This window comes from Papaver somniferum, chromosome 11, assembly GCF_003573695.1.
Source record: "Papaver somniferum cultivar HN1 chromosome 11, ASM357369v1, whole genome shotgun sequence".
Classification (NCBI taxonomy): domain Eukaryota; kingdom Viridiplantae; phylum Streptophyta; class Magnoliopsida; order Ranunculales; family Papaveraceae; genus Papaver; species Papaver somniferum.
The window spans coordinates 29030197-29102285 of record NC_039368.1 but is presented as its reverse complement, the minus strand read 5'-3'; the positions used below and the strand labels follow the sequence as shown (position 1 = coordinate 29102285).

Sequence of the window (72089 nt, the reverse complement as noted above, 5' to 3'; positions counted from 1 at the left end):
CAAATCAATACAATGGTTGTACATCAACTGGAAATGGAGATAGGAGATCTTATATAGACTATTCAAAAGTTTTTTGTCAGATATGTAATAAGAATGGTCATGCTGCTACCAGGTGTTTCTTTAGATATCATCCTCCTTCTAATGGTACTTCAAATAGTAATACTAAAGTTAATTTTGCTACTGCAAATGTTCAAACACAATATCCTCCTGCAACTGCACTTTATTCTGGTTCATCTCAATAAACTTTGATAGCAATGAATGATGATCCTTCTTCTAGTACTATATGGATATCTGATAGTGGAGCTTCAGCACACATGACTGGTGATACTTCTATTATTAAAAATACTTCAGGCTACAAAGGAAATGAGAATGTTATCATTGGTAATGGTAATTCTTTATCTATTACTCAAACTGCTACTTCTACTATTCATACACCAACATGCAGTTTTACTTTAGATGAAGTATTACATGTGCCTACTATGAAACATAACTTGCTTTCAGTGGCTAGGTTTACTAAAGAAAATAATTGTTACATTACTTTTTATCCTTTTGGATATGAGATTATAAGTCTACATAATCATGTTTTGATGGCTAGAAGAAGAATGGTTCAAAATTTGTATCTTATTTCTACACCTAAGATGTAATTTGCTTTCTCATCTCTTCTTGCTTCTCCTGATGTTTGGCATAGCAGATTAGGTCATCCATCCTCTAAAGTAGTTGAGCATCTTCATCATACTAAAAGTATTCTTTTAAAATCTTCTGTTTCTTCAAATTTGTGTCATCCATGTCAGCTAGTTAAGATCAAGAGACTTCCTTTTCATCTTTCTACTTCACATGCTTCCTCTCCACTTGCACTGATTCATTGTGATGAGTGGGGTCCTGCTCCTGCAACTTCATTAGCAGGTTATAGGTATTATATTCTATTTGTTGATGATTTTAGCAGATTTCATTGGATTTATCCAATGCAAGTCAAGTCTGAAGCCTTACAATGTTTTAAACACTTCAAAACTCTTACTGAAAATTCATTCAAAACTAAAATTTTAGCTTTTCAAACTGATGGTGTTAGTGAATTAGTTAAAGGTCTTTTTAAATCTTTCGTTGATTCTTGTGCTATTCAGTTGAGGATTTCTTGTCCTCAGACCCCAGAACAAAATGGTCTTGCTGAAAGAAAGCATAGACATATTGTTGAGATGGGTAATACTCTTCTTTTTAATTCTTCTTGTCCAAAAGAGTATTGGTATGATGCTTTTTTAACTGCTACCTATCTCATAAACAGAACACCAACTCAAGTTCTTCAAAATAAATCTCCATTTGAAGTTTTATACAATGCACAGCCAGATTATTCATTTTTAAGAGTCTTTGGTTGCATTTGTTATCCTTTTTTAGGTCACTCAAGGACTGACAAGTTGTCTCCAAAATCAGTTAAATGTATCTTCATTGGCTATAGTTCTTTACACAAGGGATATAAATGTTTTAATCCTATTTCTAAAAGAACACATATTTCAAGACATGTCATTTTTTTCAGAATCTGAGTTTTATTTCTCTTCTTTCTCTTGTTCTGTTTTTCCTCCTGTAAATGAAGTTCCTACTGAAACATCTTTTGTTCCTTCAACTACTATTGTGACAAGATCTCAGTCAGGTATTTCTAAACCAAAAGTTTATCCTGATCATGTTTCTCATCACTCTGTTAAGCATCCACTTTCAATTTCTTTTACTTCTTTATTGTCTATTCCCACTGAGCCAAAATCATTCAAAACTGCTATTAAGATTCCTCAGTGGCAAGTTTCCATGGGAGATGAGAATTGTGCATTAATAAGAAATGGAACTTGGGACTTAGTTGATCCTGAACCACATATGAACATCTTAGGTTGTAAATGGGTATACAAGGTTAAATTAAAGTCAGATGGCACAGTTGATAGGCTTAAGTCAAGGCTTGTGGCTCTTGGTTATGATCAACAGGATGGTGTTGATTATGGTGAAACTTTTACTCCTGTTGTGAAGGAAAATCAGTAAGAATAGTTTTGGCTATAGCTGTTATTAGAGTTCAGTTGAATTGAACTTCATGTTAATTTTGCTCAAGTCAGTAGTACGTTGTCGAAACTCTTACTTTGGTCAGCACCTTTCGTGTGATATTTGATTTTGATGAATCAATAAATTTGTTTCTAAGTATACATATGTATGACCGCAATTTCCAGCTATTATTGGATTGGACACGAGGGAAAAATATTTAAGTGGTGCATCGTCTGTTAATAACTTAGAGGACCTTATGATGTGGCAAATTTGTCCTCATTGCATGGTCTTTCCATGGAATGTGCAAAAATTGCGAGTTCCGGGAAGTTTAGGTTTGCTTACTTAAAAGCATTTGCAAGACATGGATCAAGGGAGTTGTAAGTAAGATGACATGCATACCGTATAACTTTTGCGAGCTTTTCTTTTTCCTTTGAAAAGACAATCTAAATTTTCTAGGTACTACATAGGTCCGTTTTGAGTTTTGTGAAACAAGCAGTTCGATGAGAGCACTTGACAACATATGATTGGTTTAAAATTTTCCTAACTTAAGGTGTTTAGAATTTTATGAAAGTTCAAATTCGATTTGGAAGTCGAATACCTACCATATTAGGATTCTTTTTTCTTTTTTCCAAATTAATACATACAAGGACAAAAAACCCACATATATTTTATGCGAAAATAAATCAAAAAATAAAAAGGAAAAGTTTAATGAACTCCGTACATGTTCTCTATTTTTTCTCCACATATTTAATGTATTCGCCCCGCCACACCAAATCAAAAATACATCGCCGCGGATGGAGCGAAGCCCCGCGCATACCAAATCGAACATGCATCGTCATGGGGCGGGGCGAAGCCCGGCAACTCACCAAGTTAAAAGAAAAAAATGCCCGGTACGTAGCACGGGCATAAATCTAGTTGGTTTTATTTGTGTATCCTCTTTTGCTATTTATTTGTGTATCCTCTTTTGCTATCGGTGAAAAAAAAATGTTTGATCAAGCAAAACAAAAAAAAGACTCTGGTTTATAAGGGGATCCCTGCTAGCTCAAACATAATTTTTTTGAGTGGAAGTGCTTTAAAAGAACTTGGAATAATTTTTGCCCACAATCCCAGGGTACCTCTTCCTACCTGGATAAAACTGCGCAAAAAGGCTAATACAATCAAGCAAAATACATCATAAAAAAAGTTAATTGTTCTCAATTTTTAATGAACAACGTAATGTACCAGACTAAATTGTTGAAGAACATGTTCAAAATCTAAACATGTGGAGCCTTTCTGTCCTGCTTGTAGTTTGATTACAAATACAGAAAAGTCAGAGATGATCATATGATAAAGAAGTCAGGAAAAAACTTGGGGAAGGTGATCAGGGAAAGGAAAATCAGAATCTCAGAGATGGAAACGAAGAAAATACCAAAACATTAAAAAGCATCACTGAAATTGCTTTGACTTTCTCAACCAAAATTTGAAACCGTACCAACATTTAGATGACACTTGAATACACGCTTGCGTTTTTTGTATGGTTGTTTCGGAAACTAACGACCAAAAGAACAAATTAGGGCTGGTCTGGGGAGGAGAGAGTGTCCTCACTAGAGTTCAACACATTGCCAGCATGCCACTTGGTGAAAGCTTCCTCAAGTACTTCCCGCATCCAAGGATGGCGACAATTTTTGGCTGCCTCAGGAACTGTTAGCCATGTCCGCACTCGGGTGCTCTGCTCTGGCCACGAATTGAGCTGCTCTTTAACTAACAAAGCAAACATAGCAGCTTTACACAACCCTTCGGGACTGCATTCATCTTGATGAGTTTTGCTCTTGAATTTGTAATGCCCAAGATTTTTCTGTAAAGTTGATGAACAGAAGGAAAAACTTATAGATATGATATAGAAACAAGAAGCAAAAAGCTTATTAACCTCGTGATATAATCATATAATTGCTGAAAAAATAAGGGATAACAACAAGAATTTTAAGCGTTACTGCAGTTTGCAACATATATATTTCCTCACTTCAACTGAACCACCCTAGCTAGGGCCAAGGAAAAGCAAATCAATCACATTACTTGAAGAAAACCAATAAGTAAAGGATGCTTATCTAAGATTTAGGGCTTCAGCAAGTGGTGATTTAATCATGAGAACCCACAAAAATAACAAAGGTAGCAAGAGAAAAACAAGCAGGTAGGCTAGACGCATAGGTGCATCAAGGAGACAAGTATTTCTATGTGTTTGATTTAAAACCATGTGATGTTTATCTCTTGGTCAACATAATTTAGGGATCATTTTCTGTAAAATCCAGCCATCAGATCATTCACAAGTGATCATAAATAACAGTCTGAAAAAGCATAAGAAACTAATAAAGAGTATTACAAAGTACAAACACACTGGAAATGCTTGAAATTTCATAGAAGTGCAATAGAAAGAGCTGAAATCGCTTATCCCTGATAGAAAGCCTCATTAAAGAGGTAGAGATGACAGATAAGACATAACTAACGAGTCATCAGTTGCATGCGGCAGAAGCTGGTGTGGTGAAGAATTTGGATGTTGGAATGGGTATGTGATACCACGGACCATTACAAGTATACGTATGACATGCTAGAGGGAACACAGGGCAGCAGTTGGGTAGAAAGGTTCCCACCACAAAATGTTCATGAATCCCTTTTTCGGGACACTTAAAGAGGTAACTTAAGGCCAAAAGACTGAACAACTTACCATTATAACCCCACGAACACCAGCTTCTTCTAAAGCTTCCCGTGCTGCTGCCTCCTCAACAGTTTCATCGTTCTCCCATCCTCCCTAGAAAAATCCCAGTAGAACTCATGAATCGAAGTTTAAGTTCTCCTTACTTAATTCGAAGTTTTAGTATTAAAAAGCAGAACAGCAACAGAATTTTGTAATTATAATCAGTATGGAGTTAAGTATCAAATCCAGATTTTAGAAGTCGGAAAACAGTTAGATACAGAATACAAAGTGTTCTGCATCTTTTATGATGGTGCAAGATAATACCAAGTGATATATATCCAGTAAGTTAGTATTGGCTGAAACTATGTTAATCCCCCCAAGTTTCACACCAAGCAAATGTATTAGGGATATGCACAGTAAAGATATGTGAAAATCAATCTACTTGACTCTAATTCGCTGTGAAACAGCTACTAAAACAAAAATCCAGAGCCATTCACCCATCTTAATCGGTAAGCTATATTTGCTTTAGGATTTCTCACCGTTACATCTAAAGAGTGACATAAAAGACCTGAAAAGAGTTGTAATTACACCATTAGTTTTTAGCAGCATATATAGTGGTACTGAAACTGATATTTATTCTACCTTGCTAACCAAGAAGACACTTTTAACACAACCTCAATTTAAGTATTCTCGACTCACTAATCATATCCTTGGGAAATGAGTATGAAGTATTCATATGGTGCACAACATACATATACATACCAAAGCAAGGAACTCACCGAGGCTTCCGTTGGGTTCACAAAATGGAAGCATAATCATACACACAGAATTTAGATTATGCTCTAAAGGGTATGGATGGAAGACTTAGAAATTCTACAAGAGCTAAAATCAGATTTCTGCTAGTATTCTGGCTAGAAGCGCAGCTTTAAATCACCTTACTTAGGACTATATATGATGAGATCACAAAACTAGTTTGTTATCAGCCTAACAACTCAATTAAAGTTATCAAGTAAAGGAGCAGTATTAACTAGGGAATAAGTAAGTACTAAAGCTTCGCTTATTACCATTTAAAATATGATATTTGCCTAAAAAGAACAAGAAAGAAACTTAAGTCTTAATATATGGTGTCAACATTTCTAAGATTCTACCTGTCACAGTCATATACAAGCCAATAAATCCAAATACAGATAACACTGGTTATTAGAGTTCCAAGCAATGTGTTGCTACAGAGAGATTGTTACTTCATGTCTAAAATAACACAATAGTACATAAGAATGTAACCATAACGATGATAAAATTACATTTTCGCAACATTATACCTTTGGAAACAAAAGTCCTGGCCCACTTGATGAGTTGATCATAAGAACCTCAACAATTTTTTTACAATTGGATTCTCCACTGTCATCTTCTCTGTACTTAAAAGGAATACACCTGTCAATATCGCATTGCATTAGTTCCTTTTTCTAATCGTCATATAGGGTATAGACGAAGTATGGCATTACAAGCAGCTATTACATATCAAATTTCCAAGAATCAATAATACATTGGAATCTTCAAGATAATTCACATTCTTATACTGCCCTGCCTACATTTCCCTCCCAACATCCACCTATAGTTAAATTGGTGGTGATATATACATACTGAAGATCCTAATACAAAATCTCCCATTTTACCACTTCACTGATGATATTCAAAAGCACACCTACATGACTACAGATTCTTTTCACGGAGTTAGGGTTCAAGTAACCAACAATGCAGAAGCCAAATAAAGGAGAATGGCGTCGGTAACTAAAGAATTAAGGCCATTATCAACACCTAATCATCATTATCCAAGTAAACTGAATCTAAGATGAATGATAAATCAGATTAGTCCGAAAGAGAAAAACAGGCAAGAAACTGGTAGACGATTTCAACAAAGAGTAATGAACATATGAGATTAAGATTGATTGTTATACCCGGCGACAAGGCGACAACCATCTAGGTAACGCTGCTGATGTCGACCAGTACGGGCAACCAAATCAGACATCCTTGTTCTTCAGAAAACTATTACTAATCATCTCCTCTTTGAAATCATCGCCACCATTTTAACATCACGATTTTCTCACATTTGATTTGATTCTGAATGTTTTTCTTTATGCATGATTTGATTTCCAAACGGACCACCCCTATCAAACAAGGGGCGCCTACTAATAATATTATTATTATGAGTTTAGAGGATAAAACAAAATCAGAACAGCAGCTTGTGAAGGATGGATAGATGGAAAACCAGAAATGTTAGTTATAGAGAATAGGGTAAAACAACGACGAATCAATCCTGTAACAGTGGCGGAAAAAGAGAGGCAAAAGTTTGTGTTTCTTTTTAGAGAGGTTGCTGATGATGTGAGGGATGAGGAGGGCAACTGAGAGAACCAACCCTAAACGGTGATATCCCTTCTGTTTTGAGGCTGGTAAACTCGTTCTTGAATCACGTGGCTTTGCTGATGGCATTCCGTTATGTTTGAGGGAATAACGGGTTACGGTGCGGCCTGGCTAACACACTTTAGTTGAGCCGTATGAGCATCTTACGATTCGCTTCAACATTTTCTAAAATGATTCATGAGTCTCGGATTAGTAGAATAAACAAACATTCATGGCATTTTGTTGATAAACCGTAATAGTGCTGGGAGAATATGGATTTGTTGGGATCCTGAAGTTATGAAGGTGTTTGTTACTCATTTTTCTTCCCAGACTATTTTTTTTTAGATGTTTTATATGGTCACAGTTTTGTACGGTGAAAATGATTTGATTCCTAAAAGATTGTTGTGGGAAGAAATAATGTTTTTGCTTCTTTTAATAAGAATTCCTGGATTTTCTCGGATGATTTTAATTCAATTTTAGAAGTAAAGATAATCTGAGTAGCAAAGTGGTTACTAGATCTCAATTTAATGATTTAAGGGATTGTTCTCAATCTGCTCATATTTTATATTTAAGGTTCTCTCGTTGTTTCCATACCTGGAACCAATAGAGTGAAGTTAGAGTGTTTGTTAAACTTGACCGAGTGATAGTTAACTTTGAGCGAATTTCACAATTTAAAAATCTTGTTGTAGATCTCCTTATTCCAGTGCTATCCGATTAAATCCCCAGTGTGGTCACTGGTTCTGAAGGGAAAGTGCATGGTCCCCACCTTTTCGATTTTGTAAGAAAAAATTACAGGTAAACCTGAGTTCTTAGAGTTGGTGAGAGAGGTTTGAAAACAACCTGTTGTGGGTAATCCAATGACGAAGCTTGTAGCCAGACTTAAGAAGGTGAAGAGAATGATCATTGAACGGAGAATTGCTAAATTTAGAAGAATTTATGAACAAGTGACTACTGAGAAAGATATGTTAAATATGCAAGTTCAATTGGAGGCTTCTCCTCTTTGTGTCAATAATGTTAGATTGGAGATAAATATAGTTAGAATATATGCTAAGTTAGTTAGACATGATGAGCTCTTGCTAACTAAAATTATAAAGCTCATTAGATGGGTGTGGGAGTTTATCTCTCGCATTGGTTTGCAAGTTAATGTTTTGAAATTTTCTTTTTTCTGTCGCAGAGTTCAAGAGGAGGAGAAATGTTTAATTCTTCGTTGTTGGGTTCTGTGAGGGGAAACTGCATGTCATATATTTGTGAGTCCTTTGTGATCTCTAATACATCCTCATATGTGGATTGTTTACCTCTTATTCTTAAGGTAACTAAGAAAATTAGGTCATGAAAGTCTATATTTTTAATCTATCCCGGGAAACTCTTACTTATTCACGTTGTTTCAAGTGATATGTTTTTAGTCTTTTTTGTGTTATATTGCCTATAAGAGTTATCAAGGAGTTTAATACTACCTTTAAGATATTTTTGTGGGATGGAGATGAGATAGTGAGAAAATATTTCGTTGTTAGCTGGTCCCAAATTTGTGCTAGTGTATAATGGGGATTTCTGGATGTCAAGGACTTGGAAAGATAAAAAAAAATTGCTAATCTTAGACACATATGAGAGCTGATATCTGGTACGATTTGGACTCATTGGGTGCGGATGAATTTGGTTAATAACAAATATTTTTTTTATTATGACACCACATGATTGTTCTTTGAGTTGGAGAAGGATTTTGGATTATAAGAGACTTTAAAGGCTTCTTTTTCACTATTATGAGGAATGGTAACTTGACCAATTTCTCTAAAGGATTTTGACATCCTAGAGGAAGATTATGTGATTGGTTTTCTACTAGTATCTCTCTCAACTTGATCCATAGGAAAGTTTAATGGTTGGTCATCACATTGAGGGAGATAAATGGTTTATTCTTATGATGGGGATGAGGTGTACTTTAGCCTTGAACCTTTGGAGTCCATAAAACTGGTTAACAAGGAGGATAAACTGCTTATCTGGACAGTTAGAAAACTCTGATGAATTCTCTATGAGAGGTACTTACTCTGCTTTTAAGTCTCATTACACCTGCAGTTTAGTGGTCTAGGACTATTTGATTCAAGGAAAGATCATTAAGCATTCCTTTATAGCTTGGTTTGCTTTCCATAAAAGATTGAAGACTAGAACAATTTTATTGCAAAGGGGGTTGTTGAAACTACAAATTGTTTATTGCGTCAGTCTGGGGTGGAGGATGAAGAACACTTGTTCAGTAAGTGTTCTTTATCTTTTGACATTTAAAAGGTCATGTGATCAAGTTAGGTTATACTAGAGAACCAAGTACAGTATGGGATCTTGAACTAAATTGGTATGTTGAAACCTTTACTGGGTCTGGTCACTATTAAGAAGTTGGTGTTGTGTAGTTCCATTTATCATATTTATAAGGAAAAAAATAAATGATTGTTTACTTCCGATAGTTGCTCTATTGATGGTGTTATCTATCAGATTACGACTGATGTCAGATTAAAAGAAAGAATTGCACTCTGGCGAAAAAAAAAATAATTACATGTAGATGACAATTCTCCGCTCCTGAAGAAGTAATGATAAATATGGATGGTTCTAAGACTAATAATTAGGGGTGGTGAATTCATGTTGTTGCGGTTATTGTGGGATCATGTCCTGAGACTGCTTCCACTCATGAAATACAAGGTGTAGAGTTAAACTTTAATGTTGGTTGTATAGCTGCAATTTCCTAAAGTTCATATTGAAACAAATTTTATGGTCGTGTGCCAAAAGCTATCCGGAGTATTTGTCACTTATAGAGGAAAATCATTAAGCTGAGAAGACGATTTACAAGAGCAATGTTTTTCCATGTGTACAAAGAGATGAATGTGACAACACATTTTCTTGCGACGATTCAGAAAAACTATCCTTTACCGCTTATTACGCTTCTGACAACGAGGTTGCTCAAATTTTATTTCTGGTTAATTCTCACCACATGCTAAAAGATTTTTTTTCCCACATTCACGTCTACTTAAATACTCTAGAACGAAATCCTTTTGTCGAGTCTTGCTCCAATCCTGTGATTCTCGTTTTCTCAGTGTCTTTATGAATACATTAACCGATTCATGTTCTCTTGACTTGGTATAACCTCGTTATATGAGTCCAAAATGTAATTATTTGATATGGGTATCAAATCATATTATGCTCTTAACAGGTTTCTCTTTGCCTATCTGACTCCTAAGCAAGAGACGCGAACATGATTCACTGGAAATCATTTGCAAGATGATATGCAAAGTATGCTCTTAAATCTTCATCTAATCATAATTTTGATACTTTAACTCATATATGGAGGAAGTTCATGCATTGGTAATGATAATCTAAAGAAGTTTATCTTATGATGGGCCTAGGACGTAGAGGCCTTTTGCATATTTCCTTGAACGGTCCACGGGAACGTGAACCATAGTAGATGCCTTTTTAAAGAAGTAATTGGTTTCCTATTCTTCATATAAATCTTGATCATGAAAAGTATATAGTTGATAGCGTCCCTTGAACTATTTTTGTACCTGTAAAAATAGGCAGCTCAAAGGGACCTCATGAAACAATTGTTCTCACTGAAGAGGATGGCAAGGAAGAAATCTAGATGAATGGATCTTTAATAAAAAGGGTGGCTATGAGTATGAAAAAACAAAATCTTGGTATGCTTAACCGTAAAGGATCTAGTTAAAGCCTGTAATGATTCTAAGGGTGAAATTAAAAATCTTCAATTGCAACTAGATAACCTGGTTGACGGTCAAGACAAAATTCTTGAAAAACAGAAAATCATGATCCGAAATCAAAAGGAGTTCATCTCATTATGCAGGACAGCTAGGGAATTTGTTCGCAAGGTTACCGTCTTAACACACGAGCATGGCCTTTCCACCATCAAAAGAGTCAAGGACATCAGAGGCCCGTTCTATCACAAGATGCTGGAAAGCTATGAGGAGATCAATGAAGTTTGATTTTCTTTTCAATGTTTTTTATGTACTAGTTAACTCCTTGTAGGAATTTTATTCCTGTTGTTTTAAGGAGGAACACTAGTTTTTGGAGTAGCAATTTTATGCGGTTACACTAGTTATTCCAAATACTATCATCTTGCAATGATTAAAGTTTATTTAGTTAAATTTTATATTGGAGATTACTCGCAATACCTAATATTTATTGATTATATATATATACACATATATGCATTACTTATTTTATGAGATTTGTTATTTGCTATTATATTTCTATATTAAAACGAATATCTCATATGTTCTCGTAGTTTAAGCTTTGAACTTTTTGTGTTCCTCACTGGATAAAAGAGGAGTAAACTATTTTGAGAATTGCAATACTGATCTTCCCGTGATTATACTTTTGTGAATATATTACACGGGTATCCGTAAAATGTTCTCTAGTAATCGGTTTTCCTCCCCGAAACCGTAACTAGCAGGGAATAAGATCGAGAACTTTAATCTCTACGTCCCTACATGGATAGAGAAGACATAATTCTTATATTGAGTCATATCGCGTAAATTGTCCTCTTTGTTCGTAACTGGTCTAGAGAATAGTTCTTGTTGATGATTTTTTTTCTCAGGAAAGTAATATATCCTAGTGCCTCTAACATTAAGATCATTTTTTTTAATTTCTTTGTTCGTAATTGGCGAGAAGAAAGAAAAATATTGGATATAAATCTACTTTGTTCTTAACTGGCGAGTAAATTTGTTATTATCCACAGAAAATCTTTCTATTATGATTAGAGAAAGGTCGCCCATGTTGTTATTTTTGGAATGACATTAAATGGAGTAGAGTTTAATTTGAACTTGTGCTTAATTATCACATCTTTGTAGGGGGTGCGGCTGTGAAATTGTAGGAGATGCTTGTACCTATATATCTCCTTGATGAAAACGCTAAGTTTACTTGGTGAAATCATCTAAATAAAAGATGGCATGTGTTCTCTAGTCTTGATAATTCTTTTGTTTAATTCATTAAGATCCATATTTTTCGCTTTTGCCAATTTTGTTAACAAAAAGGGAGATAGTTATCTAGTAATATTCTACTACAACATATATGGATTTTCAGAGCATTATGAGAGGTGGAGTGGTTTATAATCTATAGTTTTTATCTATTATGAAAAAGAAGTAAGCATTGCTAAGGGGGAGAACGTATTAATGTAGTATTGCTTCAAAGTTGTGGTGCAACTGAACTTCGAGGAAGGTAACAATACTATGTTGTTGGAATAACAACCACTGAGTTGAGTGATGAAAATACGAGGGTACCAAAATATACCTCAATCTAAAACTTTTCAACCTATAAGTCATTTATCTGAAAGTGATTGTCTGTGGACTGAGTCGAGACAATACAACTAATCGGTTCACACTTTGTGTGATCGTCTATGGATACGAGATCGAGACAATACGACAACAAGATAACTTGTGTGACTGACTATGGATACAAGATCGAGACAATACAACAATGAAGTATGTTTACTTGATAAATGGTTCGGACTTAACGGAACACAGTAGGATTACTATTAAGTAAATAGGAATTAACGTTTGTGTATTTTACTTCTACTTATAATAAAATAATTATAATGCGGAAATTAAAAGTAAATGGCACAACAAGATTTTGTTAAAGAGGAAACCGCAAATGCAGAAAAACCCCGGGACCTTGTCCAGAATTGAATACTCTCAGGATTAAGCCGCTATACAAAATCAAACCAACTTCGTATAGTTGAGACCAAGAAACTAAACCTATAGTTCACCTAGTTCCGTCTGTATTCCCACGCCTCCAACTCAGTCACGCACTTGGAATAATTCCTTTGGTTCGTATTCCAAACAGTAAAGGAACAACAAATCTGTTTGGTAACAACTCTTTTCAACCAAGTGATATGAGTTTAACAAAAGGCTATTCCGTTTATCCCAATAATTAAACTCCTTTGTCAGGTCCTTATATCTATCTAATAACAACTACCAAAGTAATTGTCAAGATTTTGCAATCAATACTTTGAATCACAAAGAATTGTATTCATGTCTATCTACTCAACTAATCAATCCAATCTACCACAAGGATAAACCGATTATAGTTGGATCCTCTTTAACCGAAATAAGTTGTGCACACCAAAGATTATGAACCCAAATCAGAAATCTTCTTCGTCTTCAAATCTTCTTAGATCTTCAATAAACACCTGCACACAATCAACTTGAATCTCTTGTGATCAATCACACACAGAATGGAGTCTGTTAATAATGGATTATCACAAGACGTCTTTTAATCTACAAACAATCTAAAGATCCCCGTCGAAATTTCGATCTAGTTTAAGTGAATCTTATATCATAAGAGAAGATTCTCAAGCATAAACAAACTAGTTGCAATCAAATTTCAACAACCGTCAGTCAATCAAATCAATCGAAAACAAAAGATAAACTGCAATTATCCAGTTTCCCACCAACGGTACTAATAGATCTTCTCAATCCCAAAGAAGTCTTTAAACCGAGCGGCGTCCGTAAGAGATTTCGCCTAATTAGGTTATCTTCCTCTCCGAATAGGCGGCTCCACCAGTAACAACACAACTATGTAGTTTTGCTGGCTCTGAGGATTAGTTTGCTCGAAATGAAAACTTCAATATTTATAGACCAAGGAAGTTTGGACACCAAGGAATTTCCAAAACCGAAAATATTCTCAAAATATGCAATATATTACCAAATTCGGTTTCCATAATTCCTGGAAATTCACTGTCCAAATATACATAGCAATAATATAAAGCATTCAAGCACAGGATATGTAATCGAAAAACTATCACAAGAAACAGTATAAACTAATAATTTTATTCATAATAATAATTTTATTCATAATAGACTTTATTGAAATAATTTTATTCATAATAATAGTTTTATTCATAATAGACTTTATTAAAGATCATCTTCAATGTCCTCGAATTTTTCAAGATCTTCATCTCCAATGATATCTCGGATTCTGCACACAATACCTTGATTATGTTCACATGCTAAAGCATTAACCTTTCGATTAATATTTCGAGCATACTCCCTATTACCGATTGCAAGTTTAATCAACTTTATTTTATTACGGATAACAGTTCTTAGTAGTGATGCATGTCTATGATGAGTTTCAATAGTACTGAGGAGGACTTGTTGTAGATTGATAATATCAATCTTAGCATCCATACTGTTTTGGACAAGGAGATGAGTCACATCTTCCTTTTCATTTTCTATATCTTCACAACTTTCTTCGAAAAGAAATTATCTTCTTAATCAGTATCAAGAGATACTTATAGATATGAAACTTATCATGTTTCACACAAGTTTTTTGCAAGATAACTTTTATACACATGGAGACAGAATTAAACATCTTCAGGTAGATTGTGTAAACTCTCTATGTTGAATAAGAGATTATTGACAGGATACAGATTTCCCCAGATATATGTGCTTCCTTACATCAGAAGATTGGGCATTGTAAGGATGCACATTCCAACGCAATTAAGCGTTGAGGTGAGGATTTCCCTCACTGAATTCCTTTTGAGGAATTTCTTCCTCCTTTCTTTTAGGGACATTATCATGATCCCTTGTATGGGTTTTGAACCCATCCTCTTCATTAGGAATATTGCGAGATGTTATATCCTTGATTACATCTTGTGCTAAGGATGGTATGTTCCTTGAACTTAAACCATGTGATCTAGATATGCCATCTGACAGAGTGTTGATGTCTTTTGTTCAAGACATTCTATATGTCCTCTTAAGGTATCCGTTCCTTGTCGGAAATGTTTTTCTAAACACTTGTCTAGATATACCTTTCGACGTGTCTCTATAAGAAGATCTTCAATAAGGATCTTATTCCTTATTTGTGAATGTTCCAGCAACTGTGTAAGAATTTCACACTCTGTAGTCTGCTGATGAACTTCGTTTCATAGAGCCAATTTTTCTTCCAAATAATCTGCCAGATTATTTTGAAGACTGAGTGATTCTCGCTTTCCTTCACAAATTCTTACATTCAGTTGAACAATAAGCTCTAGGACATCGTCTAGACTGTCAATGGTTTTTTCCTTTTCTGAATAGCTTTCAACATGTTTGAAGAATCTTTCTAACATTTTACGAAAACCAAAACTTGGGCAAGCTAGTGAATCTAATCTCTTTTCAGACGATTTTTCACTAGAGATTGGAGTCGGATCCAAAACATGTTTGAGTTTCGGATTCATTCTTTTCTGATTAGGAACCTGATTCACAATCAAGTTATTAGTCATAGACTTTTTCTTTGATTTTCGAAAAGACTTACGAGACCAATTTCCATTGAACTTCTCTGAGATATTATTCTCATTATATTGACATACGTTAACTGAGTTCTTCATAAGTTTAGCTTTGCTTTTCTTATTTTGACTCATATCTTATAGGTTGGATCGCACCAAACACATATTGTTATATCTTTTCGTGTTTTCCTGCTCTGATACCAATTGTAAATACGAGGGTACCCAAATATACCTCAATCTAAAACTTTTCCACATATAAGTCCTTTCTCCAAAAGTGATTGTCTATGGACAGAGTAGAGACAATACAACTAATCGGTTCACACTTCGTGTGGTCGTCTGTGGATACGAGATCGAGACAATACAAAAATAAGATAACTTGTGTGATTGACTATGGATACAAGATCGAGACAATAAAACAACGAAGTATGTTTACTTGATAAAAGTTTCAGACTTAACCAAACACAATAGGATTGCTATCAAGTAAATAGGAATTAACGTTTGTGTATTTTACTTCTAATTATAATAAAACAATTATAGTGCGGAAATTAAAAGTAAAAGACACAACAAGATTTTGTTAACGAGGAAACCGCAAATGCGGAAAAACCCCGGGACCTTGTCTAGAATTGAATACTCTTAGGATTAAGCCGCTATACAAAATCAAACCAACTTCGTATAGTTGAGACCAAGCAACCAAACTTATAGTTCACCTAGTTCCGTCTGTATCCATGCGCCTTCAACTTGCAGTAAGCCACGCACTTGGAACAATTCCTTTGGTTCGTATTCCAAACAGTAAAGGAACAACAAATCTATTTGGTAACAACTCTTTTCAACCAAGTGATATGAGTTCGACAAAAGGCTCTTCCGTTTATCTCAATAATTTAACTCCTTTGTCAGGTCCTTATATCTATCTAATAACAACTACCAAAGTAATTATCAAGATTTTGCAATCAATACTTTGAATCACAAAGAATTGTATTCATGTCGATCTACTCAACTAATCAATCCAATCTACCAAAAGGATAAACTGATTGTAGTTGGATCCTCTTTAACCGAAATAAATATTGTGCACACCAAAGATTATGAACCCAAATCAGAAATCTTCTTCGTCTTCAAATATTCTTAGATCTTCAATAAACACCTGCACACAATTAACTTGAATCTCTTGTGATCAATCACACACAGAACGGAGTCTGTTAACAATGGATTATCACAAGACGTCTTTAGATCTACAAACAATCTAAAGATCTCCGTCGAAACTTCGATATAGTTTAAGTGAATCTTATATTAGAAGAGAAGATTCTCAAGCATAAACAAACTAGGTGCAATCAAAGTTCAACAATCGTTAGTCAATCAAATCAATCGAAAACAAAAGATAAACTGCAACTATCCAGTTTCCCACCAACGGTACTAATAGAGCTTCTCAATCCCAAAGAAGTCTTTAAACCGAGCGGCGACCGTAATATATTTCGCCTAATTAGGTTATTTTCCTCTCCGAATAGGCGGCTCCACCAGTAACAACACTACTATGTAGTTTTGCTGGCTCTGAGGATTTGTTTGCTCGAAATGCAAACTTCAGTATTTATAGACCAAGGAAGTTTGGACACCAAGGAATTTCCAAAACCGAAAATATTCTCAAGATATGCAATATATTACCAAATTTGGTTTCCATAATTCCTGTAAATGCACTGTCCAAATTGTTAGAGCATTGCTCGGTCAACCTCGCATGCATTACTATCTCAAGCATGTTTGTCAATGTTAGTGATCAAAACTATAAGTCTTGATTTATAATCTATTATAGATAAGTCTCGGACTAGGATAGAAAGTGTAGTTGAGCTCAAGGACTTCATGGAGATTCATCATACAAGAAGAAGAACTACTCAAGGAACCGGTGGAAATTATCGACAAAAAGGTATGTGAAGACTTGAACTTATCTGTCACTCAAAAGTCTATCTACTCTATCTCCTACTCTTTGAGACAAGAAGTCGTATGCTATATACTTAGACTTGGATTATACACATTTGGTATTTCGAGACGAGTATACCTCGCCTATCTATATCTCAAAATATGTGTTGGTAAGCTTTTCGCTTCGATCAAGTTTATCTTTACCTAGTGACGAAAGTCATGATATGTTTCAATCACTTTGAAAATTGCTTTGACGAGAAATGGTGTAACAACTATATAACGTCCTCTAAGAATGTTTCAATGATTGAAATGAGAGTTTAGATTACATAACCAATGGTGGACATAAACATTGTTGTGGAAACACATTTATGTATAAGTCCTATTCCTTGAACCAAAGTTTGCAAACTTTGTTGATCAAGAGAAACCGGAAGAATGGCTTGTTGCCAAGTCCGCGAACTGCCGAACTTCTCATCCCGAGAAATTCTGCCGGAGTTGACAAACTAGACTAGTCTGCGAACCCAGTCCGCGAACCGGCGGAAGGTCTTTGCCGAGATTTTCTGCTGGAGTTTGTAAACTCTACCGGTTGCTTAAATCTGCGAACCTAGTCTGCGAACTTGAGAAAGGTTATATATCTGAAGATGATTTCTGAAATTAAACTTAAAAAGACTAAGGAATGCAGTATGCAAACGGTGGCTATAAAAGTTCATGAACCGATTCAAGTGAATCAAACCATCTTTGCTTCAATTGTGTCTTGTGTAGTACATGAGATTTCCTTGCAATTGAACAACTCTCTAACTAGTTCATTTGAAGTCATTTGAACTAGTTATGGTGAAGAAGAACATGGTTGATATGAAATGCTCATATGGATAACCTTTTGGTTGACTATTATTGAACCAACAAGTGCATACGTTTGGGTACTGTTAACAAACCTAGAAACGTGCATTGTCAAGTGTGTGTAACAAGCTAAGTTTTCGATCTAATGGTTGAGAAATATGAGCTTGAATCTAAATCAGGTTTTCATCTAACAGGGGATATTGTTTTCTTTGTGACCAAGGCAAAACCCAGATTTGAAAGACTATATAAAGGAGACATCTAGTATTGTGCAAAACTAATCCCCACACCTTACGTGTGATACTAGTTTGCATACTAGAGTCGATTCTCCTATAACCTCTGGTTTTCTTTTCTCAAATCGGGTTAAACGACTTAAAGACTTCATTGGGATTGTGAAGCCAGGCCGATACTACTTTTATCGTAGTGGTGTGATCTGATCTTGCATCTTCTATCGTACGAGTACAATCAGATTGATTGGCTTGAGATTGATATCTCTGATAGGTAAGATATAAAAAGTAATCACAAACGTCTTCGTCTCATCGTTTGTGATTCCGCGATATCTTGTTTCGCTACCATACGATTAAGATTGTTGTGAGGTGATTGATTAATCTAGTTTTTTCTTCGGGAATATAAGACCGAATTATCAATTGGTTCCTGTTCACCTTGATTATTATCAAAAGACGGAACAAAACCTTTAGGGTTTATCTGTGGGAGACAGATTGATCCTTTGATAGACTTGTCTGTGTGAGACATATTTGTTTATTTTCAAAGCCTGCGATTTTTGGTCGTATCAACTCTTAGTTGTGGGTGAGATCAGCTAAGGGAATCAAGTGCGCAGTATCCTGCTGGGCTCATAGGCGTAGGAGCATAACTGTACCTTGGATCAGTGGGAGATTGATTGGGGTTCAACTACAGTCCAGTCCGAAGTTAGCTTGGAGTAGGATAGTGTATTTAGCGGCTTAATACAGTGTGTGTTCAATCTGGACTAGGTCCCGGGGTTTTTCTGCATTTTTGCGGTTTCCTCGTTAACAAAATTTCTGGTGTCTGTGTTATTTCTATTTTCGCAGTATATTTGTTTATATAATTGAAATATCACAGGTTGTGCATTAGGTTCAATCAATTCGAATATCCGACCTTTTTGGTTGTTGATTTAAATTGATTGACACTTGGATATTGGTCTTTGGTACCATCCAAGTTATCTCTCTTTGATAAAGACTCGCAGATTTCTATTTTCTTGAGTAAAGATCAAAACGAGAGATTGAGATATAAACTCTTTGATATACTTTTCTCTAGACTGGGTCTGACTTTCTAGTTGATTCTCTAGAAAGTATATTGGAGTTTTTCCATACAGATTTCCAAGCGAAATATTGGGTGGTGTTGTTAGACCCCCGCTTTTTCAATTGGTATCAGAGCAGGCAAACACGTTTAAAGACCTTATAAGTCTGTGTTTGTAGCGATCTGATTATGGACGAGTCTATCTCTAATAACGTACAAGCTCAGAAATTACCATATGATTCTAAAAGCTTGGATTCACCTGAGAGAACTGTCACATCTAAGTCAATATCTAAACATTCTCTTGATGTAAAAACTGTTGATTGGGAAACTCTCCTAGAAGAACAGTTGGATGAACTTTCTGATGAAGGTGATTCAGATATTGATAGAGATGTTGATGAGGAAGTCTCAGAGTATGTCAAGTTTTTGGATTCGTGGAATATGAAGAAGATTACAACTTCTCATGTCTCACCTCTTCTGACTCCTCTCTGTCGAGAAAACAAGAAATTGAGAAGATGTTACGCATGTGTTTATTTTTCGAATCGTTCTAACGAATCAATCCTCAAGGATTCTGAGGAAAACCTACGTATAAAGTCACTTGAATGTGATAATCTTTATCAAAAGTACTTTTTGTTGGAAGAGAAACTTGCAGGATCTGAAGAAAGGTTTAACTCTCAACAAATTAGTTTTGATGACAGAGAAAGTGCTTGTCTCGCTCGAGAAAAATGCCTTGACGCTGATTTAGCAGCTGCTCTTGATAAAATCAACATGTTGGAAGATGACTTGAAAAAGTTCAATACTAGTTCAAGCAAATTAACCACTATGCTAGGAGCAAGTAAAAATCATCGTGATACACGAGGACTGGGCTATAAGGGAATAGATGCTCCAAGTATTAGCAAAGAGGTAAAATTTGTCAAGGATAGTGATTCTTCTCAACAAAAGGTTTCCACTGATGGAAAAAGTGAAATACCTTCACCTGCAGTTAAGGTTCAAAAGAGCAAAGTTTATCAACCTCCAAAGTAAGCAGACACGGATCGAGGTAAGATGCCACTATTGCGGAAATAAAAGTCACCTGGAAAGGAGATGTTGTTTCCGTATAAGGAACGAAAAACTTCATGATGTTCTTGTTTGGGCATCACAAGAAGTTGTGAAACCAAGATCATATGTTAAGACTAATCCCCTTAACGCTACATGTTGTAATTGTCCAACCTTTACGCAAAGGAATGATCAGTGCTGTGGTAATCCTAGATTTTCCTATAAACGTCATACGAAGTCTTTTCACAATTGTAATGATTATCAAAAGAATAACTTTGTAAAGACGAAGACAAGATACGATGCTCCCAATTGGAGAAAGACTAACTTGCAAAAGAATAGTCAATCCAATTATCTTTCTACAAATCTAGAAGAGAGTAACGGTAAGAAGGTTTTGATTGTTCCTAAAATGCACTCAAAAGTGGATAGCAAAGAAAGTCAATGATGTTTTGAGTGTGAAAAGGAATGATCTCCCTGAAAGTTCCATGACTATGGAGAAAGCGGTATCCATGATGTTGGAACTTAAAAAGTTCTTTGGAAAGATGGGTTTGGATGTGAAAGGTTCTAAAAGTGATCTCTTTCATGATAATCCAAAAGTCACTTGTGGTGAGCAGGACATTGTCCACCTCAACACAACTTGAGTGTGTTGAAAGTGCATCCTCACCAAGGAATGCCCTGCTATGTATACGGTGAGGAATGCACAAGAACTGTTGCGCACAGATTATGTTCGTAGAATTCTACTGGATTCTTCTAAAAAGGTATGTCTATAAACTTGAGCAAGATTTATTATTTGCATAGAGTACTTAGAATGATCCTTATCCCTTGCTTATCGTTTATTTCTACCTAACTTGATCTGTGTTTAAGGTTCTTAAATGTTTAGGTTTGAAAATAGTAGTTTGGGATATTTGGACTTCACGGTACGCCTACCAGGTATGCATAACATCTTTTAAAATCAAAATCCAGGAGTTTAAGTTCGCGGACTTGAAAATCTCGTTTGCAAACCCGTATGAATACCTGAAGTCGATATTCGGTAAACTTGTTTTGGTCGTAACTTCTTCGTCCGAACTCGGAATGACCTCATTATTTTTGCATTGTCTTCTTATTTGAATTCTCTTCAAACTGGAGATGAGAATTACTGAATTTGGATGAGTTAAGATTGGTATATGTCCTGCCTCTTGTTTTTGAGTGTTTTGCTCCGTCTCATCGCACTTGTTCCACTTCTCTTGGACTTGGGCACTTGGATTCTTGGAGTACTACTGTTCTAAGCTCATTTGTAACTTTTACAAGAACGTTGTTGGTGAATCACAAAGGAGGAAGTTCAAGAATGGGCAGTAACACGCATTATTATGGGATTCTTGAATGTTCACAATCATTTTATGTGAACTGTGGTGCATGGTCGTTAATGACTTTGTATGATCTTCTTTTTTAAGAAAATCTTTTTATACGCCTTTGGTAGCTATTCTTGGTGTAAATCCGGGCGAAAAAGATTGATTCTACCCTCTAAGAACACATCATCTTATATGTGCATTACGAGTTTGTCTTGGTGCCTAGGAAACTTTTTATGAGAATTTATTCTTGTTTTTGAGAAGGATTACTAGCATTTGGAATAGCCATTATTGTGATTACACATAGCTATGTCCAACGTTTTTATCTTCAATGTTTTTAGGTTTATTTGTTTAAATTCTAAAAATTTGTTTCGAAGATGATTTTTGCAGTATTAATCTTTGTGGTTTTATATTGCAATTTGTTATCGGATATGTGTGTTTGCGTCCGTGAACTATGATTGTACCATATATTATCAAAAGTAAAGTCGTTTGTAATCGGTATTCACATACTGGTAAAGGAATGAATAGACTTTTGACAAATACAAAAGTTAAGCCTATATTGTCAAACATTTGATGGAAGATAGGTTAAAATATTTTGTTTTCAAGGATTATGTCTATTAATGTCGTTATGCAAATAATGATTGAAGATAGAATGAATCCTTGTGTATTCCACAGTACTGATCTTCACTGATCCATATTTTATGTAATACAGTGAGGCTCCGTAATGTGTCTTATGTTGAGCACGATACAACTAAGTTGATTATTGTATGATTAGCTTTGTTGGTTGTTCCGTAAGGTACTTTATGTTGAGCACCTTGAAGTAAATTATTCATCTTGTTTGGTTATTTAGTTATTTCTCCGTAAGTCTTCTTATGTCGAGCAAAACAATTGACAATTAAATCGATTACTTTTGTGATTAGTTTGGTTGTGTATTCCAATTAGATTAATTATGGGATTTCTTGTGATTAATCTAGTTGAGTATTTTTGTGTCTCCATAAGTTTACATATGTTGAGCACAATCAATTAAGTTGACCACCTCGTGTGTTTAATATGATTGCGGATTCCGCTTAAATTAATCATGGGTTTACTTGAGATTAATTTGATTGAGTTTTTGGATATAGAAAATCATTCTCATGATTTTTGGTGTCCAATAAAATCCTTCTTTTCTTTTGAAATTAAGGTCGCTCTTATTGTTCTTTTGGGAATGACATCAAATGGGGTGGAGTTCTTTTGAACTTGTGCTTAATGGTAATATCTTGAGGGGAGTGTGGTTGTGGAATATTAGAGGCATTATCTAGTATCTTTAAACTCCTTGATGAATGCTATTAACTTCGGCTATATGATTGCATCTAAATTAGATGGTATGTATTTTTCTTTTAGTCATGAAATGTCTCTTATGGAAATTTCATTATGATCCCGTTCTTGTACCTTTGCCAATTTTATTGACAAAAAGGGGGAGAATTAATATGTAGTTCACACTACAAATACATATGGTTTTCGGATCATTGTGTAAGGGGGAGTGGTTTCTATGTGTGATGGAGTATTGATTAAGGGGGGGTGATACATATCACCATAGTATTATTGTTGAAGTTGTGATACAATTGAAATTTGGCACTGTATAATAATACTATGACACTGTATAACAATGATCGAGACCGATGCTTTCTCATTGTTATAGCTATGGATCTTCAACAACGGTGATATTAAACTTACAACCTTTGGGATCATTGGAGTACATGGAAGTGACGAAGATTTTGAGGAATGTTGAAATTAGACATGTGGAATAGGAGCTACTAAAGTTTCTTTATCTTTTTTGTATTCCATATGCATTGATAGTTTTGTCACTAAAATTGACAAAGGGGGAGATTGTTAGAGCATTGCTCGGTCAACCTCGCATGTGTTGTTATCTCAAGCATGTTTGTCAATGTTAGTGATCAAAACTATAAGTCTTGATTTCTAGTCTATTATGGCTAAGTCTCGGACTAGGATAGAAAGTGTAGTTGAGCTCAAGGACTTCATGGCGATTCATCATACAAGAAGAAGAACTACTCAAGGAACCGGTGGAAATTATCGACAAAAAGGTATGTGAAGACTTGAACTTATCTGTCAGTCAAAAGTCTATCTACTCTATCTCCTACTCTTTGAGACAAGAAGTAAAGATAACTCTATTTTTCTCATCAGGTTCTAATTATCCAAAATACAATCGCTTGTTCAATAAGACCAAAATAAAGATAACTCTATTTTTCTCATCAGGTTCTAATTATCCATATAACTTAGACCTTTAAATTTTAAACAATACAAGTACTAGGTTAGTTAACTAGCATTTCTTATTAAGGCATTCGATTAGACTTGAATAACCGAAACCTCCACTTTGATAAGTTTAACTAAGATCATAATTAACTTATTTTCTCTTATACGGAATCAAATTGGACTAAAAAATTCATCACGTAAACATTTTCTTTCATTATGCCATAAACAATTCATACAAACCAAATAAATCCACTTGCATAATTGTTCACCTCAACCGGAAGCAATTGAAACAACATAGACATTAAAGCACCGCAGTTGCACCGAAATTTTGTAAGCCTAAACAATTTATACCACACAATAAATCAAGATAACAATAGTTTTTCTTAACTGGAACTAATTGAATCACACACACATCCATACACAAACAATGGAATAAAACATCAATTGTATCGAAATTTTGTTAAGCAAAAGCAATAAATATATGAAATAAAATCAGGATTTTCTTAAACAGGAAAACAGTTAACTAACAAGATTGTTGCCTCAAATTTCGCATCCTCTTCTCCAATATGTTTGCATCTTCTTCCAGGGAGAACTGATATCGAAATATCATTATGTTGTCATCCTTATGCAAAACAAAAGAATAACAACAACCAACCTTTACCAGAGAAAGGTTGAAAACTGGTTTTTAACTATTGCAAGCAAAAGTTGAAAACCCCGAAACACATATGCTTTTATGCTAAACCAAAACCGATTCAACATATTGTGACTTTTTCACATATTGTTTCTATCAGAACCCCTCATGATCCTTTGATAAAGTCTACCAACATGGGCTAGAACGTAATCCTGCTAAATCAAAAAGTCACCCAAACCATACGGGTTCACAACATTATGAGATCGAATATCAAAGTTAGAAAACCGAAATCAAACATCCCATAAACATACATAGCAATAGCATAAAGCATTCAAGCACAGGCTATGTAAATCAAAAACTATCACAAGAAAAATTATAAATCAAATAATTTTATTTATAATAAGATAGTTTTATTCATAATAGACTTAATACAATCATTGAAAGAAATCAAAAATTGATGTCTATTTTTCTTGATTAAGTATTACTGCATTTTTTTTTGTTAGGCTAAAGCCGGACCCAGGCCCCTACCCAAATCCAGCCAGCTGGACTAGCCCCACTGCTAGACCCAACCCCGCCAAACCCCTCTATACAACTAATTAAATACAAACCTCTACGGTGGGGATCGAACCCCTGACTTCCTCATTACCGGAGTTGATGAGATACCACTGAGCTATGCTCTAGGACCCAAGTATTATAACTTAATCTCTAGAAGAGCTCCCATTATTTACCGAATATTCCTCGGTGTTTTGATTCTTGAGTCTTCTCTTCTCTTTCAGATGATTGAGTCTTTGTTTCAGAAGATTCAATTCCACAATCGACTTCAAGAGATTTGACTCGAGGAGTTTTTCATTCACTACTGCAGTTTCCAAAAGATCACGAGCGACTTCAAAATCAAGCGACTCTTAAATGAGTTTTGGCTCACTAAAATATGACAACCAAACTTGACATACCAACGTTTGGTGGGTTCAACCGAGCTATTCTCTAACACTTGATACTCATGTATCCTAGTTTTTTGCTAGAGTCCTTCTCTATCAACCTAGGTTTCCTCCAAGAAAGATAATTAGGTTTACGACTTAAAAGACTTCACTTAGGGATTCATGAATCAAATTTCCACTATCTTTACCTTGATAGTTCGTGTTTCCAGATCTTCTTCTTTCTGTTATCGAGGTTTTAGTAATATTTTTCAAGAACCAGATAGATAGAAATCACGAAATTCTCTCTGTCTCAGAATTTTTGATTCCTAAATATGGATATCTGAAACTCTTCTTTGTCGATCAGTTTAAGATTGTTATTGAGAGGTAGTTAAAAATCCAGGCTTCTCTGCTAACTGAGTTGACTTCCAATCCTTGATCTATTGATCTAAAATGGAAATCAAATATGATTTTTTATTAGATGAGGATTGGCTTCGAAAGTCTTCACTTAGGCTAAAGCAACTCTTAGGTTGTAAAGGACGTCAACTAAGGGAATCAATTTCGTAGAGCCTTGCAAGGTTCAAGAAAAATAAGGAGCACGACTTGAATTGAATTGCTTTGAGGGTGAATTCAGTCTCAACTACTTCCAGTATGATAGTACGCTAGTGTCTATAGCAGCTTAATACAGTTTCATGTCAAAATCTATACGAGGTCTCGGGGTTTTTCTGCAGGTCTCGGGGTTTTTCTGCAGGTGCAGTTTTCCTCATTAACAAAACTTCAGGTGTCATGTGTTTTCCCCATTCTTCATTATACTGTTTTATCTTTATAATAAGGACAACACAAGTAGTATGTAGTCAATTCCAGTAGATAAGTCCATCTTATTTGTGATCAATTATGAGACTCGTTCTTGTAGAATTCATATCTTGAAAGATAGATTACAAGTTTTATACTTGATATAATTCGGATTCAATTATCTGGATACGACTAGATTGATCTTGGATATTATTAGTCCAAGTACTCTTATAGCACGTACATATTGACAAGGAATTGATTACGTACTACTTGTTAAGAGAAAGAGATATAGATTGACGAAGAGAAAACTTAAGACGGGTTGCCAAATAGCAAGTACTCTTGGATATCTCTTTCAAGTTCACGAACTTTATTATCTTGACTTTCTGTTTGTGAAGAGAAAAAGATATATACTCCATATACATATTCACAAGGACCTTAAGTTGGTCTGCTTGCAATTATATTATGTTATGTCCAAACAGGGTGCCGAATGAAAATGTTGGTGGTGTACTTGGTACCATCTCCTTTCCAGTTTTGATGTTAAGGGGAGATTTAGATTCATAATTCTAAAAATATAGTGAAAAACCCAAAAAGACTTGCAACGGAAATTTTAATTTCTAGGTTTTTAAACTAGTAAAGTGGGTTGGGTAACAAACCAAAGCTCATGATAGGGTTGACTTTACAAGTTTTTATTTGTTTCATATTTTTTCTTTTGTATATTTTAGTTTTTTATCATTCGATAAAAATCCAATAAAATATGTCATTAGATGCTTTCAAAATCATAGTTATTTTCTTTATTTGTGAAGAAGAGAAAAAACACACTCTAATGATTAGATGCTTTCAACATTATGGTTATTTTCTTTCTTTGTAAAGAAGAGAAAAAACACTCAAACAACTAAGTTTTTGAGCTAATAAAATCTCATTTCACATACATACACTTTGAATCTCATTTTAAATAAGGCAATGACTAAATACAACCCACGTTAAAGTTAATTACAACCCAAACAAAAAATCTAAATATCTTTTAAACCTGATCTACGTGGGTAACCGCCATTTATCATCGTCCCTGATCTTCTTTGTTAATTTAAATGTGATTGTTTTCGAAAACAGTGGTGGTTCATGGCTAGAGACTACTCGTTCTTGTCTTTGTTTGATGGATTTAGTTTTCCATTCAAAACTACCTATGAGTTCAAGATGTACCATTAATTTTGATTAAAACCAGCAATCCCCGGTCAAGGTCTTTGAGAGAGGATTAAGGATTCCACATAGTTTTTTCCTCTCATTAGTCTTTATTTCTTTTTTCAATATGAGCGTGAAGTTCTTTAATAATTGATGTGATTTGATAGTTTTCACTATTGGTAACGGAGACTCAATTGAAAAGCTATTTTATGTTTTTAAGGTATCAATCGTTTATCTAAAGGTCAATTCAGAGTCTATTAATAAGATGGTAATGCTAGTATACTTTGTGCTTAAGACCAAGTTCCACATACCAATTGAAAAATAAAAAAGATACCCAATAAATTACATGTTTAGTGGATCAATTCTCTATAGAAAGATAGTGAAACCCTAACTGTTTTAAGGAGGCATAAGAATAGATTATGAAGAGTAATGTGGGTCTCAATTACCCAAGTAAACTAAGTATACAAATATTTAGACTTTTTTCTTTGGGTTGCATTTAGTTAGACTGTGAGTTGTATTTAGTCATTGCCTTAAATAAAATGAGAAGGAAAATCTTAGTATATTATTAAAAGCAGAATCGTCTAAATTTTAATTAACATTAATTATTTTTAAAAGCAAAATATCGCATGACATAAAACTTATTAATTGTGGTCAATATCATGATTTATGTTTCTCATATAAACATATCAAACTAGAGTTACATTATTAAAATTTCATTATTTTAGAATCAAATCTTGTTAAATTTTGCAAGGGCATAAACAGTGGCAGAAGTAACATCCGGTATGAACATATCATTAGGAATTGCATTTGGAATAATTGTGTTCTTAATAAACAACATTGTTATAGGAACACCATACATGTAAAGAATGATGTCTTTTGCTCCAAAGCCTTTAAATCCTGTATCAAATACTAGATCCTTAACCATCTTGCTGAATTCCTCTGGTGTAAGCTTACTTGATCCTTTGTGGTGTTTCTGTCCAATACAATAAAATTCATGAAAACTAGCAATCTATTTCTTGCTCAATCCTAAGTAACAAAGTGTGAAAATACTGATACTAGGAACATTATAAGCCATTTTTAGAAAGAAAAAACACATTTAAAACCACAAAGTAGACAACCTAAGATTTACAACTAACGGTCTGGATGCGTTTTTAATATGATCCTAAGACTACATATTGCTTTAAAAAAATTATTTGGTCCATTTTGGATTCGCTTCTTGCTCTAGGGTCTGATTCCTGCAAACATGCATTCTAGTTCTAGTTTATCATAAATAAAAACGAGAAATACTTACATCAAACACATGCCTCAGAGCCTCCGCATTCGGTGCACAAAACTACGTACTGCCTAGCTCCTTATTTAAATCTTTAAAAACATTATAAGGGCATATTTAGAACATGATACAAATTGTTTTTATTCTTTAAAAAGTTCTCCAATATAAATTATCACAATAACGTGATAGAAATTTTGATAAGGTTTAATCAAAGTCATAAATAAATTTTGATGAGTTAGAAAAGATTGATAAAGTATTTTTTGATAAATTTTTTGTTTAATCAAAACGTGTTAAAGTCATAAGGATACAACATTTCCTCGTGTAACAATTTTTTAATAAATGAATTTTCCCTTTTATCCTTTAAAAAAGAAATGATAAATTAAGTTTGTTGAAGAATTTAGAACTATGAGATAAACAACGTAGTGATAAGTTTTCTATTTTATTTTTCCAAACATAATCATCTTATGCAGAAATCAGTCTCTTCTTCGCTTTTCAAGGTAATCATTAATTTTTGGCAAGTTTCCAGAAATTTGATATACTCACCCGTCGAAAGTCTAAGTTATATTTCAAGAAATAATTTACCGAGTAAATTCTTAGTTAATCCTATTTAATTTCATACCAACTAAATTTAATATGAACATATAAATATCAAATTTCTAAGCTGAGGTATTGTTTATTAATTACAAATAAGTAAAAAAAATGGATTTTATTAGTATTAACTTATTTGAAAATACCACATTGCACAAACGGATAAATCAGTGAGTGAAATCAATTGATTAACTGATTTATATAGCATTGGTCAATGATTTAAGTCCGAGGAAGGATCCCACCACATTTTTATTCTCACACTATCTCATATTTTGGGCGGCGTTTTTGTGAATAAAAATCAAATAATAATGGGTTTGAAACTAATATTTTGGTGATATTTTTCTCTTATAAAGCTCTAATTCGGAGACATATCACACTATCATATACTGCTTTGAAAATGAGGCGTTGAAAATCAACGGATTTTTAACCATTGAAATTAAGACCGCTAGATAGTGAGGTTTCATATTTCGGAATGCACTCATTTTAAGTAAGTACGTACATATTTATAGTAGGAACATATCTCCAAAATATTAACTTCAAATCGGATACTATTTGTTTTTTATTCATAAAAAAGACATCTAAAAAGTGAGATAATATGAGAATAAAAGTGTAAATGGATCCTCCCTGAAGTCCTCACCAGATGGATACATCGGAACTACCTTTAAAAAAAACAAACAAAAATTACCCCACGGATTTGCAAACAGCACGATAGACGTCAGTTATGGTCCAATCTCCTCCCGTCACATCTTTTGCCATATTTTCAAAAGTTCTCGCCGCTATTTTACCAATTTCTGCTTCCTTTGTAACTCCGTTTCCTGCTCACATTAATAACATGTCATATTCTTTGCTCTCATGTACATCTGAAGACCCGTTCCTCCTCATGCATGTAAGTCAGTTAATCAAAGAAATATAGATAGTCAGTTAATTGTGATCAAATAGTAAGAGATTTTGATTGTTTACCGGCTGCTAACTTCTTCAGGGACTGTCCCATCTATCCAAAATGGAAATTGGGAAAATAGATAGAGAGTGATGCTGTGGTGAGATATGATTGCAGACTTTAGTTTATACACTTAAACACCGCAATTTCGTGTTGCTAATAAATCCCTTGGCAGTTGGCATGATCATTTTAGAGAGGGAAGGAATATGATAGTTACAAGTTATGCAGCGAAAGAGAGATCAAAGAGTTTCTAAGCTTAAAGAAACGTATCGATCAGACTGGTGTTGAGGGCAAGAATATAAGCACTAGTATTAATGCCTTTCTTTCATGACAAGGAAAGGTTTGCTTGTTTTTTTATTTCTACTTTTATTACTTACAGAGATTCAAAGAAACTCCAAAATGAATGTTATAACACACAAGTTGCTCGTATTCATTTTCTTCTTCTGCTTCCTGCTGTACATTTCAGAATCCAGACTCCCACTAAAGTGATTTTATATTCAAATCTAAGTCGCAGCCGTAGTGGTGGTGGTGACAATGGTGGAACAAGAGGTATGGGACTGTACAGGAGGTGTCCATGTGTACACAAGCAAACCCACTACAAGGACGGAGGCTCCCATGACAAAACCTGCTGGTAAGGAGGACGCAACACCAATATATGGTAACGGTAGTGTAAATGCATACACTGATAGGGGCACTGCACAGTAAAGATTAGCACGAATCAGCAAACAACAGGAAATGAAAATGAAAATAAAATACAGAACAAAAATCATTTAAAAACAAAAAAGGTGGTTCCCCAACTACATGCTAGCATCCACGTAAAAAATTCCGAACTTAAAGGTCTGAGACCGTGGTCTAGTGGAGCAACATTGTCGCATTCGAGCCAAATCAGGCATTTGACCTGGGAAAACATATGCTCATGGTTCAATGTTTGACTAGCTGTGGTATCAATCAACTTAGGAATCGCCATGAAGGTATGAAAAAATGCCATTAGGTATTCCAGAAACAATCGTAACAGCTTAGACGAACCAAGTTTCTGCCTTTCCAATAGAAAGCTTGAGACTGAAGATAAGGCACCAATGACAGTAGCATCATCCCGAGGTTCTACTCGTAACCCATATATTAACTATTAAGTCTATTTTATGTGGAGAAAAATGGGACACCCGTCCAATACTAGCATAGAAGGTTGGTTTGGTTGACTAATAGTAGTTGTTTCAGATCATTCTAGAAGGATTGATACGATGTCTCACTTATCATCATAAATACGTATCAAACTACAGACCTTTTAGGTTAAAAAAAATATACCTGAAAACGTGGACGCTAGACAAGAGACCACGGCAGAGGAGATCTTAAGGAGGTGCAACAATGATATGTTGAATGCCATGTTCACCATGATAAACAGTAATGGCAGCAGCGGTGCTCCATCACATCCTACATATGTCACCACAAAATCCCCTGGTTAAAAACTTGGGTTCGTAATAAAATAAGAATTGTAACTACTGAGTGAGACATAGCAAGAACTGTAACTACTGAGTGAGATATAGCAAGTATAAGTAAAAGTAAAATGTGAACTGTGGCAACTTAGTATACACTCCCTCCGTCCAAGTTATATAGGCGGAGAAGTAGTTTTTGATTGTCCATCAATATAGGCATAGTTCTAGTCCCTAGATGACTCCAAATATGCCCCTATTTATGACAGTAGTATTACACTAGAGTTAATTTAATATTTCTAGTTTTCATCAAAAGTAAGGGGTAAAACAGGAAAGAGAATGGATATTTATAAAATCTATATAGTTATCTTAATCAAAGAAATTTGGTTTCTCCGCCTATATAACTTGGCCGGAGGGAGTATATATTAGAGGTGCACTGGAGAGCCTCACAGAAGGTACTAATATAACATTACAATGAGAACATCTTAAGTTATCAAGTTTCCTAAAAATGATATTCCGAGGGGCATTTATGAAATCTGAAAGAAGCATGCCAGATTGCAAGATGGTCTAGCTAAAGATAGTAGATGCCTTTCTAATAGGGTGCTGAAGTCGTTGGGTAATGATACCCATGACCGGGTTTAAAACTCGTTTACAGTACAATTTACCGGAAAAATAATTGGTACTTCTCCTGCTAGTACCAATTATTAATAAGGTACTAATAAGCTAAGCTTTTACGATTCAACCATTACATAAAGATAGTGATAGATCTGGAAATAAATATTTTTTTTTTCTGCAAAAAACTGAATCAAGATCCAACTCTACACATCACAAGAATTCAGTTAGAGCATTTTATATTGGCAATTTGAATGAGATTCAAATGTCAAAAAATTTGTTCCGAAGATCGACACGATAAGTACTGTGTAGGCAATTGGAGGAGTAGAGACACTACTGATTTCCAACCACGAATGATAGGAGAGGAAATTAAGAACAAGCTAATTATTTGGCGGGTTGGTCCTAGACATCACGGACAGTTCAGGAATTCACACTAAAGATCAGGTTTTAATTTAGTTTCAAGTAGGTCCTTATGGACAGTTGAGACACCTAGTCTGAGCTCTAACCAAGAGTCCAAAATGAAGCAGCTCTTCGCTTATCAACGGCCTAATATTTGTTGCTCTAGAAGAGAAAAATTTTATTATATTTTTGGATCTCAAATCAAATTAAAGTAAGACTAAACAAACACACCTTTAGTTAAAGTACCAATATTCAGAAAACAAGCTGCCCCATCTTTAAGATAACTTGGTAATTGAGTAAATGGTACACCCCATAACTTTGATAGAAAAGGTAGTAGGAGACATATAAAGAGTGCCTGCATAAGAGAAACTCGAGTTATGTTTAATCACGCATGCATATGTTTTATAGTAGTTCTTTTGATTGTCTTTTCTTTTTCCTGGAAGCTATAAAACCAATACTTTTCTAACATCTTAATGTCAACTAGGTACGTTTACCTGGAAAGCAGATCCATATGAATTCACAACAAAGAGATCCACATGGCCTCCCTGCAACAAAGAAAAGCTGGAGCGTAAATAAGTGAAGCTATAGTTTAATATAGAGTTCTCTTTTGTGGTCTTGATTTGTATCTGGATTAGCATTTGGCGATGGAACTTCATTACAAATCTCCAAGCAGTTAAAGAGTTAACTGATCTATTTTACATACCTTCAACTTCTGAGCAGCATTTTTGAAAATTATTTCCTACATAATGTTGACCTTGGCATGAGAAAACACAATAATCATTGAAACTGAAATTTTCTCGAAAATTAGAATGTAAGCAACCTTTAAAACTGTATCACCCGCTTGTAGAAAAAACGATGCTATCATCAAAAGTGTCCAAAAGAGACCAGATTTTTTCAGGGAAAGACCCGCACCTGATCCACTGCCATAACACAACCATAAAGATATCCACAATGAGCCTCCAATTTAAATTCAAACAAACAAGAAATAGTCATTCTTCACAATAACATGAACACACATAGGCATAATTTGATGCAGTACATGAAGGAACAGCTTGAAATAACCTTAGGCTTATAAAAAAACAAACATGAAGGCACTTATCAAGTGGCATATGTAATTTCATATTTCAGCAACTGCTGAATATTTTGTAAGGGTTTTGCCAACACGTCTCAGTATCCACATGTTGTTTCATCTGTAGTTCTAAGCTGTTTAAATGTTAGCTGACTAGCAACCCTAAATTACAGTACGCCTTGCCCAGGGTAACAGTCTTTAGTTTTAGCCTTTTGTTCTATCCTTTTTTTTACAGTCTTTTCCTCCAAACATGTTTTCTTTATGTGATTTGTGATCTTCAATTAATAGATCCGTCAAATAATACAAGTTTCAGGATCCCAGCTACATTTCCTTTAACAGTTATTATCACACCTATAGCTACAAGATAGAACGTGGATAACTATGAAAAAAGAGAAAATAAAATTTTAAAAAATAGCTAAAGCAACATTATAGTATTAACTTCTATTTACCTTGTAACAGTTATTATCACACCTATAGCTACAAGAAAGCATCCTAGTATTTGGTTGACTCTATATCGTCTACCAAGAAAAATGGCTGACAGGAGAAGCTGCCAAATAAGAAAGGTCTGCAGAGAAAAGTAAAGAATCGCACTAACAGTGTAAATACAATTCTCAAATACTTAAAATGTGTGAAGGTAAAGCAAACAGAAAATGGGTTGAAGATATGCCAGAAAAGCAGCTGATTTGCTGTGTAATTTTAAGAAGAAGTACTGATGAAAAGTGCTCACAGAGAAATGTATATTTACCTGGGATAATATAGGAATCGATTCCCCTGAAAGCATAGCTGCTCAAAGTGAAGAAAACAAAATGTTTCAGTGTTGCGGGAAGAGTAAAATATGATAACGTAATGTATTAACACAAACTATAACTCTATATCAGGGCATCATTAGAACTATTCAATACAGAACTGGCTCCTTTTTTAAACCTGTTAAAACTTTCATTAACTGGTTTCAAAATCGCTTATGACATTCACATGGTCAAGTGTGAGCCAAGATATCCTTACATAATTTTTCAAATACATCCAATGGAATTTTCAATGTCTCATTTTCATGTTACATTATTCACATGGCTCAATTTTCTGAAATTCGGAAACCTTAAATATATATAACTATTTGAACATCAAACTTGCAAGCGGCCAAACTTATTCTGAATAATTTCATTTGATGTATCAAAAGAAATGGAACAAGACCTACGAATCACTAACTTATATTTTGTTACCTGCAGCTGCCATCCCAGAAGCTGCAGCAAGAGCCTCTAAAATACCAACACCAACAAATGGAGCCTTTGGCAACGCAAGCATCTCATCAGTAACGATGCCAGCATGATACCGAAAATACAACACCGAGAAATATACCACAACATATCTGGAGAGTGAAACTAAGCCCAATTAGCACAAAAACATGCTTGAGTATATGATCAGCCAATCAATTAAATGTGCCTTGGCAATGTCCGGCAAAATCTGAAACTCTAAACTCAAAATTGGTCCACCTCATATATTATCAGTAGATGCACTATAATACATGAATTTACCTATATCCCAAAAGAAAGAAAATGTGTATTACCAATCATGGTCAAAATGCACTTATACCGTAACAACCAAATTACTGATAGCCAAACAGGCATGACCTTAAAAAATAAAATTTTCTCGCAGAAGAAAAAAAACAAAAGAATGGATAATTGTAAAATAACATCCACTCAAAGTTACCTAGCATAAGAACGGCCACTTGGTAAACATAGTTCAACTTTTACTCAACATATTGGATTCCTCGTACAAAATGGTTTGCAGACAGTAAAGCCATTACAGCCCAGGCATTCAAATGATACGAGGTCACATCACAGGCATGAGCATTTTAACACAACATCTTAAAGCAGCATAACAACTCTCCAAGAACACCTATATTTATACAAAGGGTGTTGGTTTGTAAGATTGATAGCAGAATTCACTACCTGGTCAAGATTACATCATGTCACTCACTCCAAACCCACAACACAAAACCGAAGGCCACGTAACGAGCTATGTTTGCCAGTTTTTAACTATTTAAGGTTCGACTGGGAACAGTTCCCCCCCTGTCCATGGATAGCTCTGTAATGCCAAAGACACAGGTGCTATTACATTCTATAGCATAGAGCACTTGATTAAAACTTGTGTACCTTATTCTTATTATAGAATATAGAAAAACAGAAGTGCAGGCGACCTCCAGTGATCCCCCCTCTATCTGGGCCCACCCACACAAAACAGTCAAGAAGCACATTGTCTCCACCAAAAGTTTGAGAAAGTGCAATTTAACTACTCTCTTAATATAAAATTAAATATACACATGCGTTCAAAGTTGCTACTATGCAAGGGACCCTCCCTCATTTGAAGGGAGAACCCACCTTGGCCTTTTCTTTAAAACAGTGGATTCAAACTCAAATTAAAAGATGAGGTCATTGCTAACGACCTGTTTGTCTATGGGTTTTGCGAAAAATCATACACACAACCAAATGATGGTGACACCATATACAATGCTACATGGACAAGAAACGCAAAATTACCAGATGCAAGATTTACATGAAGCTAAAATTACCAATTCATATACATACACGTGCGACAAGAAGCTACAAATGATATACAATTTGCATTATGACCACAAATAATAATATTGTCGCAGTCTAAAATGTATAATAAACTTAAACTAGTGAACTTATTAAAAAATATATATCAAGATTCTCTGAAAGAGAGTAAGAAAAAAATTACCCAAATGTGGCGAGTTGAGCAAGGAAGAATGGGTACTGTTTCAGAGGAACAAGAGCTAATTTATAAAGAACTCGATTCCCTACACCAAGGATTACTGTAGCTGCTGCTGCTAACATTACCTCAACCTTACGATCATGATCATAATCACCATTATTATTAATTTTCTCTTCCTCTTCCAAATCTTCTCCTATTTTATTTTCTCCTAAATCATTTAAACAGTCTTTAATCTGAGGTTCTCCTTCCCCTGGTGATCGCAAGAAACCCCTTTCTTCTTGACCTAATGATTGAATAATCCATAACTTTGAGGGCTTAAATGGTCGGAAATGATACCCTAGTTTTCTTCTTCCACCTCCACCTCTTCTTTGATTAAAGAAAAGGGAATTTGATGAAATGGAGGAATATGAATGAGTTGAGGAATGAATTAATGAGTAATCCGACGAATTAGAATTGGAACTAGTAGCTGAAAGTGCAATTCTACAACATGCAGACATAATGGTTCCTCTCCTTTTCTCTCTCGAACTGAGGGTTTTTTTCCTATGTCTCTCTCAGTCTTTCTGTTTTCCTATATTTTTACTATTGATTTCCCCCAAGAGGGAAAAGAATGAAATAATTATGGGTGGAAGACAAAACAACGGACATTTATGGAGGACTTAACTGTAATTAACAGAAATGTCAATGAGTGAAATTATTAGTGCCCGAGAGATTCGGGTCCACCACTACTTTATGGGACAGTGATACATGGGGTACTGTTACGAGGAACCTCGCTTTAGATAGGTGGTACTGGTAGTGCCGTAGTGGGCTTTAATTTGTTTATTTTGTCAAACTAAGAATCAATATCAATATTTCCACATTCCTTTTGATACCGTGAAATTCATCGGAAGGAAGTGTCAGGGGTTTGATCTTTCTTTTCTTCATGATTTCATCTACTGTTTCCTAGTATTAGATTTAACTAATCTAGTTTTTATCCTTTAGGGTCTGTTTGGCAGCTTGGATACAAAATACTTTGTCCAGATTAGGAAATTCTTTGGTTTATCCAGGACTATCATGGCAATGGTTATTTTAAATGGTGTTTGTTTTCCATTGTGGGTTAGTGTAGTATGTTGTTTGTCAAAAGACTTGTATACAAGCTGAATTAATTGAAAAGAAAATAAAAAATTAAACCATATAATTATCTAGTTTTGAGCATACAAAATATTTAAATAAAAAAATTAGTTATAAAAGTAACTGTCTAACCCAAGAAAGGATTAAGGTATTCCAGGTTTTACATGGAATTCCAAAACTCCACCTTTTTAGCCTCCTAAAATTTAGGTAGGATATACTATCCTTATCTTGATATGGAATAAGCACCCACACAAACACAATATACAGTTATTTAAGAGATAACCTAACCTAGGTTAGGATATCAAGGCTACCAAACACGACCTTAATGTTTTGTTTTGTTTTTCCGTTTTAGCTTAATCGGTGTCTTCTCTTAACCTCTTTTCTTTAATATTTCTCTTTTCTTCTCTTTTTATCTGTCGATTTCTCTTTATCTAATGATTATAATTTATTAAATGTTGTGTTAATTTTGCAGAGCCATTTCATCATCAGGAAAGCCATTCAGTATTGGACTTTTGTCCAATATATTCTTCTTCAGATAATGATGTTGTTGCAGCCTCACGTAGTCTACAAAGCATCTTCACTAGCAATATTGCAATCTATCAATATGGTAGAACGAAACAGTATGTTCAAGTATTATGATTCTGATCATGTTTATGATTTTTCTGATGTTCTCATGATTTCCTATACCGAGTTAACTAGTCTGAATCAAACCAGAGGTATTCAAAATTTGAATTTTCTCTGCAACCATTTTCCATCCTTTTACAAGCATGATTGGAGGACACGCAGTTATTTTCCGTTCGAGTCTCAGTTGACCCTTTTTTTCCTCGACTCTAGGAAAATCTCTCTTAATACCCATAATATTTTCTTTCCCTTTTTCTTCTATCAAATTTATAACAATGTAACTACAATTAGTTATCAAAGATATATTTTGAATCCTTATATTAATCAAGGAAAACCCTCTCAAAGAGTACCTGTTTTAAAACTAGCACTTCTTCTTCAATCCCTAAAATCATGGCCTCATCTTCCAAGAACCAAGTTTCAGCCATTACCTCTCAGATGCAAATGACTAGAATTCGTGATATTACTTCCAAACAACTAAGGTGTGCAGTGGGTACCTCAAAAGCAATCTCAGTTTCTACTGAAGACTGGGGTAATACCCTTATTGGAAAACTCCACTCCAAAGATCCAGTGGAGACAGACACAGTAAGGAAAGAACTTTGTCAAATCTTATGGAAGCAATACAGGGTGAGACATCTGAGAGTTATGGACAAAAAAAAATTTCCTTTTCAAGTTTAACTCTATGGAAGTTGTTGAAGCCATTATTAAGAAAGGTTCATGGAACGTTCAAAAGTGTCATCTTAATCTCAAAAAGTATGATCCTTTTGTGGATATAAAGGATCAAGTTTTCACTCATCAAGACTGGAATGTTCAGTTCAAAAATCTTCTTCTTGAAGATCGCCCAGTTCAAGTAATTGATGAAGATTTGGAAGAATTAGGACAAAAAATTTGGACTGGACCACCAAACTGCAGACCTGTTGCAGGAAGTATGATTACATCTAGAGTTCGAATTGATCTAAAGAAGCCTCTCTGTAGGGGTGGTTGGTGGAATACGGCATCATGTGGAGTTACTTGGGTTAGATACCACTGGGAGAGACAACCTCACACTCTTTTCCAAGAATGTTTTACAGTGGACCATGATGATGAAGAATGCAAAAACGTAGTTGAGGACTTAAAGATAAGAATATATACTAATGAGGAGTACATAGCTCACATACATGAGCTAGCTAAACAATATGGAGTTGAGATCTCTAATGACTTAGATCTTATGATTCAACAAATATGTGAAGCCAGTCAAAGGATGATTAATGAAGGAAAAGATGAACAAGAAGAAGTTAGGAAAGCTAAGAGGTCAAGAAGTAACGAGGAAGAAACTGATCAGACTCTGGAGTCCATTATGGATTCTCATCAACAGGGTAATCTTGAGAATATCAGGAATCATAATACTGAAACTACTAATTAAAAGGTTGAAGATATGGAACATGATCTGGCTGAAGAAGGAGATCAACTTGCGAAAGAGTACTTTCATGAGGGTGATATGGCTGTTGCTGTCTTGGTAATCTATCAACTATTGTATTTATTTCACTGTTATAAATTCTGTTATTTTAATCTTTTGATTCCTTATAACTCTTTTAATTTTAAGATGAAAAATTTGAGTTGGAATTGTCAAGGATTTCTTGGTAAAGACATTAGAGATCACATTGGACACCTTAACACTCTTCATGCTCCTGATATAATTTTTCTATCTGAAATGAAAATAAATGATAACAGGATAGTCAGGTTAACCAATTTTTTGTGTATGCCTAATAGTGTTTATGTCCCATTTGTTGGTGCGGCTGGAGGCCTAATTCTTTTATGGAAAGATGGCTTCTCGGTAGATATTGTTGGCTCCACCAGTAAAATGATCCATGCTATAGTGTCCGATGACCCTAGTAAAGGGGAATGGTTTCTTTCTTGTACCTATGGTACTCCTTATAAATCAGAACAGAAAGAACAATGGTCTTATATAAAGGATCTCAGTAAATGTGTTATTATTCCTTGGGTAGTTTTAGGTGACCTAAACATCACTATTTTCTCTGAAGATAGAAACCATACTACTTCTTCTTCCACTTCTCCTGAAGTTCTTGAGCTTATAAAAGACTCAGATTTATATGATCTAGGTTTCAGTGGCCGTCCTTATACTTGGACAAGTAATAAACATGGCACGGGAAAGTATAAATCTAGACTTGATAGGGCTTTCATTAATAGTCTTTGGTCCATAGATTATCCTAATGTTATTATGTCACATCTCCTCCAAAGAGGATCCGATCATACTCTAATTTTATTAGAATTACATAAGGAAAGTCTAGTTAAAGGGAGAAATTGGAAATTCTTCGAACATTGGTTAAAAAATGAAACTTGTCATGATGAAATTAAGAAAGCTTGGTCTGCTTGTTATTCTGGTTCTAATGCTTTTGTATTTTCTTACAAGTTATCTCACACTAGATTTATTTTGTCTAAATGGAATAAGAATACTTTTGGTAACATACAAAGAAGAATCTCAGATTTGCAGCAAAATATCTCTCAGCTCCAAGCTACAGATAAAGATGGTAACAACACAACTGCAGTTATAGATCTTGAAAAAGATATCCGTGATCTAACTGATATTCTGGCAAGCTCAAATAAACAAAAATCAAGAGATTTATAATTCAATGAGATGGACAGGAATTCAAAGTATTTTCATATCAGGGTCAACAGAAGAAGAGCACGTAATAGAATTGATGCCTTGCTTGCAACAGATGGTTCCTGGTGCAGAGATAGAGAATCACTGGAAGTTCTTATGAAAAATCATTTTATGAATATCATGACAACTTCTCATCCTTCCAATAGTGCTAATTTTCTTAAATATGTCCCTTCTTGCATATCAGAGGAAGACAATGAATAGTTAGAAGCCATCCCAACTGAGCAAGAAATATATAATGCTTTGATGAATATGGATCCATGGACATCTCCAGGTCCGGATGGTTTTCCACCTGGGTTTTATCAGACACAATGGCATATTCAAAGATGATGTTTGTAAAACTATCAAGTCTTTCTTCCATTCAGGTTTCCTCTTGAAGCAACTGAACAAAACTAGAGTTTCTTTGATTCCAAAAACACAATCTCCTCACATGCCGGAGGATTTTAGACCAATTGCATTGTGTAACACACTGTACAAGATAATTTCTAAAGTTACTGCTCTCAGAATGAAGAAACACATTTCAAGAATAAGCTCTCCTATGCAAGCTGCTTATGTACCAGGAAGATTGATTTCTGAAAATGTATGTTTAGTACAAGAAATTTTTCAGGCCATGAAGAAGAAAGAAGGAAAAGGAGGTAACTTAGCATTAAAAATGGACATGTCTAAAGCCTTTGACAGGCTAGAATGGAGTTTTCTAATTGATATTCTAAAGAAGTTTGGTTTTAGCAGTAAATTTTTTCAACTGATCTCCCAGTGTATTTCTACTACTGAAATTGAAGTACTCATCAATGGTTCTCCTTCAAAATCATTCCATCCAACTCGAGGGATTCGTCAGGGTGATCCATTATCACCATATTTATTCATCTTAGCCATGGAAAGTTTTTCTAGGGTACTGTCTCATTGTGAAAAACATGGACATCTCACAGGGGTGAAGATTTCCATTTTGCACCTAAAATAAATCAATTATTATTTTCGGACGATTGCATACTTTTCTGCAAGGCTAATACTTCTCAAACAACCAAATTGTTGCAGGTTATCAAGGAGTTTAGCATCTGTTCTGGACAACTTATTAATTTCAGCAAGTCTGCAGTTTATTCCATTGGTAATATGAAACCATCTGATTGCCAAGATATCAGTTTCCTACTTCAGGTCCGCCAACTAGATATAAAAGAAGAAAAGTACCTGAGACTCCCCTTCTTTGTTGGTAGGAATAGAAAAATACCTTTCTATGTTCTTGTTGAAAAATGGATTACAAATACTCGAAGTGGAATGCGAGCAACATGTCATAAGCAGCTACAAATACTCGAAGTGGAATGCGAGCAACATGTCATAAGAAATCCTTTCAACTGGAATGGAAGACGTTTGAGATCTCGAAGATGAATCTAAGGAAACTACCAGGACTAAAGCTGGAAGAGAAAGGAAGAAGAGGGATGCGGTTCTGGATACTCATGTCAGAGGGAATTGGAGTTTGGATCAAAAATTTGTTGCACAGAATCTTATCCGAAAAAAGCAAAGAACATGAGGTAAGGTGGAATATGAGAGACAAGGGTTTTTCCTTTTTGGTGGAACTCAAGTCAAATAGCATAGGATAATTTATGAAGATAGTCAAATTCGATTCTTCAAAGAAGAGGAGCTCAATCACTTGCATTCCAAAAGGGAATGAAAGTATTGGAAGGTGGAGTTTTGGAGAATGTTTGGACTCTCTAATTCAAGGAAAAGACAGTACCCAACAACCTCCTGGTAATGAATATTTTCCATATCAAGCAATCAATAATAACTCGCAACAAACTAATACTATCAAGGACAGAATGGCAAGGATTCTGTCAGTCTCTATTAATGAAACATTGTCATGGAACGTTGTTGCAAAGTTTATACCTCAGAACATATGATGGAATCGGTACCTTAAATTGATTGCAACGGAGAAAAACAAAGCCCTTTTTTATCCTGACAATGACGAAGAATGGATTAATACTTGGGAACCAAACAAAATGGGAAGTACAGGATACTACACTAATGGTGAAAAGATGGTGTTGTGATGATAAATGCATATCACCAAACTTATGAAACTCATGCTCATTCTGGATTAACATTGAAAGACCGCATATTCATGTGTGGTCCATGGAATCATTCGAAGCAATTGGAGAGAAGCTCGGTGGTCTGGGTGAAATCGATACGGAAACATTGATTAGAAACCCACAAATTTGCAGGATTGTAATCAATGGAGATGTACGAAAAAATCCGTTAGTTCTTGAGATAGAACTTAAAGAAAAACATATCGTTCTAGCATTGAAATTGGACGTTACCAAACGACAGTCAAAGCCACCGTCTCAGAAGAAATGTTCGAACCGAAAAAGAATATTCGAAAGAGAAACTCCAGACATTCAGATTCAAATTCAAATTCAAATTTGAATCTTAACTCATAAGGTCAGGCAAGTCAAGGGAAGACGACTAATTTAAGAATTGAAATGGGAGATGGGGGTGAAACATCGGCAGAAGGTTTCTTTCGATCCAACTGCAGAAGAATATTAGATTCTGGTAAGTGGAAACCAAGTCCAATCAATATTCTCTTCGAAAAATTCAAAAAAACAAATCCAAATCACACCACAATTCAAATCGGGAAGATACTTCGGTGACACGGTCTGAAAAATTGGTGCAAAGTTAGGAAGTCGTCAAGGAAACACAGCTGGAAGAAATAGTAGAAAATCAGGAAATGATTAAGAAAACTCAGCTGGTAGACCTTGTAACTACTGCTGAATTGCCAATGATAGTGTTTGAAGGAAACAAAACACAAACCTCACCTCAAAAGTATATGGATCCAATCTTCAACACAGTAGAGTTTTTAATGTAGGTAATCACAAATATGGGCACAATCAATTTATGACAAGAACAACAAGTCCATCGAATCTTTTCTAAAATCATTAAAAGGAATTAAATGAAAATGACACACTTAGGTGAGCAGGAAAAGACTCAAGAAAAAATGTTGGGAAGCTGTGAAGGGTCTCATAATGTGAATCAATGAATACATTAATTCTAAGTTGGAATGCAAGAAACCTTAACGCAGTCGACAAATTGGACAATTTGAAAGAATTAATAAACAAGTATAAGCCTATAGCAGTGGTAGTTCAGGAAACAAAAATGATGCAATAACATTATGGTTAGTGAACCATGTATGGGGAAATGAAAAAAAACAAATGGAGTTGAATATCATCTCGAGGTTTAAGTAGAGGAATGCTAACAATATGGGATGATGAAAAATTAGAATGCATTAAAGAGGAATTCTCTCCCAGCACCATCATCAACAAATTCAAGCTAAGGAATGAAGGCTTTGAATGGACTTTAACAAATGCTTACTCCCCTTGTGACAATGAAGAAAGACAAGACTTTGGTTTGAGTTAGAATGCTTAACAGGTTGGGCATCAGAAGCATGGATAATAGCTGGTGATTTCAATGTTGTGAGAAGAAATTGGGAGAGAAACAAAAATGGAGGCTCAAGGCTAAGTAAGAATTTATTCAACCAATTCATGGCACAAACCGATATGATTGACCTTCCAGCAGGTGGAGGTATACTTGGACCAATATGCAAAAGGATCCAATATTATGCAGATTTGATAGAGTTTTAGTTTCACCAACAATTAAACAAAAATTTCTAGTTGTAGCACAAACCGTGTTATCTAGATAAACCTCAGATCACTCACAAATCCTTCTGACAACAGGTAATGTGTTTAATACTAACCCCCCCCCCCCCCCCCCCACCACCACCCATTCAGATTCGAACTTTATTGGCTTACTAATAAGAATTTCTTGAGCAATCTAGCCACCTGGTGGAGCGTTATGAATCACACAGGCTCTCCAAGCTATGTATTATCAAATAAACTACAAACCCTCAAGTTCTTTTTAAAAAGATGGAGAAAATAACAATATGGTCAACTAGCCAAAAAGAAGGTGGAAATAAGGGAAAAAATTCATGAACTGTCAGAGATTTGGCCGAGAGTTTGGGACTGTCTGATATTTAGTTGATGACCGGTTTGAGCTCATTAGAAAGTTGGATGACGGGTTTGAGACTGTCTGATATTTAGGCAACGGGATGGAGTCTGTTCAAGACTTGGCCAACACAATGGAATCTCTTAGAAGTCAGCTGGGACATGTTTGGGAAAGAAAATAAGGCTTGCACGCCTAATAATGTCTCTGCGAGACTTCAGCTCACTTGTCTTTGACCAACGTATCTTGCATAGATGTGCTAGGAATCAATTGTGTCCATATTTATGGGGCCGACATGACCAGTAGTTGATGGTGGATTTTCGGCAAGGGATAAAATCGTAAAATCATGATACCGCATGTTTCTGGCCCGGCTTCAGGAATGTATGTGACAATTCATATTTTATGATCCATGAACCATTTCACGATCTCTGACTGAGGGAACATTCCTCTCAGAGCTATGATGAACATGTTTCTCGAAAGGCCTCTCATCCGAGCTTTCGAAGCTTCACACATTTCATCATCACCTCTACATATAATCGAAATGATTGGGTGGATCCTAGACATATTGCATGCTAGTATAGAGCCTAATGCCTTCAGGACATCACGCTGCTTGTTGTTCCCTGACTACGTAGAGAGACCGTGTATAGAATCTCTTAATGATTGGGCGGCTCGTAGATATATTGTATGCTAGTATAGAGCCTAACGCCTTCAAGACGTCACGTTGCTCGTTGTTCCCTGACTATACACCCCCTCATAGTGAGTATGATGCTTCAATTATCTCATATCTCAATTTTGCAAATAGGTTAATTCTAACGTGTCATCCATCAACTGAATTCCTAGAAAATAACCTATTCCATCTCATTACTTTGTTTCATGGCTGATCCTCAGCTAGATTCCATGTATTAGTAATAGATACTCAACTCATTTTATTACTCTGTTTCATGTATCATTCTCAGCTAAATTTCATGAATTAGTAATAAATATTCACCGATCGGCATTTGGGCCATCATCGAGTAAGCCCCGAGAAAATGGTGCAAGTGTATTTATCAATAATACACAAACGAGCATCCGAATACACGAACGAGTATTCAAAAACATGGACAAACGAGGGAAACGAGTATTCAAAAATAGGGAGGAAAATAATATCATTAAAATAATAAAGAGGCGCCTAAGGGGACCGGGCCCACCGGCCGGCCAATCATGCCGCCGTGGCCGGTCCCGCACCTCTTTCCATTATTTTATTTTATTTTGTGATTTTTCCTCATCTTATGAAAACTCCTTCATTTGAGCAAAACTCTTAGTTTTTCCATATTTTCCTTCAAACAATGAATAAATAGTAAAAAATAGGGAAATGTGTCACGGAATCGGGCCACCTAGCCGCCGGACATGCCTATACGTGACCGGTCCCACACCTCACAATTCCTTATTTTCTCATGTTATTATTTCCTTTATTTCATGGAACTCCATCGTTTGAGCGAAAAGCCTAGTTTTTCAGTATTTTCTTAATATTGCTCAAACCATGGAAAAAGCCAATAAGTCAAATGGTCACATGACCGACTAGGCTTTTCACGTCAAAAATTAAAATATTTTGAGAATATTTTAATATTCTCAAAATATTGGCCGCACGAGCAAAGTTCTACTTGCTCATTCGAGCAAAATTGAGATTTTCAGTCAAGATCAAATTCTTTTGAAAATCCAAAATATTGCTCAAACGCGCACCAGAAAATACCAAAACTCTTAGGACTGAGACACGAGTAGTATGGTGACACGAGGGTGCCACCTTGACCGACCAAGGTCATCCCTTAGGCTTGCAAGTATCCGGTCCCACACTCTTTCATAACTTTGACCTAATTAGCTCTCAACAGTTCATAACGGATCCAAACTCTCTCCAACCAACTTGGAATTTACTCAATCAACCACCAGCTGGTCCCACGACCACTAAGAGCCGGTCCCATGACCCCTTGGTCGGTCCTCATCTCTCCATAATTAGGTTTCATTACCTAACGCTCGGACAAGCATTATTTTAATAAATGATTAAACCAGCATTTGAGCATCCTTTCACCAACTGGTCAACAAAGGACTTTGGTGCATGATCACTCGAGCACCTGGGTGATACATGGTCGGCCATCATCCCATATAACCGGGACCTCCTTCACTCAGTGACTTATTTTCAGTAAATCATCAACTGATCAGCAATCGATCAAAATTAGGGTTTCGAACTGAATGCTTTGTAAATCATAATTATGAGCAAGTTCAAACACTAATAATTTTATGTTGATCCAGCAATCAACATCTTGATTAATTATATAATATTCGGTTCAGATACCAATATTTTAATTAATATTTTATTTGGTCATGCTACCAATAATTCATCAAATGAGCAATATTTGCTCAGACGAGCAATATTCATTCAAGTATCAATATTCAGTAATTCATAAAATGAGAAATATTTGCTCGAATATTGATACAACTATCAATATTTAGTAATTCATCAAGTGAGCAATATTTGCTCTGAGGAATATTGATTCAACTATCCATATTCGGTAATGCAACAATTCAACAGACGAGCAATAGTTGCTCAGACTATCAATATTCATGTTGATCCAGTTATCGACATTTATTCGAGAACTATACGTCTCAGCAGACATGTTCAATTTATGAAACCTAGAGCATTCAAAAATCATGCTCGACTGAACAATACTTAGACTCATCATTTAATCAAGTCAAGGACTGACTCATCAAATACATGTCGGCTTTGCAGACTCCACGATTCGTGAGATATCAATCACGTCACATGGGGTATATTAATTATAATTTTTTTCTGGCGGCCTGCGACACATGTGTTCATCCACGATGAGAAATGTGAGTAAGTCGTGCAAGCAGTTGAGGGAGTTAGCAAAGTAGTGGGCAGACAATCAACCAAGTCTCTGCACGACCTGGAACTGGTTAAACCACGATTTCCCACTTTCCTACTCTTTCACTCGAGAAACCGTCACACTTACTGGAGATCAATGTGTCTATATTCCAGCAATATAAATAAGTTTCTGAATTCACGATTGAGAACAACGAACAACACTGGTCGAATAAACAACATCCGTCTAACCAAGAACCATCGTGTGAGCAATAATATCTCTTAATTGAGCATAATTCAAACTTATTCTTTATTTGTAGAAACCCACAACACATTCACAATCCTTGATCACCATTGATCTCACACACTTCTCAGCTTCCCTCATACAGATCAACCCTCTTCCCTCTTTGTGACCGAATTGACTCTGGAACGGCCATTTCTTGGTAAAGTCCGGAGTCCTACAGATTGATCTCTCAAACTCAAAGCACTCTCGTGCAGTGTATTTGTTTGAGGTTAGGCAGTTTTCTCATTTGAGAAGTCTCTGTCCGCACGGTCATCTCTTCATTTCCTGAAAAACCAAAAAATGATTTTTCCCCCATCTACACTAGTGTATCTCAGAAGGATGTCTTTCGAAAGGGCCCAGAGGCTGAATAACCAGCGTATCTCACGGGGATATCCTAGGAATTATTCTGAAGCCTCGGTAAGCTGGGTCAGAGCCTAGAATAGACATGGCCATTATATCTGGCAATGATGTAACTGGGAATCAGTCCTTGATTTCAAATAAGGTGAGTCGTTCTTACAGGAGTCATGTATGTCCCTGCCCTGGGCCATAAGTCCGCTGGGATTTTTTTACGCATCTACAGAGCTTACATGACCAACAATATCTCGTCAAGGATGTATAGTAGGAATCATGGCATCATAATCAACTGTGTCTCGCGAAGACATGCATGAATTGTGGTTGTTCTGGTTCATAAGTCTGTTGGGGACGTTTTACGCTCTACAGAACCTACGTGATCAGTAGTATCTCGCAGGGATACGTGCTAGGAATCACGACATCACGACCAGCAGTGTCTCGCGGGAACGTATACTAGAGATAGGGGTGCCTTGGGGGCCAAGGGCTTAATCTCTCCCCTGAGAGTTGAGTTTTGTCCTATGGTATTGAAATGACACTTTTACCCCTTATCAAAATTTCACCAACCACACCTAGATTCTTCATGAACTACATTCTAGGTTACGAATTAAAGACTTCACTTAGAGATTCGTGAAGCCATGTTAGACTATCTTTTACTTGGTAGTTCTTGTATCCTGATCTTGTTTTTATTGATCTTTGAGGTTTTATAATCTCATATCAAAAACGAGATAGTTAGAAATCGCAAAGTTCTCTTCTTCTCAGACTTTGTGATTTCTCAGGATAAATATCTAAATTATTGTTTAGTTTGTTTGGATTTTTCTTGAGAAGTGTTTCGCAATCCAGGCTTCCCAGCTAACTGAGTGTAAGTATTCCAGATTCGTGAGGTTTGCTGGACCTTTTCTATTGCAGACATATTACCAAACCTAGATCGAAAGATCAAAAGGGAAATAAAATAGGATCATCTTATAGAGGAATTTTTTTCTTCAAAAGTCTTCACTTAGGTTGAAGAAACTCTTAGGCTATAAAAGACGTCAGTTAAGGGAATCAATTGTGTAGAACCTTAGGAGGTTCAAGAGACGTAAGGAGCACGACCGCAACTGAAATGCTTGGAGGGTTAATTCGGTCTCAACTACATTCCAGTCCGAGTCTGATATTATGCTAGTGTCTGTTGCAGCTTAATACGGTTTGGTGTTCAAATATGGAAGTGGTCCCAAGTTTTTCAGCAGGTGAAATTTTCTTCATTAACAAACCTTCTGGTGTTTTATGCTTTTCCTTTTCCGTACTATATCGTTTTATATTTATAATAGGAATAATACAAGTAATATGTAATCAATATATATAATTTAATTCCTTATTAATTGAGATAAAATAAACATCACACGTTCTTTTTGAGTTCGTATCTTGAAAGATGGATCACAAGTTTCATACTTATCATAATTCAAATCCTCTGGATATTGATTTGCGAGATCGTCTGATAATCCTTATACACAGTCAGGTTCACATACTCTGTGTCTAGACATGCTGATTATGGAAGAGATAGTAGAAAAAATTTATAGACATATTGTTCAAGGATATGTAACTTACATCTACTTGCATTATATTAGGTTTTGTCCCTAAAGGTTTCCGAACAAAAAAGTTGATGGTATACTGGTACCCTCTCCTTTTCAATTGCTATCAGAGCAGGCAAACATTGTCAGACCTAACAAGTTTGTGTTTGTGACGATCTTAATATATGAACAAGAGTTCAATTTATAATAACGTACCACCAGCCTTCAACGTCACAAATTAATTATGGTGCAAAATGGTTATGCGCTCCTTCCTACAAACTCGTGATTTTCAAACATGGGTTTTTGTCATAAAAGGGGCATGTTCCTACAACAGTTCGAGAAGGCAATAGAAATGTTCTTGAGGACATAGTTGTATATAGCAAACTTGAAATTGATGTTGTAAAGCATAATTCTAATGGTGTCATCCACGCCATAAGCCAAGATCTTCAATACTATGCGTCTACGTGCACTCCGTCGAAGGATGCTTGGGATATCTGTTTGAGGGTGAAAACAATTTCTGCAGATTTCGATAATTTCGTGTGTGGGTGAGAAACAAGTCTAAACCCTAAAAAATGTACTACACGGGAGTACTTTATATTCGAGAGATCAATCTGTACAAATCCGGCCTAAACCAAGAAATGGTCGTTCCAGACTTGCTTCGGTCACAAAAGTGAAGGAGAAGGGTTGGTCTTAGGGAGGGAAGCGAAGAGAGTGTTGAAGCCAGAATAGTTGATTATGGAAGAGTGGTTGTATTACGACTCGTATCAGAAGGTGAAACACTAGCAATGTAGAAAGCTAACAGGTGATTTCCGAGTGTTGTATTCTCCTGACCAAAACGTGTTCTTTGTTGAAAATAGGTGAAACCTATTTATACAAGTCGTAATAAAATGTACCCTGGCTTCGTACGAAGTGGAAGCGGTTGAGTGGCAGAAGAAAGTGGTAATGGGTAACGCCTGGAATTGATGCTTCCATAATGAGGATACGTTTCGCCACTTATTTCTTGTCATTACTAACCGCCTCACCTTTATGACACTTTCTTGTAACAGACGTATTTCACGCCACACGCTATAAACCTCCAGACCAATACCCTGATGAGCATCCCCCAGTTTGTGACATGTTTTGATGTCTCGAGTGTTTTCATGGAAAACGTGTAGCATGTTGCTTGCATATGGCAAGTTAAGATTGAGAGGTTTGCCGATTCAGTGGCGACCTCCGACGGCCAATATTTGCATCTCAAGAGGAAGGGTAGCCGTTGATCATGGATACCTCCCGTTTGGTAGCCATCGAAATGGTGTCATGTCCGGCACGGCTTTGGCGTGGCCAAATTAGGGTTTGACACTGTGACCAAAGAATTGACATCGTAACCAAGAAGTTGGCACGAGTCGTTTGGTTTGGTGGCAAGCTTGTATGGCTGAGATCTGCATCTCGAGAGGAACGGTAATCGTTGATCGTGTCTAGATTTCGTTTGGCGGCCAGCGGTATGGTGGCATGTCCGACATGCTCGTGCATACTTTGGACGCGACCAAATTAGGGTTTGGCACCGTGACCAAAGAATTGACATCATAGCCAAGAGGTTGCCACAAGTCGTTTGGTTTGGTGGCAAGCTTATGCGACTGAGATATGCATCTCGGGAGGAAGGGTAGCCGTTGATCGTGGCTACCTTTCGTTTGGCGTCCAGCGACATGGTGGCATGGCCGGCATGCTCGTGCATGCTTTGGGCGCGGACAAATTAGGGTTTTGGCATGGCTTGGCATGAATGGAGCCGCAAGAATCATGCAGAGTTATTGGTCGGCTTGGAGACGCTGGCAGTGTGCGGCTTGGAGCCGCTGGCGTGGTGCGGCTTGGACGGAGCCGCTGGCATACTTTTGGCACAGTGGTGTGGCTGGCATGGTTGGCATGACTTTGGCACAATGGCGTGGCTAGCATGGTTGGAATGCCTTCAGCACAGTGGCGTGGGTGGCATGCCTTTGGCACAGTGGCGTGGCTGGCATGCCTTTGGCACAGTGGCGTGGCTGGCATGCCTTTGGCACAATGGCGTGGCTGGCATGGATGGTGCATACCTTTGGCATGGTGGCGTGGATGACATGCTTGGCACGGTGGCGTGGCTGGCATGGTTGGCATGCCTTTGGCACGGTGGCGTGGCTGGCATGCCTTTAGCACGGTGGCGTGGCTGGCATGGTCGGCATGCTTTGGCACGGTTGCGTGGTTGGCATGCCTTTGGCACATTGGCGTGGATGGCATGGTCTGCATTCCTTTAACACGGTGGCGTGGCTGGCATAGCTGGTGCATACCTTTGGCACGGTGGCGTGGTTGGCATGCCTTTGGCACGGTGGCGTGGCTGGCATGAGCGAAGATGATGCCATCCAATACTAAGGGTTCTGCCGCGGAACGTATTATGTATATAAAAGAAAAAAAAAGTACCCAGCGAGTCTTGTACTTGCAATATGCCGAAATTCATAGTGTATTTTGGACGGTTGTCGCATCCGTGAGTCAGGGAAAATTTCACGTAGGCATATTGAATGGTTCAATAAATGTGCTAGTGGGGGTATTGGTGTTTACAGATCTGTTTCCTTACAGAGTGACGTCACGTCAGACCATGGTTTTACGATTTTAACCCTAAGCTAAAAACTACCATCAACATTAAGTCCCCTGTTTAGGTCGGAACATGGGCCTTGTTGCGAGGTAAGCATGAGATGGTGACAGACAAGGGAAAAATCGAAACGTCAAGTCATGAAAAGATGGTCAGGAAGATCCGACTAACCTCTTTTTCGGGAGGTAAAGAGAATCCACGACTCTTGCGTTGGTGGCTTTGCGTTAATTCGGCTCGTGGTGCTGCTAGCTAGGCCGCAGAGTGGCAGAGGTGGTTGCTGGCTGGGATGCAGACAATTGGCGTCAGCTTGGCTTGGCCGTGCGCCATCTTGGCTAGGCTAGGGAACGCGGAGTTGTTGCTTGTCTTGGAGCCACTAGCGTTGGCTTGGAGAGCCGTTGGCGTTGCTGGCTTGGCTTGGAAAGTCGTCGGCATTGTGCGGCTTAAAACGGAGCCGCTGGCATTGGTCGGCTTGGAATGGAGCCGGTGGTATAGACTTGGCATGACATGAGCTGCTGGCATTGTGCGACTTAGGGTAGAGCCGGTGGCATGGTGCATCTTGAAACGGAGCCGCTGACATTTCTTGGAACGAAGTCGCTGGCATTGCTCTGGCCACGCGCGGGCTTGGTTACCTCCTTCCATGCGTGGCCTGAAATAAAGAAACTTCCCCATTCGAACTCCAAAGGTGCCGTGGCTATAAAAGGGGCGTCACCCCTCCTCCTCATGTCATATCACCGGTTTTGCTTCCAAGTCTCAATGCTGGTGGCAGAGCGGTAGCAATAACGCAGGCAAGCGCGTTCCAAGCACGTACTTCCATTTATTTATTTTTGTTTACCCTTATGCCGAGTCACAAGATAGTAGGGATTGTTGTTGACGTGGGTTATCAAACCCTAGTTGTCTTGTATAGACAAACATTCGCTCCAGTTGATATCATGCCTTAATTCACGTCCAGTAGAAGGATTTCCTTTTCCGGGCTTCATCGATCTGCTGAATATAAGAGGCGATCCCGAATCCTTCGTTCGCACAGATCATCATAGAATCACATCCATCCTCTTTACAGGTATTGTCTCGTGTTTTCTCCTGGTTCCCCATTTTGCCTTCTTCTTCCTCATGCAGACTGCCGGTGCAGACCTGACGAAGATTTACTCCCCCTTTTTTTGTAGCATGTAATTGGATATTCCAGTGACGATCGTACCTATGACTCTTCGGAGGGAAGTCTTGGTGTTGTCGAAAATCAGTTTTCTCTCCATGAGGAGGCGTTAGACAGAATTGATTCTCTGTTCCGTGAAGCTGGCGAAATTATATAGGGCATGCATCCCACACATCTATGCGGAGTGCGTATGCGTGTTCAGACTTTCATGGCTTCGGTGGACATGGTGGAAAAGCGGGGAAGTGATGGAGCATCCCAGTGCGTTGAGAAATCTCTGGTCAATGAAACTTTTCCACAACTCAGCGCTAGGGCTGAACAATTTGCCTCTCGGTTGAAACGGCGGAAAGCTGAATCCATGGAACTTCTAGGGAAGAGACATCTTAATTTCCCTGTCCGGATGGGGTCATAATCCTTGATTCTGATGCGGATGAACTGGGGCATATTCAGAAGGCCGTTGGAAAAGCTCCCGAAGAAGACGTTGCGATTTGCGAAACTGAAACAGTTTTTGGAGTGGACGCCGAGACTGCTGTCAGAGACGTTGGAGAAGATATGGAGGCATATACTGGGATCGATGTCGAAGCGGATGTCGGAAAGGAGGCGGAAGATGTTGCTGTTGAGGCAATTTCCGAGTGGGATGCCGAGGTTGCTACCGCTGAGGTGGCTTCTAGATGGAATGCTGGTGTTGCTGCTGAGGTGGCTTCTGGTTGGAACATTTTTTGCCAGAGAGAGTGTTGGGTAAAGTGCTTGAAAGGGATCTGATTAGAGGCGTTGGTGATCCGGGCATCTGCCTTGGACGACTAGTCTTTTCCCTTTTGTTGTTTGTCTTTGGTATGTAACCGTCTTGATGTTTTGCAGACTCATTTTTATTTTCTTTCTTTCATGGCGGAGTTAGGGCTTCTCTAGGTAACATTCCGCTCATTCAGCTTTTATGGTTTCACATTTCTGAATGAATGAATAAAAACCTCTTGTTCGAAAACGTCCAAACCCTTCATCAAAAGTGAGTTATTCGATCCTCCTGTTTCTTGGCCTTGGTGTCGTCGCCGCTTGTCCAGAGGAACAGAGGAGCATTGAAACCAAAATCTTGAATAAGATATCTTTTCCGTCGTCTGATAAATTCTTGTGCCTTCTTCCCTTCGGAGCTTTCGAATAAGGTATTTCTAGTAGGGTTTCGATTTTTTTTTTTTTAAATTTGATGGGAGATAGTTTTGTGATGGCTCGGGATTTATTTGTTTTTCTTTCGAGATTCAGAAAACTTATTTGAAGGAAAAAAAAAAGCATGCTTTAAGCAGAAATCGAAACCCTAATTAGGAATGCAAGTGGTGCATTCGTCTTTAGAGGAAATACAAATATTGAGTGGAAAGGGAAATTGTCGAAGGAAATACTAGAGGGAAAAACGCTGGAGGAGAAGGTAGCACAACGCTTTAGGTATTGAAGGGCTTGAGCCATCAAGAGTGAATCATCACGCCATCCAATTTGTCGGTATTAATGAGTTTGCCACTTGCAGATATGGTTCGTCTTCCTTTTCTCCGGGCGAATCAGACCGAACGACCATCTTCACTGTCATGTTTCCAACTTGAAATGAGGTCATCTTGACTACCATATCTCCAATTTGAAATGAATTCGGGTGTCGCGTAACCATTTGACTTTTGGCCCGTTGTCTTTGACTGCAGCTTCCAAATTCTTGGTGAAGCGCTTGAAAGGCCCAGCGCCCCATTCACATCTCTTAATGGTGTCTGAGCTGACAACTGGACTGAGTATCCTTGCCGGGCCGAGAAAAGAAGTGATTAGGGTACAGAAAGGGTTGTTTGACCAGACTTACTTGCGTTTGGAATCTACGGATGAACATCGACAGGCTTTCTCCGGGTGATTGGGTTACCTCGGTAAGTTGTTGATACGGTAACATGTAATATCCCAAGTTGTGCGGCTTGCTGGAAATTCTTTTGGGAGTCGTCACCGGCAGAGGAGATGCTCCCAATTTCGCTTTGTTTCCATGTACCCATGAGCCCTCCAGGATCACGTCATAACTTGAAAGTTCTTTGACAATGTGGAATTTTCCATGTGTTATAGCGTCTCCTACCTTGATCTCGAGGTCAATGTAGCCGTATGCGTTTATTGCTTCCCCTTCCGAATTCTTGACCATGGATGGGGAGCGGGTAGCCTCCTGCTTCAAAATTCCCGCAGCTCTCAAAGTCTTGATGGTAACGATGTTGAAGTCAGAGGCCGCGTCAATCAACACACTGTCGAGCTTGGCGCCTCTTAGATAAACCGTGGTCAGCAGTCCCCAGTTGTGTTTTTCATCACCGTTCCCTGGGAGAGCTTGGGCTCCTGGCGTGGCTTCCGCAACAGGAAAGAGTCGTTTGCCCGACACAATACGATTGAGGGCCGTGAAGACATCTTGACGCTGCATCTTGGAAAGCTAGAGGGTTTCGCACACATGTTGCATCATGGATTGTACAGTCTCGTGTACGGAGTCCCCAGAGATCATGCAACTCCTGACCGGAAGCGGATCTCTATGAACTCCCTCGTTTCCCAATTGAAGTTCCCCTGCCTCTACCTTCTCCTTGAAGATACGCTTTAGTCTGTTGCAGTCGCTGGTTGGGTGGTGAAAAAATCTATGGTAGCGGCAGTATTTGGGGTTTTCCATCTCTGCTTCGGTCGGTGGGCGCCTGGGAGGTGGTATTCTGATGACATCGTCCTGGATCCATGCCTCCAAGAGTTCAATCACCTCCTCGATCGGGAACGGGAAATCCAAGACATCTTCTCCAGCTGCTTGATGTCACATGGGGGCTTTAGCAGCGGTCTTCCGTGGCGGAGCCGCTTGTTGTGCTGGCGCCGCGCGCTTAGGCCGTTGGTCTGCCGCTGGGGCCTTCCTTTTCCCTCCTTCTTCTACTACGCTCACCGAGGAGGGACCAATGTTGTATTGCTTGTTAACGAGGCACCTACTTCCTCGAGTTTCGTGCACGTCCTCGCTTCTTGTTGGCATGGTTCTTTCCAAAAATGCTGGTGCCGTCGTGGTCGATCGTTTGGCAGCCTTATGGATATCATAGAATGTCCGGAATCGCAAATTCTCTAGTAAGGCGCGATAGATGGCAGCCATACCATTGATACAAGAATTCACAAGTTGTTGTTCGGTCATGTTTGAGTCGTGACAATCTAGCGCTTGAACTCTGAATCTTTTGACAAAATCGTTTGGATGTTCGTTGTCTCGTTGGAACATCCTTCCTAGATCCGAGAAGGTAACTTGCTCGGACATGAAGAAGTGCTTCTTGTAGAAACATGTAACCATGTCACCCCAGTTGGGGATGATGTTCAGTGTGATGCTGTTGTACCACGTGTATGCTCTTCCGGTAAGTGATTTTGAAAACTCCCTCAAACGGAGAACGTGATTGTATTCGTGTTCTCCTAAGGACTCCAAGAATCGAGATACATGTTCACGTGCATTTCCGGTGCCGTCATATAGAGTGAATTGAGGAGAAGAGTATCCTCTTGGAAGAGGAATTCTTTGTATTTCAGGCGGGTAAGGGGGTTGATGCTGATACATGTCTATAACATCACTTTTGTCTCGGTTCCGAAGAAGTCGCTCCAAATATTCTCGTGTGACAAAATTGGACGGTTTATTTTTATCCACCGGGGTTCCGGGGCGAGTCTCTTCGTCTGCAAAGGTACGCCCTGCAGAGGTGCCGGAGCCAGGAGTATTTTAGGTGTTCCTTATTGACTCTGGTTGGCGTGATTCCTGCGGTATCCGCTCCGTTAGTGTCTTGAGAAAAACAAGCACCTCTTCTGAGTCGAGGCCATGTCCGTCCGGGCTCTAGCAAGAACCTCCCGCTTTTCCATCAAATCAGCAATGGTGATATAGGGTCGGCTCCCTCTGGTTCCTCCAGTCTCTCGTCCTGACAGCAGAGTAGTCGTAGCTCTAGTGACGGTTGGGGGCGTCATACTCGACGAAACATTAGGGGTAGAGGCAGCAGCTCTGGCCTTGGTGATCGGCGGTGTAACACCTGAAGGAACGTTTTCCGCACCGCTGGTGTTGGTCGGTGGCGTATTAATGCTACTGGAAGGAGTGCTAGTTCCGGGGATGGTTTTGGTGCTAGTGTTCTCAGGGTTTGTCGCTGATCCGGACCTGAGTTCTACCATCTTGAGATCGGATTGAAAGATGAAATCGTGAATTGGAAATTGATATTGTAACCGAGAGATTAACCTCCCACTGTGGTCGTCAATTGTTTGAGGATGAAAACAGTTTCTGCTGATTTCGGTAATTTCGTGTGTGGGTGAGAAACGAGTCTAAACCCTAAACAATGTACTGCACGGGAGTACTTTATATTCGAGAGGTCAATCTGTACAAATCTGACATAAACCAAGAAATGGTCTTTCTAGACTTGCTTCGGTCACAGAAGTGAAGGAGAAGGGTTGGTCTTAGGGAGGGAAGCGAAGAGAGTGTTGAAGCCAGAATAGTTGATTCTGGAAGAGTGGTTGTATTACGACTCGTATCAGAAGGTGAAATGCTAGCAATGTGGAAAACTAACAGGTGTTTTCTAAGTGTTGTATTCTCCTGATCAAAACGTGTTCCTTGGTGAAAATGGGTGAAACCTATTTATACAAGTCGTAATAAAACGTACCCTGGCTTCGTAAGAAGTGGAAGCGGTTGAGTGGTGGAAGAAAGTGATAACGTGTAATGCCTGGAATTGATGTTTACATAATGAGGATACGTTTCACCACTTATTTCTTTCCATTAATAACCGCCTCACCTTTATGACACTTTCTTGTAACAGGCGTATTGCACGCCGCACGCTGTAAACCGCCAGACCAATACCCTGATGAGCATCCCCCAGTTTGTGACATGTTTTGATGTCTCAAGTGTTTTCATGGAAAACGTGTAACATGTTGCTAGCGTATGGCAAGTTAAGATTGATAGGTTTACCGATTCGGTGGCGACCTTCGACGTCCGAGATTTGCATCTCAAGAGGAAGGGTAGACGTTGATCATGGCTACCTTCCGTTTGGAATCCAGCGGCATAGTGGCATGGCCGACATGACTTTGGAGTGGACAAATTATGGTTTGGAACCGTGACCAAAGAATTGGCATCGTAGCCAAGAGGTTGCCACAAGTCGTTTGGTTTGGTGGCAAGCTTGTACGGCTGAGATCTGCATCTCGGGAGGAAGGGTAGTCGTTGATCGTGGCTACCCTTCGTTTGGCGGCCAGCTGCATGGTGGCATGCTCGTGCATACTTTGGGTGCGGCCAAATTAGGGTTTGGCACCGTGACCAAAGAATTGACATCGCAGCCAAGAGGTTGCCACAAGTCGTTTGGTTAGGTGGCAAGCTTGTACGGCTGAGATATGCATCTCGGGAGGAAGGGTAGTCGTTGATCGTGGCTACCTTCCGTTTGGCAGCCAGCGGCATGGTGGCATGGCCGGCATGTATTTGACGTGGCCAAATTAGGGTTTGGAACCGTGACCAAAGAATTGGCATCGTAGGCAAGAGATTGTCACAAGTCGTTTGGTTTGGTGACAACCTTGTACAGTTGAGATTTGCATTTCAGGAGGAAAGATAGCCGTTGATCGTGGCTACCTTTCATTTGGCGGCCAGTGGCATGGTGGCATGGCCGGCATGCTGGGCGCGGCCAAATTAGGGTTTTGGCATAAATCGTGGAATTTGGCATGGCTTGGCATGAAATGGAGCCGCAAGCATCGTGCAGAGTTGTTGGCTCGGCTTGGAGCCGCTGGCAGTGTGCGGCTTGGATGGAGAGGCCGCGTGGCGCAGCTTGAAGCCGCTGGCGTGGTGCGGCTTGAACGGAGTCACCGACATGGTGCGGCTTGGACGGAGCCGTCGGCATGCCTTTGGCACAGTGGTGTGGCTGACATGGTTGGCATGTCTTTGGCACAGTGGCGTAGTTGGCATGGTTGGCATGCCTTCGGCGTAGTGGCGTGGCTGGCATGCCTTTGGTACAGTGGCATGGCTGGCATGGTTGGCATTCCTTTGGCACAGTGGCGTGGCTGGCATGGCCGGTGCATACCTTTGGGACGGTGGCGTGGCTGGCATGGTTGACATGCCTTTGGCACGATGGCGTGGCTAGCATGGTTGGCATGCCTTTGGCACGGTGGCGTGGCTGGCATGGCTGGTGCATACCTTTGGCACGGTGGCGTGGCAAAGATGGTGTTCCCTATCCTAGCCAAGATGGCGCACGGCCAAGCCAAGATGACGCCAACTGTCTGCATCCCAGCCAGCAACCACCTCTGCCACTCCGCGGCCTAGCTAGCAGCACCACGATACGAATTAACGCAAAGCCACCAACGCAAGAGTCATGGATTCTCTTTACCTCCCGAAAAAGGTTAGTCGGATCTTCCTGACCATCTTTTCATGACTTTCCGTTTCGATTTTGCTCTTGTTAGTCACCATCTCATGCTTACCTCACAACAAGGCCCCTGTTCCGAGCTAAGCAGGGAACTTAATGTTGATGGTGGTTTTTAGCTTAGGGTTAAAATCGTAAAATCTTGGTCTGACGTGACGTCACTCTATAAGGAAACAGATCTGTAAACACCAATACCTCCACTAGCACATTTATTGAACCATTCAATATGTCTGCGAGAAATTTGCCCAGACCCACGGATGCGACAACCGTCCCAAATACACTATAAATTTCAGCACCTTGCCAGTACAAGACTCGATGCGTACCTTTTATATTTATATATATATATATACTACGTTCCGCGGAAGAATCCTTAGTATTGGCTGGCATCATCTTTGCTCATGCCAGCCGCCTGTGCCATAGGCATGCCAACCATGCCACTGTGCCAAAGGCACGCCAACCATCCCAGCCACACCACCGTGCCAAAGGCATGCCAGCCACGCCACCGTGCCAAAGGTATGCACCAGCCATGCCAGCCACGCCACCGTTCCAAAGGCATGCCGACCATGCCAGCCACGCCACTGTGCCAAAGGCATGCTAACAATTCCAGCCACGCCACCGTGCCAAGGGTATGCACCGTCCATGCCAGCCACGCCACTGTGCCAAAGGCATGCCAACCATGCCACCGTGCCAAAGGTATGCACCATCCATGCCAGCCACGCCACTGTGCCAAAGGCATGCCAACCATGTCAGCCACACCACTGTGCCAAAGCCATGCCAGCGGCTCCGTCCAAGTCGCATGATGGGATTCTGGGTGAACCCTATATGTAATAACCGCAATCGCACGGTGTCTAACTCGTAGACAAAGGCAAGTACGGGTCGTTCCCACGAGGAGCGGTGGAAATATCAACAATCAGTATTCCTAATTAACTAACCAGAAATAATGTTTTGGGATTTTTGAAAGAAAATAAACAAAGAAAATAAATTAAACTAATAAAACGAATCTAAAGGAAGAATCGGTAGCCAGGGTTTATAGTATCCACCACTATTTCTATTTAATTACTGAAATGAAACATAATTACTGAATATTTTTCTATTGTTCGTTCTATCGACATCACCTATTATCAGTATTAGAATCGCAAATATCATTGGGACATCCTAAGCATGGCACATCAAAAGATTAAACCCAAGCATGCACCATCAAATTGCGTTAGCGAGAAAATTATACGAAACTAAATTTAGGTTCACAAACAATACCTGGTTATTCTAAGTATACCCCATCAAAGGATTTAACCCAGGATGAAATATCAAATAAGTAGCCAAATATATTTGTTATCCTAACAATTATACACAAATGTTATACAAAACCGGTGAAGCAACAACTCATATTTCGATTAATCAATAAATAAGATCATGGAATTAATCAAATCAAATCATAATAGTCTTTGCTCAATATTATTCAAATCAAAAGTTGCCTAAAACTCTAAATGATTTCAACATAAACCCTAGTTACATAAATCTAGCAACACATGGATTTCTCAAAAGCCATAAACATATAAAAGAGAAACACAAATACATCAAAACGGATGGGAGACGATGAAACTTCAAACCGTAATCTTTTTTATCGCGGTCTCGTCGCTGCTAGTTTCCTGATTTTGGCTTGTAGCCGCAACCTCCAGTCCGGTCTCCCCTCTTTTCTTCTCGATTGTCTTTTTATATTTTGTTGCATAGAGACAAAAATACGGCCTAGGAAACTCTAAGGCCCAGTCCAACCCGTCTTTCCTAATACTGGCTCCAACTTCGTCTAACCCCAGCACCAACTCCATTTAATAACCAGACCATGCAAATCACCCATCCAACACGAAATCTCCCAAGGCTTTCTAACTGACTCCCAGCGCTGAGAATCACCAGCACTACTCCTTGTCTTATATCCATGACCATGGCAGCAAACTTTTCACTATTTTATCGGTGGAGAGACAACCCAATTGGCAGCAGCATTCGCATATATTTCAGCTGGTTTACCGTCTCGAAAACATGTTGAAAACTCCATAAAACTCTGTCTAAGGATGAATCCGGACCATCCCCTTTCCTCTTCAGTACCCTCGCCTTCAAATAAGATGAACACCACCACGACCACTATTTCAGTTCAACATTGCTGTGTATACATATATCTCACCATCAGACACGTGTATATAGAAAAATACGTAGAAAGCATGCAGGCCAGGACATCAAAATACGATGCACTACGGAACACCAAATAAACCCCAAGGAGTTACTTTATCTCATCCCAAAAGAAGCTAAGATCAACGGTGGAGACAAAGTTAGCTGACACGAACGTGACAGGGGCAGAAGACACTTGTCTGACACGAGCAGGCATCTCAACCACCTTCATTAAACACTCTGAGCAGTATACGTGTCGATCAACCCGTGGAACGAGCGAGGATGTCTCTGCGTGATCAAGTGGCAAACGCAGACCTCTGCGTGATGGACACAAGACACTAGAAGATAAGGTTCCAACGGTCTTCAGAGATGGGTCCCACACTCTAACCCTATAAATACCCCCTCTCCACCAAGAGGAAAGGGGATCGGAAAAATCAGGAAGGGAAGGAGAGAGAGATTGCAAGTGTAAGTTAATCCTTTAGAAGAGAAAAACATGTAAACCCAAAAGTCATTCGACTACTCTTGTAACCGTGAAGAATATAGTGAAACAACAAACCCCGTGGACGTAGGCCTTAGTGCTGAACCACGTAAACCTCGGTCTTGTTTACATTTCAGCACTTTATATTTGTCTAACCCCATGGATCTTTACTTATACGTTTTGCTTTCTTTGTTTTTACCTGTATCTCGTGCGCAAACGCCTCGCATGGAGTTGTTAGATGAGGCTATGATAAACCCGAAGGTTTTGAGCCAAGGAATCAACACTAGGATATCATCATCACAAATCTCTCTAGATTACGATGATTGGTTGTGAGCATTCGGATGCCTTCGTGATTTGTGTGTTCACAATTTGGCGCTAGAAACAGGGACTTCGTCCCGGTAAAAGATTTATCTTGTCCTGTGATTTCATTTTAAATTGGCATATGATTGCTCTGATTTATCAGCTCGGACCGTATAGATCATTTGTTAACTTTATTATATTCAAAAACCCACCTACTATCTTCGATAAGATTTATTGTTTTGATCCGTGGATTTACGTTTTTCTTTAGATCTCGTGCGAACCCGTCTCTCAGGGGGGTTTTCGTAGTTTTTTTTTAAAAAAGGATCTACTTGCATTTTTAAAAGGATCTCTTTTAATAAAACTTTAACCCGTGTATTGTAACTCGTATGTATTAATCCTCTCCTGGAAGAAGATATTTCGCCAACTAACCCGATTCACGCGGATATTCCCGTTTTTCGTTGTTTGAAATTCCTTGTGCAGAAAGAACGTATTGTGAGTAAAGAAGGCGAGTTTCTGCGAGATTTCATTGCCGACAAAAGGACCCGTGATGGAAAAGACGCAGGAAGCAGGAAAAGCCAAAGCTTCGTCAAAGGAAACACCCAGGACAACCCCGGTCATCACCCGAAGCAAGCAGAAAGGAGACAAAGCTAAAATGACCAGTCAAAGGCAAGATACTGCGGAAATCACTTCACCTATGAACGCTAATTCAGTTGCAGCAGCGGCTCTCAGAGCAGCGGCAACAAAGTACGGTGCGGCTGCGGTAGTCCCGAAGGCTGCAGAGGCTAGCAAAACTTGCGCTATGAATCAACTTCATCAACCAAGATAAAGGGTGGATGAATCCAGAATATTCCAACCCGTGCACCTTCCAACTTTTGGAATGCCACCAACAAATGATCAAAATCAAACCATACCAACGGCTCTAGCACCGCAGAGGGGCACTCACCCCTATTTGGAAATGCCAGCAACCGAAGCTGAACCTCTGCCACCTTTAGTGCAGACCGTAGAGGAAGGCGGCACCATGGCCGTAGTGGCACGCGCTGGGACTCCCAATCAGGGGTCCAACCAATCACATCGACTGATGGCTGAGCTTGAGGAACTGAAGAAGAGCCAGCAGGTTTACGCAGATGCTGTAGCCCTGTTGGCCAGAGAAAATCAAGATTTAAAGGAGCGGATTTCTCTAAGCACGAAGACCAGCCAACAACTTGATGAAGCAAATTCCAAAGCACCAGAGCCAAACCGAGACTGTAGAGTCGTCATAGCGGCTAATGGAGACGCGACTAGGGGAAGTAGCGTATTCGACCCGGATTATGACGACGGAGAGTCAGACGGTAACGAGCAGAAGAACTTAGGGCACCAACGCGCGATGGAAGAGCTACGAGATGAGATGATGGCCGAGATCAGGCAATTAAAAAATAGACAAGGAGGGGGGAGGTTAGAAGAGGTCATGAGAGAAGCTAACTCTACGCCCTTAACTCATCGCTTGGCCAACACCCCTATTCCACTGAAATGCCCTGTCCCAACGTTCGAATGTTATGATGGATCCAGTGACCCTGCTGCACATATTCGGTACTACAACCGTGTCTTAGCTAGATGGGGTCAGAACGACGCCGTACTCTGCAGATACTTCCCGTCAAGCCTGAAGGGATCGGCATTATCATGGTTTGATAATCTGCCACCAAACTCCATCCACTCATACGACCAACTCGCAGAGAAATTCCTAAGAACATACATGTACAACAAGACTGTAAACACCGGAATGGATAAGCTCTTTTCACTAGCGATTGGCTACAAGGAAACCACGAGGGAGTACACTAACAGATGGCACAAGATCTGCCAAGCCATAGGGAGCGTGGACCCAGTGGTAAGCATCAATTGCTACAAATGGGGATTGGACCGAATGAGTCCCCTATTTGTGGAAATTCATGGAAGCGTGCCTAAGACAGAGGGAGATCTTCGAATAATTATCGAAAAGCACGCTCGACTTGAAGAAATTCAACGGGAAAACCCGAGGGCATATCCGCAAAGATCTCACCGCACCAATTCAGCGGAACAAACCAATGGGGCCAAAAGGAGTTGCTCAGTGGAGAGACCTCACGAAGATAGGAAGGAACGAAGGGATGAACGAAGAACAGGTGACCTAAAATTCGAAGATCAAGTTTACACGAAACTCAACGCTAGCTATGCTCGTATCCTACGAGAGATCAAAGGGAGGGAAAACCTGGAGTGGCCATGGTCTAAGGGAAAGCAGCCCCCGAGATCCGAGAAGTCTAAAGATTACTGTGAATATCATTGTTTCAACGGACACCAGACCGAAAAGTGCAAGAACCTTAAAATAATGATCCAAAAATTAATTGATGCGGGAGAGCTCAAACATTACGTACGAAAGGATGTTACCGAGGATAGATCCAAGCGAACCAAACCAGTCCAACTTCCGGAAGGAAACCGAACAATCAACACCATCTCTTTTTCCGAAGCCACAGGGCCCTCACTTACAGCGCAGATAGGAAACAGGTTACGGAAGCAGTTCGAAGACCGCTGCGAATTGTATAAGGTCGATGGGATAGTGGTGGATGAGCACGAAGAATGGATGGAATCTCCTATCATCTTCGATGCCGAGGATATCGAAGAAGATATGGAAGACCATAACGATCCCTTGGTCCTAACGCTACCAGTAGATGGATGTAACCTCAAAAAGATCCTCATAGACGGGGGAAGCTCCGTAAACGTCCTATTTTACGATGAATTCAAACGGATGAAGCTCCATAATGAACAATTAATGACCTCTTATTACACCATCTACGGATTCAATGGAGCAGCCACGAAGCCCTTGGGAGACATCGTGTTGCAGGTTAACGCAGGGCCCATGAAACTAGAAACCCGATTCAGTGTGGTGGACACCCCTTCCCCCTACAACGCTATTATTGGACGAAAATGGATACATAAACTCAAAGGAGTTGCGGCAACATACCACCAATATCTCAGATTTCCAACACCTGAGGGAGTAATGGAAATCAAGGGAGATCGGGTCACTACGAGAGAGTGCCAGGCCACTCAGGATCATATCAACAACGAGCAAGAAGAGCAGCGAAAAATCCGAAGAGTAAAAAATAAAGAAACCGCGAAAGATAAGGCCATAGACCTTTTCCTCAAGGAAACTACAGGGAAGGGCTTGACGAAAGATGATAATGTCCTAAGCACAGAGACAAGTACTTCAACAACCAGCGAAGAACAGAAACACGCTAAATAGCAATTAAAGAACGTCCCAGTCCTCGAAAATCCGAAGCCTGTGTTCACACCAGTGGAGACCGTAAAAGAAATCAACATAGGAACGGAAGAAAACCCGAAGATGATCAAAATAGGGACCATAATGGACGAAGGAAGGGAAGATTCTTTAACCAAATTACTTAAGGAATACGCGGATGTGTTCGCCTGGAAGCTAGGAGATATGCTGGGGATTGACCCAAAAGTAATCCAACACGAGCTACGCATCAAACCGGGCACGCCCCCGTTCAGGCAGAAAATACGAAAAGTAGCTCCAGAGTATCATGAGGCAGTAGAAACAGAACTTCGGAAACTACTAGACGCAGGATTTATCAAGGAAGTCAAGTACCCTACCTGGATCTCCAACATGGTCATTGTTCCTAAGAAAAATGGAGGGGTTAGAATATGCATCGACTTTACTAATCTCAACAAGGCATGTCCAAAGGACAGTTATCCCCTGCCGAGCATAGACCAGCTGGTAGAAGCAGTAGAAGGATATGAAGAACTGTCATTCATGGATGGACATTCTGGCTACAACCAAGTGGCCCTGGCAGAAGAACATCAGCCACACACAGCGTTCTACACCCCACATGGCCTTTATTGCTACACTAGAATGCCCTTCGGACTTCGAAACGCAGGGGAAACATACCAAAGGATGGTCGATGCTATCTTCAAGCCATGGATTGGAGGAACCTTAGAAGTCTACGTTGACGACATGCTCGTCAAAAGCAAGCTGCGTAAAGATCACCACCAGGATCTGAGGAATATCTTCGAAGCAATGAGAAAACATCACATGAAAGTGAATCCGGAGAAATGTACTTTCGGTGTCACCTCGGGGAAATTCCTCGGGTATCTGGTAACAAAAAGGGGCATCGAGGTAGACCCAGCAAAGATTCAATCCATAATAGAGATGCCGTCCCCAAAGAATTTAAAGGAAGTACAGAAACTCAATGGATCCATAGCAGCTTTGGGCAGATTATTGCCCGGTCCTCGGACAAATGCAAACATTTCTTCAATATTCTCAAAAAAGGGAGCAGGTTCGAATGGACCGTTGAATGCGAGGAAGCATTCCAAAAAATAAAAGAACACCTAGCCTCAATCCCGATCCTGCAGAAGCCAGATCCTGACGAGGTTTTGGCACTGTACATAGCAGCAACAGAAGACGCAGTCAGCGCAGTATTGGTCAAAACCAATACAAAGATAGAACAACCTATCTATTACGTCAGCAAGACCCTAAATTCTGCGGAAAGGAACTATACTAAGATTTAACAGCTCATCCTCGCATTAGTGTGGGCTACTCAAAAACTGAGAACCTACTTCCTAACTCACCTCGTCAGGGTCCCATGCAAAGCACCATTGGAAGCAGTCCTCAAAAGCACGGGAAAAGTGGGACGAATAGCCAAATGGAACACCCATCTGGACCAATTCAACATCATTCATGAAATTCAACATTCTCGGAAGTCCCAAGTTCTGGTGGATTTCTTAGCAGACCTCCCCCTTGACAACGACGAAGAGATTAAGGGAATACCAGAAGCCGAGGAAGAAAACAAGGATCCAATGGATATCCTCGAACCTGCGAGTCAAAGACAATGGGAAGTCTTCGTCGACGGATCCAAAAATAAGGAAGGAGCAGGAATAGGCATTGTCATTATCACCCCAACCGGAGAAAGGATTATACAGGCACTTAGGTTAGAATTCAAAGAGCATACCAACAACATCGTTGAATACGAAGCTGTCGTACATGCCCTCCGTATAATAATAGAGATGGGGGTAACCGATGTAAGGCTGACAAGTGATTCGCATCTTGTCATACGGCAAATAAGGCTCGAGTATAATGTGTACGATGACACCCTCTCAGCTTACATGGCCTTGGTCCAAACATTAGCATCACAAATCCCGAACATTAAGTTCCGGCACTTATGCAGAAGGGACCTCAGGCACGCAGATGCCCTAGCATATATATCATCCATGCTGAGGGATAAAAACGTCGAAGCTATTAAAATAGCAAGGGTATACGAGCCTTCGATTGCATCTAAATTCTCCTTCGCTACCAATCAAGATACAGTGGAAGAAAATATCGAAGACCAGGTAGGAGAAGACATCCATAACGACTTTGACGAAGAAGATATCCTGTCAAGAGCAAATCAAGACGAAGACTTCAGCAACGAAGATGACTGGAGAGTGATGATCCATGCCTTTCTAGAAAAGGGAAGCTTACCTGCGGATCAGAAACAAGCTAGGAAGATACTCTCCAAAGTAGGAAGATATGATCTTCGGGATGGGGTCCTGTACAAGAAATCCTTCCTTGGACCATTACTACGTTGCTTGTCCCGGAAAGAGGGGCATCGAATTCTAAAAGATATCCATTATGGTGACGCGGGGAATCATAGCGGCATGAGATCACTAGCTGACAAAGCAAAAACGCAAGGATATTACTGGCCGACAATGATACAGGACGCCGCGAGGATGTCCCGACGGTGTGAAGAATGTCAGCGCTTCGCCAAAAAGATCCACGCGCCGGCAACAATGTTAAAATCCGTCGATAGCCCGTGGCCATTTTCAAAATGGGGCGTAGACATCGTCGGACCTTTCGTCGAAGGATCAGGGAAAAGACGATTTTTGATAGTAGCCACGGACTACTTCAGTAAATGGGTGGAGGCTAAGGCCTTGGCCAGGATCAGAGACGTGGATGTATTTACTTTCATATTCCAGAACATCATTTGCAGATTCGGTATACCCGCCGAAATTGTATCTGATAATGGTAAACAATTACAGGGGAAAAATATAGACATGCTCTTCGATACTTTCAAGATAAGAAAGAACAAGTCCACCCCCATATACCCTCAAAGCAACGGGCAAGCGGAAGCTACCAATAAGACCCTCGCCCTTATACTCAAAAAACAATTAGACGAGCATAAAAGAAGATGGTGTGAACAGCTGCACAATGTGTTATGGGCATACAGGACAACGCGAAGATCCGCCACTGGGGAATCCTCGTTTCTTCTCACTTATGGAGCTGAAGCAGTCATCCCTACAGAGATACTCATGCCAACCACAAAGACCGAAGCGTGGGAGAAAAATCTCACAACAGACATGATGTTAGAGAGATTGGACGACCTAGAAGAAAGAAGGGAAGCAACATTACAGAAGATGGAAAATTACCAGAGAAGACTTGCAAGGGAGTACAAAAAAAAGGTAAAGCTTCGGAATTTTGTAGAAGGGCAGTATGTGTTAAGAACAATCCCACAGGATCAACGAGAGAAGAGATGGGGAAAGTTAGCACCTACGTGGGGAGGACCTTTTATAATACATGATATTGCGGGAGGTGGTTCCTACTACCTTCGTAATCTGAAAGGCAAAGTCCTCCGACATTCTTGGAATGCTAAGTGGCTCAAACCATACTTCCCATAGGTGCAACGCAGCCTTGCAACTGCGTGAAGGGTACCAGAAGAAGAAGGGAGTGTGAACACTCTACATGTTTCTATCTCTGGACGAGGAATTGCAGGCCTCAACCTATCAATCAAACAAGCTTTCTATGTATCCACTAAACCTATCGACAATATTGGGGAAAGTAGTTAATCTACAATCTCTCAGGGCTCCCCCGTCAGTGTCCATAAGTGTAAGACCAGGGGGAAGGCACCCAGCAGAAAGAGATACCCAACCAATCTTAAGGCAACGGGTCGACGGAATGGGTGTATGTAAATTTTTTAACCCCATATCCTAGAACGTTGCCTCGGCCCCCACCGTCTGGGAATCCTCTGGCCAAGGGTTCGCCAGCGGGGAGACAGGTCTCAAGCCGATCACGAAGGTAACTCCCTTCGGATCGCACCCAAACACTTAAAATCCTTTTTTATTTTTAGAGTCTTTCATCACAATGCATAAAATAAAAAGAAACCAACATTGTAGGTATATCAAGAAAAGGATCCATTTCATAAAGGACGATTACAAAAAGTGAAGGTCCAATTCAAGGAAGAGTACACATCAAAAAATATTCCTTTTATATGATACTAGCAAAAAATATTCTTTTTACATAATTACAAAAAGTGGAGGGATAATGACGCTGCGGTCTCTACAAAATGCGGCGGTCTCTACCTAGATGATGTCGCCCCATCAGCAGGATCGTTCCGAAGACTTGAAGGGACGCTCCCACCAGATGAGGGTCCCGAGGATCCAGGCAAGGCAGCAGGAACTGGACGACGCAGATAATTCTTCACAAGGCCATGCTCGTTCTTTAGGCCAAGTTCTATCTTCTCTAGCATCTTGTTCGTCTCCTCAGCCAATTGACACCGAGCCATGTGCTTAATAACTATCGTCCGTTGTTGGGCTTGGGATAACAATGAAGACAGACGACTCACTTCTTTAGAAGCAGCACCGACGGCCTCTTCGCGGGATGTCGCCAAACTCTTAAAATGCTTAGTCTGTTCTTCCTGCTGCGCTAAGGAAGATTGAGCCTTTTCAAGTTTTTCATTAGCAACGCGAAGTTGTCCCTCGAGTTCTGAAAAAGACAACACCAGGGAGTTAGCACAGAAAAGACACAATCACACTCGATGGAATAGGGTTATACCTTCGACACAAGCCGAAGCCTCTTCATACTCATTAACAACTGCATCTCGCGCTTCATCAAGATGATCATATTCCGCGGATAATTTCTTATAATCTAGCTGAAGGTTTGTGAGAGTAAATTGACTGGCATCTAATTCTACCTGCTTCATCGAATCCATGTGACGAAGGTGGTCAACTTCTTTGTTTATCTCTGATACCCCCTTGCTCAATATGTACATACACACTTCAATATTCCTCTCAGACTCAGCCTGACGAGCTACTTCAACGCGGGACGCGGCAAGGGCCTTGCTTAGAGCATGGGCTTCGGCACGGGCATTGTCCCTTTCTCTGATAAGACACCGCGCACTATCCTCAACTCCTGGAAAAGGGAGGGATCGAGCCTTTTGTAATTCCTCTTCCAGCAGTTGTATCCTAGACTCCAACAAAGAAGTACGCTCACGGGATTCCCGCAGACTATCACGTGTCCACAGCAGCATACCATTAAATAAAGCACGGTCATGGTTATACAGATTTTGCATGTCGACCATCTGAACATGCCTTGCGCTCCATACCTCAGCCCGAGCATGCCATTTCTTGGATTCACTTTTAATTTTCTGAACAAGTTCTTTAGTACGAGATTTCTGCCGTGCCCTTTCGTTTCGAAGCCATATCATCTCGGGGACACCACCCACTGGAGATAGGGTGGGGAGACTCAGACAGAAAAACTAAGAAATAGAGGAATGACGACACACTGCGAGGGAAAAAGAGAAAAAAAGAACCAAACCTGTGAAAGCTGAAACTTGGCCGCGAGTTTGCTCTAACTCAGCGCGAGCAGCAACAAGCTCTGAACGAAGACTGGCCTCCGCTTCACCCAGCTTTTCTTTCTCCTTGAGGCTTTTCTTCAGCTCTTCTATTTCCACCTCAGCCGCAGATAATTCCTTTTCTCTGTGACGAAGCTTAGCCTCGAGCTTCAGAGATTTCGCTTTGAAGAACTGATACATCACGTGGTTACAATGCTCACTCCTCATCATCTACACATCAAGACGGAAAACATTATTTCACCGAAGAATTGGATCGTAACGTAGAAGTACGTACGAAAATTTACCTCTAAGACACGCTGCTGAGGAAAGCCATATTGATACCCGTCGGCTATGGCCATCATATCTGCAACGGAAGTAGGAGGCTCCGACACAAGGGTAGCTTCGGGACGGGGACCAGGGATCCAACCGTACGCCCATGGACCAACCACTTCGATAATGGTAGCGTGCCACTCGTAGTCATGGTCGCGCTTGATCCTCTCGCGGGCCGGGAAAAGTTTCCGCTGACTAGACCCCTCCGTGCCGGGAACATACTTCAGCTTGGCATCGCTGACCTCATTTAAAAAACGAATTTCGCCCCG

At 38.9% G+C, this 72089-nt stretch overlaps 4 protein-coding genes across 7 annotated transcripts; 1 reads left to right on the top strand and 3 right to left on the bottom strand.

Annotated features, from left to right (window-relative positions):
• Positions 1-3152: 3152 nt before the first annotated feature.
• LOC113320923 (nudix hydrolase 16, mitochondrial-like) lies at positions 3153-7288 on the bottom strand. Of its 2 annotated transcripts, XM_026568828.1 has the most exons (4): positions 6634-7251; positions 5998-6109; positions 4709-4792; positions 3182-3844 (listed from the first exon to the last, which is right to left on the bottom strand). In XM_026568828.1, exons 1-4 carry the CDS (start codon positions 6702-6704, stop codon positions 3560-3562), a joined length of 552 nt encoding a protein of 183 aa, XP_026424613.1. In that variant the 5' UTR covers positions 6705-7251; the 3' UTR covers positions 3182-3559. The 2 variants fall into 2 exon arrangements, with proteins under 2 accessions (XP_026424614.1, XP_026424613.1); XM_026568829.1 differs by lacking the exon at positions 4709-4792 and having other exon boundaries at positions 3153-3844; positions 6634-7288.
• Positions 7289-28172: 20884 nt separating this feature from the next.
• Positions 28173-30294, bottom strand: LOC113324256. Its single transcript, XM_026572577.1, has 3 exons — positions 30264-30294; positions 30006-30118; positions 28173-28418 (listed from the first exon to the last, which is right to left on the bottom strand). The coding sequence occupies exons 1-3, from the start codon at positions 30292-30294 to the stop codon at positions 28173-28175; spliced, it is 390 nt and encodes a 129-aa protein (XP_026428362.1).
• LOC113323376 (protein CLT1, chloroplastic-like) lies at positions 28210-37079 on the bottom strand. 3 transcript variants are annotated; one of them, XM_026571667.1, is made up of 13 exons: positions 36484-37079; positions 34965-35110; positions 34493-34530; positions 34197-34312; positions 33499-33598; positions 33382-33417; positions 33173-33223; positions 32910-33033; positions 31543-31668; positions 30264-30934; positions 29989-30118; positions 28737-28807; positions 28210-28418 (listed from the first exon to the last, which is right to left on the bottom strand). In XM_026571667.1, the coding sequence occupies exons 1-10, from the start codon at positions 36972-36974 to the stop codon at positions 30744-30746; spliced, it is 1419 nt and encodes a 472-aa protein (XP_026427452.1). In that variant the 5' UTR covers positions 36975-37079; the 3' UTR covers positions 28210-28418; positions 28737-28807; positions 29989-30118; positions 30264-30743. The 3 variants fall into 3 exon arrangements, with proteins under 3 accessions (XP_026427452.1, XP_026427454.1, XP_026427453.1); XM_026571669.1 differs by lacking the exon at positions 28737-28807 and having other exon boundaries at positions 29963-30118; XM_026571668.1 differs by lacking the exon at positions 28737-28807.
• Positions 37080-39616: 2537 nt separating this feature from the next.
• On the top strand, positions 39617-54364 carry LOC113324255. Its single transcript, XM_026572576.1, has 5 exons — positions 39617-39697; positions 39785-40792; positions 41136-41750; positions 41894-42010; positions 54053-54364. Exons 1-5 carry the CDS (start codon positions 39617-39619, stop codon positions 54362-54364), a joined length of 2133 nt encoding a protein of 710 aa, XP_026428361.1.
• Positions 54365-72089: the final 17725 nt, after the last annotated feature.

Bases quoted from the DNA above. Each gene is read 5' to 3' on its own strand.
- LOC113320923 (XM_026568828.1), bottom strand. From the start codon at position 6,704: ATGTCTGATTTGGTTGCCCGTACTGGTCGACATCAGCAGCGTTACCTA. The intron at 4,793-5,997 runs GTATAATGTTGC...GGATTTTTCTAG, and splicing joins CAGGACTTTTGTTTCCAAAG to GGAGGATGGGAGAACGATGA. The intron at 3,845-4,708 runs GTAAGTTGTTCA...TCAACTTTACAG, and splicing joins GTGTTCGTGGGGTTATAATG to AAAAATCTTGGGCATTACAA.
- LOC113324256 (XM_026572577.1), bottom strand. From the start codon at position 30,294: ATGGGACAGTCCCTGAAGAAGTTAGCAGCCG. The intron at 30,119-30,263 runs GTAAACAATCAA...TAATGTGAGCAG, and splicing joins CCTGAAGAAGTTAGCAGCCG to GAAACGGAGTTACAAAGGAA. The intron at 28,419-30,005 runs GTTTGCAAATCC...TGTATTGGACAG, and splicing joins TAACTGACGTCTATCGTGCT to AAACACCACAAAGGATCAAG.
- LOC113323376 (XM_026571669.1), bottom strand. From the start codon at position 36,974: ATGTCTGCATGTTGTAGAATTGCACTTTCAGCTACTAGTTCCAATTCT. The intron at 34,531-34,964 runs GTAACAAAATAT...CACTTTGAGCAG, and splicing joins TTCTGGGATGGCAGCTGCAG to CTATGCTTTCAGGGGAATCG. The intron at 33,418-33,498 runs GTTGCTTACATT...AACATTATGTAG, and splicing joins CGGGTGATACAGTTTTAAAG to GAAATAATTTTCAAAAATGC.
- LOC113324255 (XM_026572576.1), top strand. From the start codon at position 39,617: ATGGAACATGATCTGGCTGAAGAAGGAGATCAACTTGCGAAAGAGTAC. The intron at 39,698-39,784 runs GTAATCTATCAA...TTTAATTTTAAG, and splicing joins ATATGGCTGTTGCTGTCTTG to ATGAAAAATTTGAGTTGGAA. The intron at 40,793-41,135 runs GCAAGCTCAAAT...GGACATCTCCAG, and splicing joins GTGATCTAACTGATATTCTG to GTCCGGATGGTTTTCCACCT.